Source organism: Alexandromys fortis, unplaced genomic scaffold (genome assembly GCF_014885135.2).
Source record: "Alexandromys fortis isolate MF-2015 unplaced genomic scaffold, M_Fortis_MF-2015_v1.1 scaffold_61, whole genome shotgun sequence".
NCBI classification, from domain to species: domain Eukaryota; kingdom Metazoa; phylum Chordata; class Mammalia; order Rodentia; family Cricetidae; genus Alexandromys; species Alexandromys fortis.
The window spans coordinates 10,167,381-10,237,916 of NW_026067962.1; the positions used below are offsets into that span (position 1 = coordinate 10,167,381).

A 70,536-nucleotide genomic window follows, 5' to 3' on the forward strand; every position below is an offset into this window, starting at 1 on the left:
AGAAGAAGAAGAAGAAGAAGAAGAAGAAGAAGAAGAAGAAGAAGAAGAAGAAGAAGAAGAAGAAGAAGAAGAATTCTCTGCCAGTGGGCCAGTCTGGTGAGGCATTTTCTCAAAGGACTCCAGCCTATGCCCAGTTGACATCGTTGATATCACAAACTGACCAGTACGACTGTCACTCCCATGCCTTGACTTGGGTTCATTCTTTCCACAGAACACTTTCAATTCCCCACCTCAGCGTCCTGTAACTGTGTAACTAGCCCACTAGGCTTCATGACATCCTTTACAATAGACAGCAAGTGAACATGGCCGCTGCTCAAAGTTCTTGGGTCAAGTGAATGAGTTAAAAGAACCACGGAGGGGCTGGGAGAAAGAACTCAAACTTACCTCTCGCTGGTCAAGTAGAAGCAGAGGGAAAGTCACCTGTGGCTGCGCCTGGCGTCTGAACCTGAGGCTGTCTTGGAGCTAAGTTCTGATCCCACCTCCAGGTAGAGCCTGTGAGATACCAGCGGGACCAGAGACACCCAGCTCCAGTTCATTGCTGCAGGATGGTGGCTCCCTGGTTGGACTGTGTAGGAAACTCCCATACAGCAGGTGCCAGCAGTCACGTGGTGTTTGCCTTGCAAGAGCAGAGGGAAAACAGCCTCACTCTGGTCTCCTCCCGGCTTCCTCTAAGTCTCCTGAGAAAAAGAGACCTGGTTCATGGCAGGGTGCTTTCTTCTTTGTGTTCGTTATAGAAACAGCATTTTCTAGAGAAAGATAGAAAAGGGAAAATTTAAGTTTATGACTAATTATTTTAAGTGTGCTTTTAACAAATTGAAAGGTTTCCTATTTTAAATTCTCACTTTGGAACATTCTAGATATATTCAAAAGTAGCCAGAACAGAATCCAGAACCTCTCTGGAGCCTTGCAGAGCAAGGTCTCAGCTCCAGGTCATTTCCTAAGTCATTTCCTCAGACTGATTTGAAGCAGTATGTTTTAAATAGTACACTCAGAAAGCATAGCTTTAAAAGATAGGAAGGAAAAAAAAAACTCCCTCCTTCACGGTAATGACTAAATAAATCCTGGCTAGTTCCTTCAGCAGAGCACACATGAAAGTTACTCCTGAAAAATCATCTGGCTAGAGACAGACCTCTGCCAGGTATTCCCCAGGAATGGCGCTTTTGGTGGGAGCCATCGCCTGAATGACGCACCTAGCACAGGTAAGTCAGTTGGTAGGTGGTGGTGGGCTGGTCCAGAAACCACCTAACTCTGGGTGTCACTCCAGACCAGTTTTTAAAGCACCCTGTTTTCAGGGCTCTTATCGTGACCGCGAACAGACTGGGTCCTTATCCCAGAGCAAGGGCACGCCCGTGGCACAGACCAGTTCAAAGCCTTGCTCTCAAGCCCTCAGTCCTCTGACCACTGTCTCCGCCGCACCCCAGCCCCATTCCACACTGGAGCATGCGTGCTGTGTCGGGTGCAGTGTCATCACCATAATTGAGGCCACATGTTGCCCTTAGAGAAGGAATCCTTGTGCCGTTTGATGGGACAGCCAACAGTATGTTTTCCATGCCAGGCTGGCCAGAGAAAATGCTTTCCACGGTTTAAGGCATTTTCAAATCGAAGCCACCATCCAACAAGATGTCGCTGAAGTCCAGCCATCGAGTCTGCACCTCGTGTCCTCAGTGCACATTTGAGGAGCTTAGCAGAGCGCAGAGCGTGTGGCTCCTTTACAGCCCGCCACCTTCCAACACCCCTCCTCCTTCAAGGGAAACGTTTGTAGCCTTTGGTTTGCATAATAAGACTCAGGCACCACCAGAGCAGCCCAAATCCCTGGAGCCATTAAAGAGCAACACTGGGACTTTAGTAATGGCCTCACCAGGAGCCCAGAGGCAACGCTTCACAGCCCAGCTGAACAGGTACAACAACCTTGGGTGAGGTCCCTGTGGAGAGTGGAGCTGGCACAATGGCCACTTTCCCTTGTCCTTTCCCTTTTTGTACTGACGAGGAAACCAGGGCTTTGTGCATTTTTGGCCAATGCCACGCTTCTGGGTTACATCTCAGCTTAGAGAGATGACTGCCTTGGAAAGACCATAGCGCAGCCTGCGTGGAAATTGGTACCAATCTTGATATAGTCGTTTAGAGAGGGACAAGAGGTAGCTCCTATCTCCGGAGCATGAGGCAGACCTCAAGAAAGCGAGCCATGGAGGAGAATGGATGAGGCGGCAACAGACGATTTTATGGGTTCTGGTAAGAGCTTGCATTTGATCCTCTGCGAAGGAAAAGAGATGTGTGTATACATATATGTGTGTGTGCATATACATATACATGTGTATGGTAGTTTGAAAGAAAATGTGAGTGGCACTATTAGGATGGATGGCTTATTGGAGTAGGTGTGGTCTTGTTGGAGGTAGTGTGTCAGTATGGAGGTGGTGGGCTGTGAGGTCTGGAATAGGCTCAAGCTATGCCCATTGAGACAGACCACTGGAGCTAACTGGCCAGTCAGCCTCTCTTCAAGACTCGGGCAATGACAAGGTGGGGCCCGACAGCTGGCTCAGCAGGTAAGGTGTTTACCACTGAGCCTGCAACCTCAGCTTCATCTGTGTGTCCCACGAGAAAACTGGGAACCAGCTTTTGGAAGTTGTTCTCTGACCTATATCCATACACAATGAATCCATCAACCAGTGTAAAAAATTGTTGAAAAAGCAAGGTGGACTGCTCCTGAGGAAAGACAGCTGAGATGTAGCCCAGAAGCGTGGCATTGGCCAAAACCGCACAAAGCCCTGGTTTCCTCAGCAGTACAAAAAGAGAAAGGACAGACCACTCCCTGCTGCCTTCAGATCAAGATCTCAGATACTTTTCAAACACCATGTCTGCCTGCACGCTGCCATGCCCCCAGCTGTCATGCTCCTTGTCGTGATAATAACAAACTAAAACTATAAGCCACCACCTCAATTAAACGTTTTCCTTTATTAGAGTTGCTTCATTTGCTTTACAGCAATAGAAACGCTAAGGCAATGTGTATCTGTCTGTCTGTCTATCTATCTATCTATCTATCTACCTATCTATCATCTATATATCACCTATCTTGCTGTCCTGCTGTCCTAGTTTGATTTCTCTCTCTCTCTCTCTCTCTCTCTCTCTCTCTCTCTCTCTCTCTCTCTCTCTCTCTCTCTCTGGTTTTCTGAAACAGGATCTCTCTATGTAGTTCTGACTGTCCTGGAACTCACTTTGTATATCAGACTAGTCTCAAATTTAGAGATCCTCCTGCCTCTCTGCCTCTAGATCGCATCACCATCGCCCAGCTTCTAGCTTGATTTGATTTGATGTGCTAAAAACACTCCGACCAACAGTAGGTAGGATAGGAAAGTGTAAGGTCATAACTCATCTTTGAAGGAACTCAAGGCAAAAACCAAGGCAGGAACCATGGAGGATCCCTCCTTTCTGGCTCACTCAGGCTTTCTTGAACAGCCCAGGACCACCTGCCCAGGGATGGTGCTGTCTACAAAAGCTTTCCTGCATCGACTAGTAATCCACACACACACACACACACACACATACACACACACACACACACACACACACCCTACCCCCATGCAGAAATGCTCACAGGCCAGTCTGACCCAGGCAATTCCTTAATGAAGAGTTTCTTCCCAGATGAACCCAGACTGTGTCAGGTTGACAGGAAATGCTAAATAGAACAAATACCCAGGCTGGCCTCAAACTGCTGGACTCAGAAGATCTTCCTGGGATTGGGGAGTTAGCTCAGTATGTAAAGAGTTTACTTGAGGACCCAAGTTCAGATTCCTGACACCATCAGAACCAGGCAAGTCTGTATACACCTGTAACTCAAGATCTGCCGAGTGGAGACACGGGCATGAGTTTATCGGGTAGTCAAGTCAAGTGGTTCAGTGAATGACTGTTTCAGAAAAGAGGGTAGAAAAGTCAAGGAGAAAGACATCAATGTCTACCCCGACCTACACAAATGCACAGGTAAGCATACTAAAACACACACACACACACACACACACACACATACACACACATAAATATGCACACATACACACACAGAGTGAATCAATGTAAAATGCCTCAGAACGGAATTGGAGTATGCTTCCTGTTTGACACGTGTGTGGATGCATGTTCACATACGTGCTAGCGTGTGTATGGAGGCCAGAGGTCAACCTCGGCCATGTTTCCTCAGGAGCAGGCCACCTTGCTTTTTCAACAATTTTTTTACACTGGTTGATGGATTCATTGTGTATGGATATAGGTCAGAGAACAACTTCCAAAAGCTGGTTCCTAGTTTTCGCGTGGGACACACAGATGAAGCTGAGGTTGCAGGCTCAGTGGTAAACACCTTACCTGCTGAGCCAGCTGTGGGGCCCCACCTTGTCATTGCCCGAGTCTTGAAGAGAGGCTGCCTGGCCAGTTAGCTCCAGGGATTTGACTGCCTCCACTCCCTCTCCTATCCCTGGAATGGTGACAAGGCCCACCACACGCCCTTTTTGACGTGAGTGCTGGGGATCAAACTTGGGTCTCCACGCTTGCGTCAGACCAGTATTTACGGACTCAGCTTTTGTGACAATACGCTTCTGTTATGGGAATGTTACTGTGGCCTCCTAATAGAAGCCACTAAGGGCTTGTGTCTGTTCAGGTTTTTGGAAGGTAGCCTGGCCTGGGAAGAACACTCCCACGCCTCCGACTCTTCGGGTCTGTTGCAAGTGATGGGTACATTTCAGTACGATGGCATCCAACTGGACTTTACTGTGTGGACAGGTGTTCACAGGCTTGGGTATCAGGCAGGATCTGATAACACTGAGGCGATCTCGGGAGAATGCTCACAATATGCTATCACGTTAAGGTCACAATATTCCATCTCCATCCGACTCATAACTATATTGTTAGATTTGCACAGACATAAAATCTCTAAGAGAGTATTTTCTCTCTTTGGGTTTGGACTGTAAACAGTAACTGAAATGTCTCAAGAAACCAATAGGATCATGGTAAGGAAGTTCCCATGCATGCCGGCACAGGTGTGCACACAGGGGACTGAGGAGACTTCTGGAATCAAGGCGGGTCTGCATGCCTCAGTGAAAGAGCAAGGTGAGATGGCCCTGCCCTGTATAGGACTGGGCCGCGTCCACAGTTTCTCACACGTGTTAGCTTTTCTTCACAGGTGTGACTTGCAGAGCTTATCAGCTCCACCCTCCCTCAGCCCTGTGTAATTAGGATGGTTTAGCCAAGTTCCTAGTCAGACTACTCACTGAGAGAATATCCCTGCCCTTCCCTTGTTTGCACCAGCCTCTGGGGCTTGCTTCCCAGCGTCTCTCCTCCATGGCCCTGTGCCTTCCATAGTCCTCTGTGCCAGGAGTCAGTGGGCGTACTTCATAAAGAAGAGGGGCTAGGGAGACTTCTCTGTTGGGAAAGTGCTTGCTTTGTAAGCATGAGGACTTGAGTTCCATCCCTAGAGTCTGTATTTAAAAAAGAAAAAAAAAAGCCAAGCACGGTGGCACACGCAATTCAACCCTGGGGAAGCAGAGATGGTCTCTGAGACTTACTGGCCAGTCGGCCTCCAGGCCAGTAAGAAACCTTTTTCTCAAAAAACAAGCTAGATGACTTCTGAAGAATGACACTCTAGGAGTCTTTTGGTCACCACACATACACACACACACACACACACACACACACACGTGCGCGCACACACAAAGAGAGGAAACCAAAGAAGGATGTAGGTGTCATCACCATGAGGTGTCTTAGGTCACTGTTGCTGCGACAAAACACCATGACCAAAGAGCAAGTTGGGGAGGAAAGGGTTTATTTGGCTCACACTTCAACATTGCTGCTCATCACTGAAGAAGTCAGGACAGGAACTCAAACACAGCAGGACCCGAAAGCAGGAGCTGATGCTGAGGCCATGGAGGGAAGATGCTTACTGGCTTGATTCCCATGTCTTGCTCACCTGCTTTGTTACAGAACCCAGGACCACCAGCCCGGGGATGGAACCACCCACTGTGGGCTGGGCTCTCATCCATCAATCACTAATTAAGAAAATGCTCTGCAGGTCTGGCTACAGCCCAATCTTAGGGAAGTGTTTTTTCAATTGATGTCCCCATGTCTCAGATGACTCTCGCTTGAGTCAAGTTGACATAAAACTAGTCAGCACAGGAATGGAGCCAATCCACGCAGGGCATGCCCTAACTGACTTGTGCATGATGGGAGAGGTATCCCCTGGTGGCAGTTGCTGTGGATGGGCTCTGAGATCCAGGAGCAGCAACAGTGACCTCGGACACCTCATGGTGACGACACCTACATCGTTCTTTGGTTTCCTCTCTTTGTGCGTGCGTGTGCATGTGTGTGCACGTGCGTGTGCATGTGTGTGGTGTGTCTATGTGTGTGTGTGTGGTGACCAGAAGGCACCTAGGGTGTCATTCTTCAGGTCATGGGCTGGTGCAATGCTTGCATGCTCTGCAGGTGCTATTTATGCCACCCTTGCAGAAGCCCCATCCCCACTCCACTGCAGGCCTGGCTGCTTCCTGCTGCAGCAGGGAGATCTGCATTTGAAAACGACTGAAATTGTGGGGTTTTTTTCCAGTCCATCTTTGTAGCTCACTAGCATCAGAAGACTCAGTATTGAATAAGAAACAATTTCCTCCCCTTCTCCCATGTTCGTGGATGTTCTTCTGAAACCAAAGTCAGCAAGAGCAGAAGAGCGGCTGAACGGGGTGTGGCTATTTAGGGACCTGCATGCTGGGGAAGGGCCCTCACTGCAGTGGTCCCCTTTGCACAGCCCGGAAGGGCAGCTGCTCTGCTGTCTGAATGACACTGGAGTCACTGAATAGCTGGCCCTTCTTGGCCATCAGTCGGTGTTTCCAGTCAGCGGGAGACCGTGTTCTTTAAGGAGTCCCATCAGTTTGGTTTGGTTGCTGTTTTTGTTGTTTGGAGCCTTAGAGCGTGAACATGCCTGGCCTCCTGCCATGGCTTCAGGAATGGAGCCAGGAAGTGTACTGCAGCCTGGTGGAGCTTCATGCTCTTGTGCGCAAAGATCCCTGGGAGGAAATCTGGAAAGTCTGTTCCAAACGGCCCACAAGTGAATTACAAACTCTTGCAAGAAGGTTTGCTCTAATAAATGAACAGTTGCTCTAACATGAGCATACTCCAGTGCTTCCTCTCCAAGCTGGGAGCGCTGGCCCTGACAAATGACTAAGTTCTTTGTATAACCACAATGGCAAGGACATTCTAAGCCATGACTGACATGGAGGCCCCATTATCAGCACAGGAGGATGGGGACGCAGGAAGCTTGAGGAGGGCTGGGCTTTCACACATCACAAGCAACACTAGCAGATGCAAAACCAGGCCAGTGTTTTATGTAATTCAAAACACATTCTTCTTGAAAATCATTCTTTTTATAAAATGTTATTACTAATGTGCAAGTATGTATGTGTGCACACACGTGTACGAATGCCTGCCATGGCCAGAAGAATTTCCTGGAGTAGGAATAACAAGCAGTTGTGAGCTGCCTTGATATGGTTGCTGGGAACCAAACTCAGGTCCCCTACAAAAACAGCAAGTTGAGCAGGGCGGTGGTGACACACGCCTTTAATCCCAGCACTCAGGAGGCGAAGGCAGGCAGATCTCTGTGAGTTTGAGGCCAGCCTGGTCTACAAGAGCTAGTTCCAGGACAGGCTCCAAAGCCACAGAGAAACCCTGTCTCGAAAAACCAAAAGAACAAACAAACAAACAAAACCCAGCATGTTCTCTTAACCAGTGAGCAGTCTCTCCAGCCCTTGAAGATAACTCTTAGGAAAGGATGGCTTGGGATTTTTTCCCTTGTGTCTTTTATTGGTTGGGAAAAGCTTTAAGGATGCTTGGATGCAGTTGTAAAAGAAATATTATGAACTGAATTTACACTCTTGAATTCCCCCATAAGGGAGAAGAAGGAAAAATCCCATGGTGGGAAAAGTCACATACTGCAGGATTGTCTGTCCTAAAGCCATCGTTCAGATGGAAGATCCTATTTGGAAACTATTTTTGTTATTGTTTTGTGAGTCAGAATCTTTCTATGTAGCCCCCACTGTCCTGTAACTTGGTTTGTAGACCAAGCTGACCTTGAACTCACAGAGATCTGAGTGCTTCTGCCTCCTGAGTGCTGGGACTGAAGACATGCACCACCACCACCTGGCTTGGAAACTATTTTTGAGAAATGAATCTATGTTATCTATTTGAAATATGTGTACAGGCGGAGGAGGTGGCTGAGCGGAAGAGTGCTTACCTAGCACCGGGGTGAGGCCCCAGTGTAGCAAACACAAGGCAAAACAACAACCCAAGTACCAGGTTTGTTTTGTTACGGTGGTTGCTGAGGGAGCACAGGTCCTAGCCCTTGGCAAGTGAGGCAAGCACAGCATCAGTGGAACACACCGTCGGCCCCAAAGTAAGAAACACAACACCATCAGCACCAAAGGAAGTAGGATTTTTATTAGACTGTGGCTGTCTGGTCACTCGTATGTGTGTGTGTGTGTGTGTGTGTGTGTGTGTGTGTGTGTGTGTCTGTCTGTCTGTCTGTCTGTGTGCATGTGTGGGGGTTCCCAGAACCCACATGGTGGTTCACAAACATCTGTAACTCCAGTTCCAGGAGATCCAAGGCCCTCTTCTGGCTTCCCCAGGCCCCTGAAGGTGGTGAGCATAAACTCACGCAGGCACATTAAAAAAACAAAAAACAAATAAGCCTTGTAGGAGTTACTTTGGGCAAGGTGATGCACTATCATGGTTCAAAACCCAAAGAGCAGAGGCCTAAAATGAAGTCCCCCTTCTTACTCCTGCCCCCTCAGCAACTCATTCCCTCCCTGGAGGCTGCTGCATGGCCTTCTGGGATAGTACAGTTAGCTCTGGACATCCACAGGGCTACTGGGTCCTCCTCAGACACCAACCCCCTGGTGTGCAAGGCCACTTTCACCCTACCTCAGACACCAACCCCTGGTGTGCAAGGACACCTATACCCTACCTCAGACACCAACCCCTGGTGTGCAAGGCCACCTATACCCTACCTCAGACACCAACCCCCTGGTGTGCAAGGACACCTGCATCCTACCTCAGACACCAACCCCTGGTGTGCACGGCCGCTTTCATCTTATTTGTCAATTTCACACAGCTTGTTCCATTTCCGGACTCACCTATGCTACAAGGTGTCTTGACCCCGGGATCACTCAGCCAGGGCAAGCCTGCACAGTCAGTACCACACTGACAGCTTACGACGAGAAGGAAGTAACTCTTGAATGTCTAATCCATGTCAGGATTAATGACATTACCCTATTTTCAGTCCTTGACATTGCTAATATATGCGTGTACACAGCGAAATGTTAACGGTCGGGTATCTGTCCTTTGAGTTTTAGTAGGCTAGATCGCCTGGAAAATATCCATATTAAAAAAAAATTAATGCTGACAAAACATAATCAAACCTTCAAATATATATTTGAATATATATTTATATATAGCTACATATAACACAATATATATACACATATATACATATGTATAGATATACATAATAATGTCAATTTAAAGACCATTTAACTTTAAATGGCTAGTGTATACATTATGGCCTATGGTCAGTCCTTCATGCTGGAGTTCATGGTTAGGCTGATGGTGGGAACCAGACTCACTATGGCTATGCTACCTGCATGAGACTGGGCTGTGTGTCACCATTTCATGATGGATGGGAGAAAGGCCTGTGAGGGTCCAGGCATCTCTATGAAAACCTGCCCCAGTAGAGGGAATAACGTATGCAGAACCCGAGGGACAGCAGAAGCAGAGCTGAAGTAGGAGGGTGTGAGACAGGGAGCTAGGGACATGTATTCTCCGGTAAACCTAGGGTTACAACACATCCTATCTCATTGTTTTCATTAAAACAAAATGTGACTGTGAGCCCATGCTTGCCAATCAATGTCAGCTAAGAGCCTCCATCACTCATCGTGAGATCCACTAGGCTGGGCTGCTATTTCCAGATGGAGACTTCCCCGAGAAAGGGCAATGCCTTAAGGGAATGCTTCCCTACGAGCCCTGGGTCAGTGTCTGATGTGGGAGTGATTTCTTTCTAATCTGTTGCTTTCATTGGTTAATTAATAAAGAAACTGCCTAGGCCCATTTGATAGGCCAATCCTTAGGTGGGTGGAGTAAACAGAACAGAATGCTGGGAGAAAGAAGCCGAGTCAGGAGTCGCCATGATTCTCCCACTCCAGACAGACGCAGGTTAAGATCTTCCCTGGTAAGCCACCTCGTGGGCTACACAGATTATTAGAAATAGGTTAGATCAATATTAAGAGCTAGCCAATAAGAGGCTGGAACTAATGGGCCAGGCAGTGTTTAAAAGAATACAGTTTCAGTGTAATTATTTCGGGTATACAGCTAGTCGGGTGGCGGGACACGGCCCCGCTGCTCTGCTCTGTTCAACAAGTGTCATGAACAGTGGGCATGCTGAAATTACCAGGCACGAGTGAGAACGGATTGCACTTTAAGAGCTTATTAAGAGACAGAAAGACACCTGTGCAGGCCTGAGGAAGTTGGTGCAGGGAGAGAGAGAGGGAGGAAGGGGAGGGAGAAAGGGAGAGGAGGGAGAGAGAGAGAGGGAGAAAAGGAGAGAGAGGTGGAGAGAGGAGGAGGCAATAAGTTACCTCTTCAGAAGAGGGAAAGAGAGAGCATGGATCAGGCATGCCCCGCTTTTAAAGGCTGCCTAGCGAATGCACACAGGGGCTTACATAGCTGTAGCTGCATCATGCGTAGATCACGTGACCATGCTGCATGTACATCACATAGGTCTTGAGGGCCCCAGTGGCTAAGTAAACTGTCTGATCACTTGATGGTACATGCGTGGCCCTGGAACGCAGACATGCCAACCTTTGAGGTGGTTGGACATTTTGCCAAAGTGCTGGGTGATGGAAACCTAACACTCCACCCTTTTGTTTACTATAAAAATGGGGGTTAGGGGTCACCAATGGGAGGGAATGGGGTGTCGGGTCTCTCGAGGCTACATCCTCCTGGCTTGTGGGTGTCGGAGAGTTGGGGTGTTTGGTTACTTCAGTGTTTTCTGGGCTCTGTGGAACTGGCTGGCTGGCAGGTTGGACCTGACAAGATGCTGGCAAGGCAGAAGATTATGTTTAGAAAAATTTTAGGTCACACAACCATTCTGCCATAGAGGTAGTTCCGTGTTGACTGTGACTAACCCCAACGACTCCCTGAAATCTAGTAAGGGAATTTGTTTCCTTGGCCAGTAGATAGGGGCCTTGCTTTCCTGGGATCTAGTCTGAGAACTCCGGGAGTTGGCAGTGCAGGCAGGGAAGGAGGAGGCTTTCTGTGTGCTTCTACACTGACACGTCTCCTCTTCAGAACAGAAGCCTGGGGCTGTGGATCAGTTTTACTGCTGGTTAGGACAGGGGCGGCCCCTGCCTGTGGGCCAGTGACTCAGGGTCACAGGAGCTCAGGAATTGAAGACCAGCTTAGACAATAAAGTCTGACTTCCTCCAAAATGAATGAGTCAAAAGATGATACTGTGAGATCCTGAGTCATGGATCTACCCATGTCCTCTACAAAACAGAGTTCCCATCAGGACAGTGGGGTTTGTAGGCTAAAAACAAGGAAATGGCATTGAGAAAAAAGAAAAAGTTGACTGATCATGATCTGTTTGTTATTTTTCAGTAAAGATAAAAACAGATGGGCTTTCTTATGCTCAGGTAGACTGGAGTCTGCTTTTCCAAGAGAAACTGGTCTGTCAGGGACCTACCATCTTCCCTGAAGTTTGATTCTGAGGGTTGGGGTATAAGAAACTATTTCACTTTGCTTTGTTGGTGCAGACTTAGGCCAAAACAATGGCCTCCTGTAATTTTTCACTAACACTGGGTAAAATAAATTTACTTTTTACTTTATTTTTGTTTTTTTCAAAGTAGAGTTTCTCTGTGTAACTATCCTGGCTGTCTTGGAGCTTGCTCTGTAGACCAGGCTAGCCTCAAACTCACAGAAATCTACCTGCCTCTGCCTCCCGAGTGCTGAGATTGAAGACACGTGCCACCACCACCTGGCTTGAGTTCACTTTTTAATTGCTTAGAAAAAACTTGAAATGTTGAAGACCCACAATTCCTAAAGACATCTCCCTTACCAGGCTGACCGGCCCCCAAACAGCTCGATGGGTGAACGGATACAGGAGGAGTATACATACTGTGTTACTTAACCACATAAGGAGTTGAATTCTGCAGTTCTGTTGGAGCAAGGGAACACTGTGTCATGTGAGCTGGGCTCAGAAGACAAGAGCTGCCTGCCACAGGAAGCAGGAGAGTAGAGAGTGGCCACATGAGGGTCAGAAGCCTGAGAGGTGTGGCAATGTGTGCAGGGTGCAGGTGGGTGGGGCTAACTTTTGGTCTTCACAGCACTGCAGGGTAACTAAGGCCGTCAACAATTAACACAATTTATAGGGGCTCGAGAGATGGCTCAGTGTTTGAGAGCATTGACTGTTCTTCCAGAGGACTTGGGTTCAATTCCCAGCATCTACATGGCAGCTCACAACTGTCTGTAACTCCAAGATCTGACACCCTCACATAGGCATATATGCAGGCAAAACACCAATGCACATAAAATAAAAAAATTAATACAATTTATAAAAATAGTAGGGTTTTTAAAAGATTTACTTATTTATGTATACAGTATTCTGCCTACATGTGCACCTACACACCAGAAAAAGGCACCAGATCTCATTGTAGATGATTGCAGCTACCATGGTTGCTTAGAATTGAACTCAGGACCCCCGGAAGAGCAGCCAGTGCTCTTAACCTCTGAGTCATCTCTTCAGCCTGCTTTTTGTTTGTTTTTTTTAAAGTTCCTAACACAAAGAAACACTAAGATGACAGACGTGTGTGATCATTACACACTGTATACAAGTCCTGAAAGGTCATGCTGTGTCCCACAAATACAAATACGCACAGTTGGTACAACTATGTACCAATTTAAAAATGCACATATTTTTTGAAGAAGGGTCTCTCCCCATTGTCCTGTCTATCATGGACCATGCTGGCATTGAACTCACAGAGAGCAGAGATCCTCTTGTCTTGACAGTGCTGGGATTGAAGGTGTGCATCACCACACATGGTTTTAAAAGGTAACCTTTAAAGGTGCACCTGGCTCTGTCACCTGGATGCCTGAGCTTTGGGCTTAGGGGGTGGCCTCCAGCTCTGCATCTCAGTTCTATCCTCTGCAGGACTGTCGGCCACTGGAGAGACTTTCCCAACGAATCTGTCTTCCCTCGGACTCTACCACCCAAGGTCCTTGGCCCCATCTTCTCTCATCCGTACAACATCTTACCCTAGTCCACTATTTTCCTATGTCTGGTGGTTTGAATGAGAATGGCCCCATAGGCTCCTGTGTTTGAATATTTGGTTCCCAGTTGGGAGACTGTTTAGGAAGGATTAGGAGGTGCGGTCTTGATGGAGGAGGTGTGTCACTGGGGGTGGGCTTTAAGGTTTCTGCAAGGCCGTGCAGGTGTCTCCATCACGCTGCCTACACTGGTGCAGGGTAAGCCCGGCAGAGGCTACCACTTGGATGCTCTTAAGCCAGATAATAGATAGTGTTGTTGGCCTGCAGCCACATAGGAAATTTGCCCAAAATATATAACCCTGAGCCTTACAGTTCTTAGGTTCTTGTGCACAAAAATCCATATTCTGGTTGGCACATTTCAGTTAGGAAGAAGTGGAACCATAGAAGCAAATCTGCAGGGTTAGTAGACAAAGGAACTTCTCAAACCACATCCTGGAACCGCTGACTCCGCCTTTGCTTCTGTTGTTGCAGGCGGTGCTGCCCACGTGCTGGGCGTCAAGGCCTGAGTGGTGTTTCTATCATGGCGTCAGCTGTGCTAGGCTCTGGGGGCCTGTTACACTCGCCTGCGGATCAACCCTCAGCTACTGCTCCAGAGCATCTGCCTACTGAAGCCATATCCCCGCCATGATGGGCCTGGACTAACCTCGCAACTGTGAGCAGGACCTCGGTTAAGGGCTTTCTTAGCTGCCTTGGTCATGGTGTGGTTCAGCAACAGAACAGGGAGTCACTGTGACAGCAGAGCTCATCGCCTCTCTTCCCAGGTCACACAGTCACACTGACCTGTGTCATTGCTGTGGGACTGCCAGGAAGTGACTTCCTACACCTCTTTCCTCTGTCCCCTCTGGTCAGTCCAGTCTTGGACACTGCTGTATGGCATCAGCGTCTACCACATTCATGGCTGAACTGGGGCACCTGGGGCACACGGCCTGACGTCAGATCTGCGTGCTACATTACTCTTGTAAAGCAGCTGGTGCCATGACCCCACAGAGGCTAAGTGCAGGAGCATTTGTCCCAGCAATTCTGGGGACCTTCAGCAAAGAAGGTTAGCATCACTAGAGAGAACAGCATATTCAGCAAAGAAGGTTAGCATCACTAGATAGAACGGCACATTCGGCAAAGAAGGTTAGCATCACTAGACAGAATGGCACGTTCGGCAAAGGTTAGCATCACTAGACAGAACGGCACGTTCAGCTTTCTCTGCTGAAGTTCATAAAACACGATGCAGGTTCATTTCTATTTTTTATTAAAATACTTTTTTGATTACAGAGACAAGCAATGAGAATACACAATTATATATGTTTTAGGTCATGCTAAATGCAATAAACAGATGCTTGGGAATAACCAAAGTAAGTTAAAGTCTTAAAAGATGCTGTCTAAGTACAAACCCTTCAAGCGTGTCCAGTTCTAAACCTTGTTTTCCAGAGAAGCTTTAGTTTCTTTTCTCTATTTTGAAGGTTTTTTCGATTTACAAATACTTGTTCAAATATCCTAATGACAATCTTATTTTCTGAAACTTTAGAACATATACTTTGGCCAGGCAGTGGTGACACACTTTAATTCCAGTATTTGGGAGGGAGAGATGGTGGATCTTTGTGAGTTTGAGGCCAGGCTACCCTACAGAATGAGTTCTGGGACAGTCAAGGCTATACAGAGAAAGCCTGTCTTGAAAACCCAAAAAGTTTTCTTTTGATGTGAAGACCCATTTCACACCATCCTGCGTAAACAAACACTACATTTTACTTGAATCACCATTTGCTTTTGTACCATAATTACAAATAGTTACAGTCATAATTAAATGTTATGGGAGAAACACAAGACAAAAAACTGCCCATAAGCCCATGTCTTGCTACAGGAAAGTGTGTGTATATATGGATTTAATAATACCCTCTGATTCACAACCTAGTGTTTTGTTTCTTGTTGGTACCCAGGAGGAAACCCAGGGCTACACCTATGATAAGCAAGAGCTCCATCACTGGGCTTTAACCCAGCCCTTAAAATCTAGTGTTTTCTGATCTGGCTATAATAAAGATAAACTATAAAAACGATAAAAAGGAACAAACTATTACAAACTCTTCAATAGGGAAGTGAACATGCTAGAATGGTGTAGAAGGTACTACCGAGGCCATTAGCTTCTTAAATGTTAATTTCAATTTAGAAAAAACAATACTCAGAATGTTGAGTATAGAACTAGAAAGGATTTCTTTGCTGTTTTGAGACAGTGTCTTGCTGTGTGTCCTGTGATCCTGAGGTCCCCTTGTTCAGCCTCTCAAGTGTTGGACCACAAGTGTACGCACAACCCCCAGCTCTAAAACTAAAACCTGTCGGCTGAATGCTGCTTTTTCCTCAAGGCCTTGGCAAACCAGGAGAAATACACAAAATAGGAACATAAAACTTATCTGTAGGATCAATTCTAATGGGGAAAACAGGGCAATAAAAAACAGTAAAGCAATTGGTTTAAGAAACTGTCCACAGAGAAATGTATGGGGTAAAAAAGACATACGACATTTTAAAATTTGATAATGAAAAGATTTTTAAAAAGGTAATGATATACGTTAACAATGCTTGTGGCCACCATAAGAAAGCATGAGGACAGTCAGCCTGGTCTGTAGCAAGTTCGAGGCCAGCCAGGGCTTCATAGAGACCCTGTTTCAAAACAAAACAAAAACAACAAACAAACCAAAAAAGGAAACTTGAAGGCAAACTGCCTGCAGCCATCAGAGCATTCCCATTCATAGGCATGACTTTCTCGACAATTAGGAAGACAAGATGGAGCACAAGCTGCAGTCCTTCAAAGCCCCTCCTTCTGTCAAGAAAACCCCGGCAGTGTGGGAGCTATGAAAGGAGCTAAGCCGTTCCCAAGGCTGAAACAGAGGCACTGCCATGAGAGTGAGAGGACGCGTGTCGTTAGAAGGCTGCGGACCTGCAGTGCTCTTCAGCCATGGGAAAGAACAGGTTTTATAGTGGGGAGCCTTATGTAATATCACAATCTTGTAGTTAACTACTATTCAAATAAGAATGCAAAATGTGTTTAAGAGCATTTTCTATTTTATGTACTAAAATATATAGACATATAAAGATTATTCCTAAAAAGTTACTTTTAATTCAGATCTGCACTAGCAAAAAATAGCAATTTCATTAAAACGAGCCTGTGTATTTTAAATATTTGTTTTAGAATCATGCTTGAAAGTGAGGATTTTATTTCTATGAAGAGTATGTAGTATTTCAACTTGTCTCTAGAAACACTACATAAGAAGCTAATTAGATAATTCTGTAATAAGTAGGAGTAAACATATTAAACAGATTTGCCTCTCCACTTTTAGAAATACAGCTTCCAAAATATGATGCTTATTTAATAAGAATGTTAGATTCAGATATCCAGAAACAAATATAGACATTACAAAGTAACAAAAACAGCGACTATAAATGGTCTTAAGGTAGATCCTAAGAGTTCCCAACAATCTCGCCCTTCTCTGTTCACGTCTGTAAATTCCTCTTCAACCCTCTGCAACCCCACGTGCTGGAGAAGCTGGCTGGTTTGCTGGTGCCGAGCCCGCAGTCTGTGTGCTGGAGAAGCTGGCTGGTTTGCTGGTGCCGAGCCTATGCTTATGTGCTGGAGAAGCTGGCTGGTTTGCTGGTGCCGAGCCTGCGGTCTGTGTGCTGGAGAAGCTGGCTGGTTTGCTGGTGCCGAGCCTGCGGTCTGTGTGCTGGAGAAGCTGGCTGGTTTGCTGGTGCCGAGCCTGCGGTCTGTGTGCTGGAGAAGCTGGCTGGTTTGCTGGTGCCGAGCCTGACCCTTCTCCTGGTGCACCTCACTCTCACCTCTGCTGTGCAGCTGGTAAAGGACAGCTGCTTCCTGGTGCCTGATGTGGCATCACATGACCTACATACAGCCTGGCTGCTCTTTCTCTGGCTTCTTCTGCACCCAGATCCTCACAGTGCGTTTAGTGGAGTTTCAAGGGTGTGCCGCAATTCTTGGTAGAGATGATTCAACTGCCTATACATCAGCACTGTGGGTGGGGGAGTGCAAGACCACGGCTAAGTCACCGTCGGCATGAGTGCTGTAGGACAGATCTCACCACGTGAGAGGTTTAAAGTTCTCTTAAACATTTACTTAGTGTGTGTGTGCCTGTGTGCATATGCATGCATGTTATTGTGCATGTATGGAGGTCTGTTGGTTCTCTCCTCCACTGTATGGGCTCTGGTGCTAGGGATCAAGCTCAGGTCATCAGGCATGGCAGCAAACACTTTTACCCACCGAGTCAGCTCACTGGCCCTAGGGAAAAGTTTTCTGCTGTAAAATATAGTAAATATTTACTTTCTAAAACCATGTAAGATAACCATTAAGCTTTTACAGTGGCTTGAATGTGAGCTGCAATATTTACTCTCTTTATATAAAACAGATAAGCAATCCAAGGCACGGTTAGGAAAGGTGTAAGGACAGAGACCTGATGGACTTGAGGCTGGTAGTTGAAAGCCACAGCTCCTGGTAACCAAAGGCACCAGACCTTCTGTCAGAACTACAGCTCTTCCACAACTCCTCTGTACCCCATTCTCATAGGACTAGAGTTCTACTGTTCCCATGGAAAAGACATACACTAATAGGCAACAAACAGAAAAGGTACAGTTATAACAACATAATTTAGTATGTTCTTAGCATACCTGACTCAAGACTTTGCACACTTCATGACTTACTGAGTAATTTTCATGTCCTCCTAGAAACTAAGCTGCTTTGGATTGCGTTCCTTTCCCTTCTTTAGAACATGCAGTTCATACACTTGACTGTCTTACTGCCGTAGTCGATACACTCTGGACCGATGCACTCACAGCAGGCGTTATGAAACCAGCGGTATTTGGACGCTCCCATGGACTCGCAGGATATTTTACACTGATGTATGGACATGCAGTCATCAAAGTAAACCACAGTGCACATGTGCTCTGAAAGGAAGAAAATGCAGACCTCAGCACAAGCAAGAAGATCCTGCCACTCAGTTAAATAACACTACAGCTGTTCGCTTGGTTCTTATTGCTGATCAGCACATGACAAAATGAGGGGAAAAAGACCTTCATTTGCTAACTGCGTTGACAGATCTTCAGACACAGAAGGCAAAGACTCGAAGGTTAGAATATCTGGCCAACAACCATCTTCGAAGCAACAACGCAGCTTCCTAAACTGATGTTTCTCCAAAGACATACTTCTCTAGTCCAGACAAGATTGAAAAATATTGTCCTAAGGTCATACTGGGAATTTGTACTGAAGCAAGCAATCCAAACAGCGCAAAGTGATCAATACACACTCGCAAGCAGATGTCACTAACAAGATTGCCTACTCTGCGCTCCCACAGAATGGACAGTTTTTAACTCTACAAGTGGTTAATCCCATGTGGCTTCTTGGCTAAGATCTAACACAACACAAAACAAAGCAAAGACAATAAAAACCATTCACAGAGCATTAAGGGAGAGTGTACGATCAGAGGTTAAGGGTTTTGGTTTCCCCTGAGGTGGGAAGAGCAGGCTGTTGCTGTTTTAGAGACAGGGTCTCTTGCTTATGCAGCCATGGCTGCTCAAGAAACTTGCTCCTGCGTTAGCCATCTGCTCCTGGGATCACATGCATGTGCCACCTTGTCTGGCTGGCACTAAGTTATCTTTTTAAGACCTCTAACGATTAGAGAGAAGGCCTAGTAGAAAACACTGGGCTTGTGTTAAGGGGAATAAAAAGCAAAGCTTCCAGGCCTTGAAGGACAAAAGCCTTGGAGTATCCATGGGAACAGAGCGAAGGCCCAGGAGCAGTGGCACATACATGCTATCCCAATACTTGGGAGCTGGGGTGAAAGGATCATGAGTTCAAGGCTAACCTGGGCTACACAGTGAATTTAAATATACATATAAACTGTGTCAAAGAAAAAAATAGTGGGTAAAGTACTTGCCATGCAAGCTTTGTTTGATCCCTAGAGCCACCCCACAGAGCCTCACACAGTGTGTGCCCCTTATCATATATGCACAATTATAATAAACAATTCTTGTTTACTAGCAATGAAGAAAGCTGGGAAGTGGTGAGGCACCGAAACAGTCGAGCAGAAGGACTGACAGTGAGCAAGTCATTTGTGACACTCAAATCACCTACTGACTAGGCTCTATTAAATTCATCTCATCTAACTTTATCCAATGTATATTTACTAAGCTCCTACCATGGGCTAGCCATTGCAGACTCAAGAGTCCAAAGAGCTAGGTAAAAAGTAAACCTATCAGTTCAAACCAAACTGCAAGGGTCTGTAAAATTGAGGGTCTGTAACTACCAGGAGGAAGAAGAGGCACCAAGTTTCCAGAAGCTGGCTTCTGTGTAACACTGTCATGAATCTAAGACATGACTGAGCAGAACTAATGAATAATACATATCTATGACAGTCATTCTATTTCAATATGAGAAAATAGCAAAGCATCAAGTTCTACGCATTTCCAACCTTTCCCAAAGCCTAACATTTGATTTACAAAGCAATCTAACCTGAAAGGAGGTAAGAATTCATACTGTCATTTAACAAAACTGTTTAGCTTTTATTGTTAACATGCAAAGTCCCATTTTATATTGGTCAGATTACAGTGGAAGGCATAATAAAGAGACTAGTTAGAAACAGAGTTCACATGACAGTGTCTGCACTTCATTTAATGCTTTAAGATTCAGCTGCAAGCCAGGTGTGGTACTCACAGCTGTAGTCCCAGAGAGGACTGCCACAGGGTCAAGGCCAGCCTGGTCTACATCTCAGACCCTGGCACAAAAAACTAAAACAAAAGCCACATCAATTGTATTTCACAAATGCCTTATTCTTCTGCTATAAACTGTACTGAAAACATTAAGACTTTATTATAGCTATAAGCTCTTTATACTCCATAATTATAATATGATCTATTCTCACTAGTAAATGTTCTTTGCTAAGATTCTCAGATGATGAACCATAATCACATCCCCGCAGAGAACAGGGTGGGACAGTTTATACCTGTAAATGAGATGTCCGCGATACCAATCTGTCCATAGAATTTTAACTGACAGGCAGAAAGAAGGAAAAACCCGTTCTGTATAAGCCCAGTCTGATTTCATCCCAGAACCCACAAGTGCGATGGTGTGTGTGCCCACACTCAGAAACACATACACACATAATAACAAAACAAAAATAAAGTAGCTGATGACCTCGGCATCATTTGTAGCGCCAATGCATCATTTGCAAACACCTAACTTGCAAGGAAGCTCGAGTCACCTGACACCAAGCACAGACGCCATGGACTAAAGAACACTTAATATCTCATTCAAATAAACGCAGAACTAGGAAGTTACTCATTTTCCGACACAGCCTCCATGCTGATGTGTCTCCGCATTTGCCATTTATTTAAGACTACACAAATTCAAACTTAAAAGATGCTCCAAAAGATAACCTGAAGTATTTGTCACGGACTGCAGGGCAGACCACAGGGTGGAATAGATACCTTTGTCGTTGGGATAAGGAGCGTGAACATTGTTGCTGGGAACAGACACATTTTGGTGGTGCGGCTGGTTCACAGTTTCTAAAAAGGACACTAAATTTTCATGGTGTGAGAGCTCCTCTGCCACAGGGAAGGAGACGATGTTCCAGTTCAGTTGGGTGTCCCCCTCCGTGAGCGCCCTGAACAGGGAGGGGATGGGCTCATGCAGCTCCTCCACTGTGCTCTTTGAGGTGGGAGGTGTGTCGCTGTAATTCCGAGGGTTACACATGCCTGGGGAGACAAAGGGAACGGAAGTTTACTTTCCTCACTGGTTGTAACGTTTTGGGGTTCTGCTAATTCCCTGGAATCAAGGATCTGTGTGCTAACACCGTGATTTCTAGCATTACGAATACATGTTCCCCAGACTTTTCCCCTGAAATGACAAAAAGTAATGAGAGCCACCCATTGAGAAAACCAAGGTTACTACCCTCCACTCACAGGACTCTGGAGTGTGATTCCAGGACTTTGGTAGTATAAATACAGTGAGCCAGGAATGTACATGCACATTGTGTGTGTGTGTGTTTGTGTGTGTGTTCTGAGACAGGGTTTCTATAAAGTGCAGGCTTGCCTTGAACTCGCCATATAGCCCAAGTTGGCCTCATGTTTTTGGCCATCCTCCTGTCTCAGTCTCCCACGTGCTGGGATTACAGCACATGCCAGTCAGTTGGAATGATGCATTTCAAGTCATGAGAGTCAAGCCTGTGAAGTCAAGCAAACTCACCTTTAAAGTGAAGAAAAATGAAATCACCTAGGACAAGGATAAACTAGAGCAGTTTATGGCTGCTAAAGGGATTTCACGCCCACTGTATACAGGTACTGCAACTTCTTTGTCCCCTGATCTGCGCAGACATCTAAGCTGGTCTCACATCTGTAGAGTGCTTTAGTAGCCTGATACACAAGTACCTCTATGGTACTAAGCTTAGGATTGTTGGACACAGAACAAAGCATCAACTTTTTTTTTTTTTTGAGAAAATATTATGTTTCTCAAACACATATCTGAAAGTCTGAAGGCCCAGTTTCTCCTTCCTCTTGGCCTCAGCCTGCTGTCTCCAAGGTTACCGGCATGGGGGTTTGTCAATGGCACTGAACTGAACTCTCAGTTGGCGCTACTTTTCTTCAATCCACGTTCTTCTCTCGTATGCCCTGTCTTGTTTCATTGGCCTCTATTACACCTTTTAAAGAATGGTGTGTGATGTATCTTTTTCATCTCTTTCAAATGAAAATGTAAATTTTCTTTTTTAAAACCATAAAGGTTGGGAGTGGTGGTGTACACCTTTGATCCCGGCAGAGGCAGAGGCAGATGGATCTCTGAATTCCAAGATGACCTGGTACACAGTGAGCCCAGATCATGCTGGTCTCCACAGTGAGCCCCAGATCATGCTGGTCTCCACAGTGAGCCCCAGATCATGCTGGTCTACACTGTGAGCCCCAGATCATGCTGGTCTACACTGTGAGCCCAGATCATGCTGGTCTACACTGTGAGCCCCAGATCATGCTGGTCTACACTGTGAGCCCCAGATCATGCTGGTCTACACTGTGAGCCCAGATCATGCTGGTCTCCACAGTGAGATCTTGTCTAAAAAGGACAAAGGCACAAAAGGGACTATGCCAGGAGAGGAGCAGTAGGAGTGGAGAACAAGAGATGACGTCAGAGGTGCTACGTATGATAAAAATGTATTACATACATGTATGAAAACATCACAAGGAAACTTTGTTCTATCTTACATGTTCACAAAACCGGGGTCACCGATCCAGCAATACTGATGAGTTGGACTTATGAGTTGGCAGTGTGGACTTATTCCTTGGACATGCACTTGCCTGCTTTCCTCCACCCCTCCCTGTCTTCCTTTTTTTTTTTTGTTTGTTTTTGTTTTATGAGACAGGGTTTCTCTGTAGTCTGTAGTTTTGGAGAATGTCCTGGAACTCACTATAGACCAGGCTGGCCTTGAATTAACAGAGATCTGCTTCTTGTCTCTGCCTCCTGAGTGCTGGGATTAAAGGTGTGCGTCACCACCACCTGGCCTTTTTCACCATCCCTTCCTTCTTTGTCCTCCCCTCCCTCTCTCCCTACACTGGTTTCAAACTTGTGAAGCCACAGATTCCAACCTCAGCCTTCCAAGCTGTAGGTATCATCACACTCGTGAATTATTAATCTCTCTCTCCACTCTCTCCTTTGGTAGCAGGTGGTGTAACCTCTCTCTGTCTCTGTCTCTCTCCTTTGGCAGTGGGTGGTGTGATCTCAGCAGGGTCTCATACATGTTACACATGTGCTCTGTCACAGAGAGTCCCTTCTTTCCCTTTTCTCTTCTTATTTTGATCATTCACAGCCAAATATATAGGCAAAATACCATATAATAAAAATAAATAAAAAGATTAAAAACTAAAAGTATTCTTCATTGATTCCTCACTCCTACACTTCTTAATCTTTTATTTAAACTATTTTTACATAATTATATGCAAGTAATATACAATAATTCTCTATATATTTACCTTATGCAGTGTTTATTTACATGTATGGTACACTTTGTGCTGGCTAGTTTTATGTGAATTTGATACAAGCTCGATTCATCAGCGAGGAGGGAGTCTCAATGGAGAAGACGCCTCAATAAGATGAGGATGCACAGTCTGAGAAAACCAAACCAAACCAACCAACCAACCAAACAAAAAAACCACCAAAAACAAAAGATGAGGCTGTAGGCAAGACTGGTGACAGACAGGGAGGAGGACCCAGATCATTGCCGGTGTTATCACCCTGGGCTGGTGGTCCTGGGTTCTGTAAGAAAGTAGGCTGAGCAAGTCATGGGGGGCAAGTCAGTAAGCAGCTCCCCTCCATGGCCTCTGCACCAGCTCCTGCCTCCAGAATCCTAAGCTGCTCTGGCCATGGTGTCCCAGCATAGCTGGATGACCCTGACTGGGACAGACTTATATTGAAGTCGGGAGCGCAGCGCACAGAGGCTCACCCACACAGTCGCAGCACTCATCCCACAGCGCCCCAAGGCACAGCATGCACTCCTTACAGCACGGGCAGCTTCCTTCTCCCGGCCGGCACTGGCAGAGCTCCTAGAAATAAGACAGATTCCAAATGATTAGAGAGAAATAACTCTCCGAGCAAAAGAATAACCCACAGTATTTTCATTTATAAAAATTTATTCCTGATGTACTTTTTATTCAACAACAAAAAGTTATTGTCATCTTGGTGTCTGTCTCCTTACAGTAATAGAAACGCTAAGACATATAATATAATATATAAACAGGTAAAACACCCATACACATAAATTTCTTTTTCAAAGAAAAAAACCCACCAATATCCTTTTAAATTTGTTACTTTGGAATCTGGCTTCCACAAGTACCAGACACAGAGACACACAGGTATATCCATGTGCAATCATGGTATACAGACATGCCCCCCCCCACACACATTAAAAAAAACAAAACACCAAAATGCTTTACAATCGTTAGTGTAGAGTCTGGTGCGGTGGTACAAACCTATATGGTTCCAGTCCTCCAGAGGCTGAGCTAATTGGATTGCAATTTCAAGACCAGCCTGGGCTACATAGCAAGACCTGGTCTTGAACAAATAAGAACGCATCAAATAGCAAGAGCCAGTGATGTTGCTTAGTAATGAAAGCACTTGCCTAATATGATCAAGGCCCTGGTCCAATCCCCAACACTGCAAACCCCCAATACTATGTGAGTAAAGGTACAGCCCAGTAGCGGAAGGCCTGCCGAGCCAATAAAGCTGTGAGTGAAGGTACAGCCCAGTAGCGGAAGGCCTGCTGAGCCAATAAAGCTGTGAGTGAAGGTACAGCCCAGTAGCAGAAGGCCTGCCAAGCCAATAAAGCTGCGGCATCCATCTTCCATCCACATCACTTCTAGTTTTATTTTTATTGATACACTGAAACAGTGTGCTAATTGTGGAAGATTATTTATAAAGATTGTAACAAATATCTTCCCTCTTTGGACTGTAACTTCATGATCTCTCCAATTATGGGAAAGAAGCTTTAAACTGAATCCATCTGGGCTGGGCGTGGACTAGCAGCAGCTAGCATGAGCAGTGAATGAGGACAATCAGGATAAGGAGAATGGAGTCCATCACACAAATGCTGAGAGAGCATCAGAATGAAGGGAACGAGAGGACAGCTGAAGCGCATGAGAGACAGAAGAGCCCCAGCCATGGCCTCCTAATAAAGGGACATAGAAGCCAAGAGGCAAGCCTGTCATCCTGATAAAAAAGACTATGGACTCAACCCAGGGACAAGCCTTGAATCCACTTAGGGGATTTCATGGACCAAGACTCCTCTGCAATCAAGAGGGTTTCTGACTAACTCACTTAGCTGACCTATGCTTGATGAGCTAACACATACAAACTTGTATCGTGTGGACTCTGTCGAATTCTGTATCCTGAGGCTGTAGTTCTGCTATGCAGACATTAGGAGGCATGGCAAGGCCTGAAAGCGTGACGTATAGCTCTGTGGTAGAGTGCATGCTTAGCCTGTGAAGCTTAGCAAGCTGTCCTCATGCCTCAGAAAGATAACAGTGGAACCAACACAGAAACCTAATGCAACATGGAAACAGAATGCTGTGAAAGCAAGCTCCCTGGAAGCCCAGGAAAACGGGAGTTATAAAGCTTTGTAACTCGTTCCCCCATAAAACTCGTGTCCTGTCTTTGGAGCAAGAGTGCACTTTCTGAACATACATACATACATTCACACATATGTAAGTACTTAAAGACCATCCAACTAATGCTGATTCCTTGGTTTTTACTTTTACAAAAGCTGTCCTTGGCCAAAGACATAAAGTTTCTTTCAAATTCATATATATATTCATATTCATTGTTCTTGCAGAGAACGTGGGTTCAATCCCTAGCAACAGCATGGTGGTTCATAACCACCTGTAACTCTAGTCCCAGGGACATGATGCCTCTTCTGACCTGTGCGGGCTCCTGCCCTCACATGGTGCACAGATACACACTTGGGCAAACACACATATACACATAAAATAAACATTAAAAACTATATCATGTCTTTCACACAGCTTATAAATGGTAGCTTACATTACACAAATTTGCATATACTATGCTAAATCAATGACTTCCACTAGAGAAATTTTGGCATGGACGTGTGTGCACGCATGTGGAGGCCTAACGGTGACTTCAAGTGTTTTCCCTAATTGCTCTCCATCCTATATACTGAGGCAGAATCTATTGCTGGGCCACAGCTCTTGGTCTTGGCTCATCTGACCAGTCAGCTTGCTTCTGCCTCCATTTCCCACACCCTGGGACTTCGGGCAAGACACCACACCCACCAAGAGATCCGAACACCAGCTCTCATGCTTACAGGGTAAGGGCTTAACTCTCTGATCTACCTCCCCAATCTTCCAATGCATGTCTAATAAAACAGTGGCAATATAATATTCTGATATAAACAATAAGCAATGCTCTATTATCAACACCTGTGAATATCTTGCACGGCAGTTCGGCTCTGTGGTCAAACTCAGAAAACAGCCTTCACTCTCCTCTTACTCTCTCTGCACCCTGTCAGCATCCTTAGTTTACTGTCCTTGGTTGCTATCTGGGCGAGGGGTTACTGTGTGAGGCTGCCCTGAGCGACAGGATTGCAGATGTGAACCACATGGTCTTGTTCTTTATTACCGTTTTCGAAACTTCATTAGTCCACTTTTAAAAACATAAGTGTATTTGAAAATTCTCCACTTTTTAAACAGAAAAAATGTAGAGTTAAAATGTGGGATTTTCTTCCAACTGGGCTATTTATATATTTTACCAACCTCACTATGAATAAACTTGAGTCAAATGGAACATGTGACTAAACCAAACACAACATTCACAGAAGTCCAAAAAAGAAAGTGACTCAAAGCTTCCAACTGTTTTCTGTGGCCACATTCCCCAGAGTTCTTACGTCGGTTCTGTCTAAACACAGGCGCCACTCCAGGAGCTGTGTGTGCACTACCTCCTGCCGCATGAAGCTGCAATGGGGCAGATTATTCTCATTCTTCAAATGAAGGTATAAAATGCACATAACATTCAATTAGCAAGTGGCTAGGATTTGACTCTGGTTTGAGTTAGACATTACTGCTTCATACAGGTTGGAATGAGAAAAATAACACTGTTTCTGTCCAGCATTTTAATAACTAGTTATTAGTCTTTCTTGGAGAAAAATCAACCAATCCTCAGATGAAAGACTTCAAGCCGTTTAAGCAGAGGCACCTTTTACTCTGACAACTAAACTCAATCACAGGCGCTTGCCCAAGCTTAACCATTGTTTGTACAGGGGGTATTATCAGCTGAGAGTCAGACCAGACACTGAAATCCAGCACTTAATTCTTTCATGGCTTCAGCCACTTAATGGCATCATCTGTTGTCCATGCTGAAAGTCTTGGAGAAAGTACAGTGCTTCCTCATGGGGCATGACCCTGAGTACACAGTCACACCATGATTCTGACTAGCTCTGTAGACCAGGCTGGCCTCGAACTCACAGAGATCTGCCTGCCTCTGCCTCCCAGTGCTGGAATTAAAGAGGTGTGCCACCACTGCCCGGCAACTAAATTAATTTCACACTAAGAAGTAGTCTGCTAATTTAGCGCAGAGAAGTGCTACATAACAGAGAGCCAGTAAACTTCTAAAATAGTCATTACAGATCTCTCAATAGAAGTCTGAGTGTTCATGAAATATGCTGACATCATCCTAAAAATGGCTGTGTAGCTAAAACTACTTACAACTCAGTGAGCTTTTCCCATTCTTCAGACACACACACACACATGCGTGCAGACATACAGACACACATGTGCCTCCCCCTTCTCTCCAAAGGCCCATATATTGAAAGTTTCATTCCCAGCCCACGGAGCCAGTTGGAAGTGGTGGAACCTTTCGGGGGTGGGGCCAATGTGAGAAAGTAAGGTAACTGGGGTCATGTCCTTGAAGGACTATTGGGACTTCAACTCTCCGATTTCTCTTTGCTTCCCTGCGACAATGAGGTGACTAGGCCTCCTCCAATCTCATGCTTGCGCTACCACAGGCCCAAACATCATGGCCAAGCAACACAGACTGAAGCTAGGACAGGAGAGCATATATATATACCTGTAACCCAGGCGGATTGGTTATTTTCCTCACTGTGACGTGTGGTGGTTTGAATAACAGTGGCCCCCACAGGCCCAGAATGTTTGGTCCCTGTTAGTGGAACCATTTGGGAAGGACTAGGAAGAGGTGTGTCACTGCAAGTGGACTGTCAAAAGCCCACACCAGGCCCAGTGTCTCTCTCTGCTCCGGCACCACGTCTGCCGCCTGCAACCATGCTCCTGCTGTGATGAGCTCATGCTGACTATGAGGCCCCAGCTAATGCTTTCTTTCAAAGTTGCCTTGGTCATGGTATCTCTTCACAGCAACACAATAACTAAGAAGATTAAAAAGCAGGGCTTATTTTGGTTCATAGGCCACCATGGTACGGCTGGCATGATGGCAGCTCTGGGGCAGCAGTGACATGCAACTAGAACACCTCTGAGCAGAGGAAAGGGCATGGATGCCGGCTTTCTCCTTTTCCTCCCACTCTGTCTTCTGGATGAATGTGCTGCTAATACCCAGGGTGTGGGGTATTTCCCCTCTTCTGTTTTCCTCTCTGGAAATGTGCGCAAAGTCTCCTAATAGGTGATTCTAAACCCAGCAAGCTGACGATGAAGAGTAACCATCACACTATGGAAACTGATTATGGAGGTATTCTGTCACAGTGATGGGGAGCTAACAGACCATGGTAGACATACGAGTGATCCAAATTTTAATTTATTTACTTTTATTGATCTGAATTTTAAATGTTATTTACAGTTTATTCTTAATCGCGTTATTTATTATCTAGAAAGTGTGTGTGTGTCCCAGGTATTAAACTCAGGTCATCAGGCTTGGTGACAGGTGTTTTTACCCCTCAAATATCTTACCAGACCTAAAACTTCTTTTTATAAAAGTATCAAAACAGCCGGGTGGTGGTGGTGCATGCCTTTAATTCCAGCACTCAGGAGGCAGAGGCAGGTGAATCTCTGAGTTTGAGGTCAGCCTGGTCTACAGGGAGAGTTCCAGGACAGCCAGGGCTACACAGAGAAATCCTTTCTTGAATAACCAAAAAAAAAAAAAAAAGAAAAGAAAAGAAAAGCAACAAAACAGTAAAGATCTAGTCAAAACAACATCCTCTATTCAGAGAGGGTGACTGCAGCCCACCCGAGCAAGGGTGTGCACCAAGACAACCATTTGCTCGATGTTTAAAGCAAGACTTCTTCACAGTCAGAGCACAAGATAAACATTTATATAGGGACCACCCTTATGCCTAGCGACTTGCAGGAGTGGCTGGGATGACCGCACACTGCCTTGACTGTTTGCAACCATCCTGGTAAAAATATTTACACGACCACGACCTTCCAGGGAAACGATTTTGTATTTGTTACTCAGGAGGCACAGAGGACTAAACAGAGGCAAATGTCCTAACATCCTCACGACCCATCATCTCAGCAGTACAGATGCTGTTCAAACCAAGCCAACAGAAGAAACGTTTCTTAAGGAATAGCTTGTTTTAAACCCCTGTATCATTATTTCCTGGGTTGTTTTTGTTTTTTCCCCTGACTGCTGAGGACTGAACCCAGGCGTTTCACAATAGGTGGCTCTTGGTGGCTAGGTGACACATCTAGAGATGTCTCATTTGTGTCACTTAACCTCATCCTTACACCATATCTTTGTCTTTCTTTTTTTAAAAAAAAATCACAAATTTTTATTATTTTATGAATATGGGTGTTTTGCCTGCATGTTTGTCCATGTGCCACATGTGTGCCTGGTGCTCACTGAGGCAAAAAAGAAAGTATCAGATCCCTTCTAACGTATCTCATGTTAATCATTTCTGTGCATGCTACTTAGTGAGTTGAAGAGGACAGCTATGATCACCCACGCAGCAACGAGTCTTGTGCTCTGCAGACCACAGAACAGTGCTTCTGTAATGGCAGCTCAGCGTGCTCACAGAAAAGAGTGGCACATCTTAACCATGCAGGACACTCAGCTACTTAAAGAATATCTCAGGGGCTGGAGGGATGGCTCGGTGATTACTGGCTGCTCTTCTAGAACACCTGGATTCAGTTCCCAGCACCTATGTGGTGGCTCACAGCCATCTGTACCACCAGTCCTAGGGGATCTGACTCCTCCTTGGACCTCTGTGACCACCAGAAATGCATGTGGTCACGGCATACATGCAGGTAAAACACCTAAACACACAAAAGGATTTTTAAAGAAATGCACGATAAGTATACTAAAAATACAAATATAGTTCAAAGAAATGCAAGAAAATCTAAATAAAAGATAATTTGTTCAATTTCATGAGTTAAAAATCAATATTGTAGCTAGGTGGTGGTGGTGGTGCACTCCTTTAATCCCAGTTCTTGGGAGGCTGAGGCAGGCGGATCTCTGTGAGTTCGAGGCTAGCAGAGCTAGTTCCAAGACAGGCTCCAAAGCTACACTGAGAAACCCTATCTTGAAAAAAAAAATCATAAACTGAACTTCAGTGAAATGTGAAACAATTTCACTACAGAAGAGAGATGTCTGGAAAGATGGATCAAGGGTTAAGAGCACCGGCTTCCCTTCCAGATGTCCTGAGTTCAATTCCCAGCAATCACATGGTGGCTCACAACCATCTGTAATAGGATCTGATGCCCTCTTCTGGTGTACAGGTATATATGCAGAGTACTCACACATAAAATATAAATAAATAAAATGAGAAGAATAAATGCACAGTATTTGTGCATCTGTTAAAAGCCACAGAAAAAGTATGGACAAAATGTAAACAATGGGTTTTAGTTAATAACACAGTGTATCAATATTAGTTCATTCTCAGTAAAAAGTGTAACACAGCAATGAAAGATAATAATAGCCAGAAACTGCTGAGTGTGGTGGTGCAAGTCTATAATCCCAGAAATTTAATAGGCAGAAGGATTCCAAGTTCAAGACCAGCCTAGGTAAAATAGCATGTCTGTTTCAACAAGAAAAAGAATAAAGAGATATTGAAAAATAACAAAATAAAGATGGACAGAGTATAAGGGAACTCTGTACCCATTTTTTTCCCTAAAGATCAAAACTATTTTTAAAACACAAAGCCCTACTATGTTAAATCATATCCTAGCAAGTTTTATCACAGAAATTAACAAGGTGATCTTAAAATTTACATGGAAATGCAAGCAATCCAGAATCGACAACAAAATCTTACAAAGAACCAGGTTAGACTACACTACAGAGCTACAGCAATCAAGGTAATGTACATGCTCAAAATTGATTCCCCTTCAAAAGATTCACAAGGTATCCAAGTACCCAGACTCAACTATTTACATTTTAAATAGTTAAATACAGGGCACTGACACTGGTGGGTTAAAGAAAAATGGTCCCCATAGGTTCATACATTCAAATATTTGGTTCCCAGTTGGTGAACTATTTAGGAAAGGTTAGGAGGTGTGGACTTGTTGGAGGAGGTGTGTCATTGGGGGTGAGCTCTGAAGTTTCAAAAGCTCTCTACTTCCTGCTTGTGGGTCAGAGACAGCTCTCAGCTACTGCTCCAGTCTGCCTGTTGCCACGCTCCCAGCCATGACAGACAGGGACTCGCCCTCTGAACTGTAAGCAAGGCCCCAATTAAATGCTTTCTCTTATAAGTGGCCTTGGTCATGGAGTCTCTTCATAGCAACATAACACTAAGACAGATACTATACTAAAAGTTTCAAAAATAGCCAACAGTTACTTCTAGGGAATAAGGAATACGCTGGCACCAGACTTCTTCCCAGCAATGCGGGATCCTAGTAGATATCAAGGAAATGACTTCAAAACATAAAATTCTATATCCAGAAAAACCATCATGCAGGCATGCAATCAGAAAAGGTCTATTTTCAGGAATATAGGACCCAGAACGTTACTTTGGCACAGCCTATCTGAGGACCTGAAGACACATTACAACAAGATGAAGGAATGCTTTTTCTAAAGGACAAAACATGGGATCCGTGAATCAGTGAACAGCTAAGGAATGCATTAATGTTAAGTCTGTGCCGGGCTGCTCCTCAGCTACAGAGCAGCAGCTGAGCCTGGAAACACCAAAACCAAACATTCCACCGGGGAGGCAACACAGATCAATAATCTACCGCACAAGGCGTTAATGACTGCTGAGAAAGGATACTGAAAAACAGTCACCCGAGAAGGGAAACGTGCCCCTCGAGTACGCAATCAGCGCCAACATGATCATGAAAGGAGAACCTCATTTACTGACTGTCAGCTCTAGAATATACTTGGAAACTAAGTATGGAGGATTCGGATACAACTAGCAAGCAGAAACATAGTTAGTGGTAACTGACAGAACTCATAAGTACAGGTACTGCTCAAAACACTTCACCCGAACACCAGTCACACAGGTAGGTACTGGAATCCCTATTTAATATACAGGAAACTAGAGCACTGAAAGATTTACTCATTTGCCCAACATTACAAATCCAGTAAATGGATGAAGGGGACTAAATGTGGACAGTCCGGAGCCAGAGTTCATGTTTTTATTTATTGTGTACATGTGCACACGTGCACTAGCGGGGTATGTGTGTATCCAGCACACACATGAAGTCAGAGGATGGCTTTTGGGAATTGGTTTTCACCTTCTACCTTGCTGAGCAGGTAGGTCTCTCTTGTTTCTGCCATTATGTAGATTCCAGGCTAGCTGGTCTGCCAGCTTCCAAGTGATTCTTTTATCTGTGCCTCCTGTCCCGCATTAGGAGTTTGGGTATGGCCAGGCATGGCAATGCACACCTTTAATCCCAGCACTCGGGAGGCAGAGGCAGGCGGGTCTCTGTGAGTTTAAAAGGAGGGAGGGAGGAAGGGAAAGAGGGAGGGAGGGAGGGAGGGAGGGAGGGAGGGAGGGAGGGAGGAAGGAAGGAAGGAAGGAAGGAAGGAAGGAAGGAAGGAAGGAAGGAAGGAAGAAAAAGGAAAGTTTGGGTGTTACAAATGTGGGTTGCCACACCGACCTCTATGTGGGGGTTCCTGGAATTGAACTTGGGTCATCAGGCTTGCTCACCTAGCACTTTTATCTACTAGTTCACCTCCCCAGATACAGAGCTCATGTTCCTATTCATTTCTTTGTTTTCTGAGACAGGATCTCACTCTGTAGCCCAGAATAGTCTCCAGTTCACAATCTTTTTGCCTCAGCCCCCCTAGAGTTGGGGCAATAGGTATGAGTCACAAGCAAATTTTTTTCTTAATTATTATACTAGGCTACCTCCCAGGATACAGGTATCAACGTGACAATATTCAAGTCAGTCTAGGAAACACTTCATTCCACACAGATTTGAGGCAGCCCACTACTAAGCTATACAAAACACAAAATACTGAAGACAGCTGGCCAGGTGGTATATGCCTTTCATCCCAGCACTCAGGAGGCAGAGAGTAGTTCATGTGAGCCAGAAGCATATAGTGAGATCCTGTCTCAAGTATAATACAATAAAGTATAATACTGACTGCACAGTTCATAAGGCAAGGAAAACTAATTTCTCTGCTTTCTGTGACATTAAATATAGCCATTAATGGTAGTGTAACATGATCCCATAGATAGTTAGAGGGCAGCCTTGGTTATAAAAGACTCTAGTTTAAAAATTAAAATGGGCCGGGTGGTGGTGGTGCATGCCTTTAATCCCAGCACTCAAGAGGCAGAGGCAGACAGATCTCAGTGAGTTTGAGACCTATCTACAGAGGAACCCTATCTGGGGGGGGTGGGGAATTAAATGGAAAAAGAAATAGTAACAAAAGCTTGTTACTTAGTCATACAGCTAAAGTCACCAAAGGAAGTAAACAGAAACAGTTACACAAATCAAAGGTGGCTCTACAGGGACCGAAAGGAGCAAAACTGAGTCAAGGAATTTTCCACTTCATATTTAACATTTGAAGATTCTTTTTTAAAAAATATTTTCTTGCATTTATCTGTGTGCATACATGTATCTACATACATGTGTGTGTGGTTATGTGGAGGTAGGGGCTAACGTTTGGAAGCTGGCCCTCTCTTTCCGTCATTTGGGACCCAGGGACTGAACTCAGGCCACCAATCTTGGCTGGCAGCCTAAACCCCTATGTGATCTCTTTGGTCTTCATTCTGATTTTAAAAAGAAGAATTTTTTTTTTGACACAAACACATAATAATTCTTTTCTTTCTTTAGAACTGCACAGAACTAGCCAGAATTTGGAAACAACCTAAATGTCCTTCAATAGATGAATGGATAAAGAAAATGTGGTGCATTTATACAATGGAGTTATTCCTCAGCTGGTAAAAAAAATGAAATTCACAGGTAAGTGGATGTAACTAGAAAAAAATCATCCTGAGAGAGGTAACCTAAGACACAGAAAGACAAATATGACCAGTGCCTTGTTCAGCCATCAACAGAGAAGCTTCCCCTCCGCAGCAGATGGGAACAAACAGAGCCCCACAGCTAGACACTATGCAGAGAGTGAGAGACCATAGAGCATTCAGTCCGAACTGGGAGGTCTGCATCAAATCCTCTCCTCAGGGCTCAGGGAAACCTGAGGAAGAGGAGGTGGACGAGTACAAGAGTCAGAGGGGATGCAGGACACTAAGAAAATAAGGCCCCCTAAATCAACAAGATCTCTCTACATATGAACTCAGAGAGACTAAGGTAGCATACACAGGGTCCTAGAGCTGGAAGGAGGGAAGTCACATGCCCACCCCCTGCCATCCCTAACCCAGAAACAATCTCCAATTGATAAACACTTGTAAAAGAAAATTTGGTTTCCCCTAGTGTAACCGAAATGCCCTAGAATCTACGAAGATGACCCTAAGGAAGACTTCTAGTAATGGGGCATACGGAGTCTCAAATGGTCATCTCAGGCTGTTGCTAAGAAAAAGGGTTGCTATCTACAAACTGACATCAGGCCCCCCCCCTTTGCCAAGGACAATGCCCACACAATTCATTGAACATGGACAAGTTGAACATGGAGCCCTCATCCTTATATTCTAGTCTCTTTGGTACAGAAAGGCTACTTTGTAGGACACCAACCCAGCCACAAAATCTTTGGCCTACAATCTATCCTGCCTACAAAATAGGCTAGGGCACCTGTGGAAAAGAAGTTGTGGGAGTGGCCAACAACGTCTGATCTGATCTAAGGCCTCCTCCATGAGCTCATACCTGACACTGCTTGGGTAACCAAGAACCAGAGACCTAGGGAAAGACCACTGATCTAATAATAGTAATAATAAACCAACAAAATGATTCCTAATGATATTCTGCTCTACTCATAGATCAAAGTCTTGTCTAGTAATCATCAGAGATATTTCCTCTCTGCAGATGGGAACAGATGCAGAGACCCACAGCCAGACATTATATGGAAAGGGACTAAATTGGAGGTTTCCATCAAATCCCTTAGAGATCAGGGAATCCTGGGGAAGAGGAGGAAGATGGTAAGAGCCAGAGGGGATAGAGAACAACAAGAGAACGAGGCCCACTGAATCGACTAAGCATGGCTCACGTGAGCTCTCGGAGACTGAAGCAGCAAGCACAGGCGTCTGTAATGGTCTGAGTATATGATACCCATTAGCTTAGTAATTTTATGAGACTCCCAACTTTGAGACCAGCCCTTCTGCCTGCTCTTGGGACCCTTTTCCTCTATTGGGTTGCTGTGTCCAACTTCAATGATAGTTTTCTCTTTACTTTCTTTTGTCATGTTTGGTTGTCATCTCATAGAAGCCTGTTCTTTTCTTTTCTTTTTTTTTTTTTTTTTTTTTTTGAGACAGGATTTTTCTGTAGTTTTGGAGCCTATCCTGAAACTCGCTCTGTAGATCAGGCTGACCTTGAACTCACAGAGATCCTCTGGGATTAAAGGGGCAAGGCATCACCACCCAATGCCTGTTCTTTTCTAATAAAGGACAGAAAGGGATGGAAAATGGGGAGGAAATGGGAAGAGTAGAGGCAGGGGAAACTATAATTGGATACACTGTATCAGAACTTACCTTCAGTAAAAGAAAAAAATTTTAAAAAAAAGAAAGAAAAGAAAATTGGTTTCCTCTGGGGGAGTCTGAGTGGGGAACAGATTGCTATTAGGCACGGGCTTCCCATCCGGCACAGATGCCAGCAGAGGAGGTTCTCAGCAGCAGCTGTGGCAGTTCCTTGACTCCCAAGGTCATGTCGAGTGTCTTAGTCAGGGTCACTATTGATGTGATCAAACACCAGAACCAAAAGAAGTTGAGGAGGAAAAGGTTTATTTAGTTTACACTCCCATATATCACTGTTCATCCTTGAAGGAAGTCAGGACAGGAACTCCAACAGGGTAGGAACCTGGAGGAAGAAGCTGAAGCAGAGACCACGAAGGGGTGCTTGCTCAGCCTGCTTTCTTATAGAAACCAGAACCAGCAGCCCAGGGGTGGGCACCCCATCAATCACTAATTAAGGAAGTGTCCTACATCCAGGTCTTAAGGAGGGAATTTCACAATGAGGCTCCCTCCTCTCAGATGACTCTAGCTTGCATCAAGCTGACATAAAACTATACAGGGCACAGGGCTTTTTACCTTTCTCCTCTCATTTTTATAATATTTTTATTTTATTTACATATTTTTATTCTTTCTTTTTTACTTACAGGCCTTTGAATATATGTTATTGCTTCCAGTTTAGTGTTTTTTTTCCTTCTATTATTATTATTTTATTATTTAAAAAATACCAATCCAAATTCCCATTCCTTCCCCTGCTCCCTCTCCTCTCCCTCTTCACTCCCTCCAGTCCTAAGAGAGGACAGGGCACCCTGCCCTGTGGAAGCCCAAGGCCCTCCCTACTACATCTAGGCTGAGCATGATATACATCCAAAGAGAATAGGATCCCAAAAAGCCAGTCCATGCAGTAGAGACAAATCCCAATGCTACTGTCAGTGGCCCCTCAGGCTACCCCAACTGTCAACCACATTCAGAATGACTAGTTTGATCCCATGCTTGTTCACTCCCAGTCCAGTTGGAGTTGATGAGCTTCCATTAGCTCAGACACACTGTCTCAGTGGGTGAACCCCTCATGGTCTTGACTTCTTTGCTCATATTCTCACTCCTTCCACTCTTCAACTGCACCTTGGGAGCTCAATCCAGTACTCCGATGTGGGTCTCTGTCTCTGTTTCCATCAGCTGTTGGATGAAGCCAGTTTAGTGTTTTATGGAATTCTTGAGTGTGTGAACAAGTAGGTCTCTGTTTCTTGGGATCTTTTTCTTTTGTTTGTTTGGTTCTATTCCAACATATTAGTTTTTGTTTATATTATATCATATCTTGTTGTTGTCCCTTAGAAGCCTGTTTGTTTTCTAATGTGAGACAGAAAAGGAGTGGGTCTGGAAGGGAGGGGAGGTGGGGGCAACTGGGAGGAGCAGAGGGAGGAGAGACTGTAATCAGGATATATTATGTAAGTAAAAAAACTATCTTTAATAAAGAAAAAAATTTAAATAAAGTATTTTAAATAAAGAACTGTGTGTGTGTGTGTGTGTGTGTGTGTATTCACACACAGGTACACACTGCACAGAAGTTAGGGTTAACCTTGGTGACTGTTCCTCAGAAGTCCTCTACCTTTGTTTCTGAAGCACAGTCTCTCTCCCTGGGCCTGGAATTCACAGTAGGACGGAGTGGCTGCCAGTGAATCCCAGGACCTTCCTGTCCCCACCTCTTGCACTGAGATTACAAACACTCATCGCCACCCGTGGCCACTGCACAGATGTGCAGATGACTGAAGCCGAGACCTTATGACTGAAGATTCTTGTTAACTCTTTTAATCCACATGAGATTTACTTTTGGTAAGGTTTGAGGTAGAGACATGCTGTTTATCTAGGCTAACCCTTCCACAATGACTTGTAAGGCTAGCCCACCACAGACTAAGATCCCTTCTTAGTCTTCAGTTTCCACGAGTGGCTCCTCAGGGTCTGCCAGGTAATCTTTTTACATTGATACTGATGGAATAGCTATGTAAAAAAGTTCTTGAGGGCTGAGGGATGGCTCAGCAGGCATGAGGCTCTGGGTTCCACTTGTAGCATACATGTTTAAAGCAGGGCATGGTGGCTTGCAATTCCAGCACCAGGGAACAGAGACATTACTGGCTGGACAGCACTTGGGAATCACAGGCCTTTAATCCCAGCACTAGGGATGTAGAAACAGGAGTGACATGACTGGGTGGAGAGAGGAATATAAGGCAGAAGGAGACAGGAGCTCAGTGCAGTCTGAGGACAGGATCACCCCTTCCGCCTGAGCGTCGGTAGAGGTTAAGGGTCTCTTTAGTGGCTGACGGCACTGCTTCCCTGATCCTTCAGCTTTCACCCCAATATCTGACTCTGGATTTTATTTATTAAGACCAATTAGAATTTATGCTACACCTCCACACAAACAAGGACAAATGCATACATGTGCACCTACAACACACATACACATACCACATACATGTGCACCTCCAATACACATACACACACCACACACGTGCACCTACAACACATATATAGTCACGTGTACTTATAACACACATACACATACATACACCACACACATGTTCACCTACAACACACATACACACACACATATATACACACATACATACATGAAGGAAGACATAAAAAAGTTAAAGTCACCTAATAACAATTTTCTCTAGTTAAATGTTTTGATTTAAAAGGTAAAGTAAAGATTCTATCAGAGTATGAGATTAATATACCTAAAGTTCCAATTACTAACTAAAAGGAGGAAAATATCAGGAATAGGCACAAACGACCTTTGCTCTATAAAAACTTAAGATGGTGTTTTCAAGTGAGAATTACAGCCAAAGTCAGCTGACTCACGATCTACAGGGAAAGCTAATACAGACTGTGTGGCTCTCATCCTTAATGTGCAACCTGAAAGGCTCAAGACTCTAAAATGTACTGACCACTAACATGACATCATAAGTGGAAAATTCCACATCTGACAGAAACGCTAAAAATACTGCTCAAGATCACCCTCAATACATGAAATATAAACATATTTTGTCTTTAGATTGTGTCCCATTACCAAGGTACCTGAATACACCACACACACACACACACACACACACACATACAAACTTCAAAATCTAAAAAAAATTCAAATATGAAACATTTTTGAGTGTAAACATTTCACATAAGGAATATTCAACCTGTGTGCATTGCTATTACATTTCCGAGGCCATAGCCAGCACCTCCAGTGGAAGCTACAAAAGACAGGCACCCCAAAGGAAAGACTGGTGATGGGATGGGAGGAGAAGCCATGTAATCCATCACTATCACAGCAGCATGGAGAATGGTAGCCAGTATGCTGAGTGAAAAAGTCATGGGCGCTGGAGACAAAAACAGACCAAATCCCACAGCTGTTTCCTAGCTACACGAACCTTACCAAAAGTGGCTTACTGTCACTTTGTGCCTCAGGACAACGGGAGGTAACTACATTGATCACCTGGCTTCAATTGGAAAGGATAATTTCCAAATACCCGGAAGGAGATCCGATAATCCCAGCCCACACCCTTGTGAGCAAGCCTGACCCAGAACCTCCCCGCCGCACTGCTTCCCAGACCCGCGACCTCAGAAGCTTCAGGTGATGCACTTTTGCCTGAGGTTGCTAGGTTTTGATATCATCTGTTACACAGCAACCAAAAAATAATACGGTACATGTAATAATTTGTCTATTAATTGATAGGCTAAAAGTTTTCTAAATATAGTTATTAAGACACCACCATGCACGCTAGATTATAGAGACTAGCGTGCTCGACACGTACAGCAGCTTACACAGCAGAAGAGCACATTCTAGATCGAACTTATTAAACCTAACCTCCGTCGGATGGAAGAGAGCCATAGAGATAAAAATCTAAAGTTCAGCACTTCTGGCCCTGGCCCAAAGTTCAGACTATATACTCTGGCTTTGATTTATTCCACAGTGTCTACGTGTCCACGGTATGTTTCAATATCAACAAAAGCACCTTTTATCCTACCTGAATGAGGCACTTGCTCACATCGCTAGCACAGAGGGCTTTGTTACAGCTCTGTGACACAGGGAGGCTCGCCAGGAACACCAGGGAGGCTAGGGTTAGCACAACATAGTGTGACTTCATGGTTCTTCAAAGAAGCCCCTCAGTAACTGTCAGGAAGCTAAAAACAAAACCAAACACACAAAAACCTTAACTCAAAGGCAAGTGGTAGGTCACAAAATCAAACAAGAAGAAAAAAAAATCCCAACATAAGCCAAGAATTAGTTGCTTGTGTCAAAAACGTTGAGGAATCTTTTGAAGATCATTCTCAAAGATTAAATATTCAAAACTTCAGGCTTGGGTGGCCATCCTTAATGAAACCTGGAATACCACGACGACACTGGCATGATAAAAAATTACAGTGAACATGGCTAGCGCCCAGCAATCTGCAAGCGTTGCCAACTGCAACTCAAATCTCAACTTCAGACTTTAGTCAAATTCAATCCCAATATTTAAATTCATATAAGAACTATTAAAACATTATGTGCATGTCTGTGTGTGCATGCACACTTCGGTTCTGGTGCTGCTGGAGGCCAGAAGACGGCGTTGTATCCCGGAGCTGGACTTAACAGGCTGTGTGGCCTGCCAGATGTGGGTGCTGGGAACTGAACTCAGGGCTAGAGGGACGGCTCAGCAGTCAAGAGTACATAGTTCCCAGGGCCCGTGTGGGGCAGCTCACAATCACCTGAACTTCATCTCCAGGGGGAGAGGAGCTGAAGCCTCTGACCTCCTGGGACACCTGCACACACATACACAAAATTGAAAATAACAAAAATACATCTTCAAGAATATCAATACTGTATTATTTTAATGCATTTTAAAGTCTCTGTGTATGTGTATATAGGTGCTGCTGGAGGTAGAACTTAGGGCCTCACCGTGTGTGAGGCAAGGTTTCTACCACAAACTATAACTTCTGCTCCAGTTTTTAAAATGATAGTATCAAAACAAAACTGCAAATGAAAATTACCCTAATGATCATCTCATTTTGTCAGAAAATACTTCAGAGAGAGAGGGAGAGAAAGAGAGGAGTGGAAGCCACAACCATTCAAATAAATGTACCAATAACAAATACCAATAAATTATTAATTGCATTAAGAATTGTGGGTAAACGTGAAAATACTCTTTCTGTTGGTACCATAGAGTCCTCCATTACTAAGGGATTATAGTACAAACAGAAAATAAAGGGGGAGGGAACCAACACAATTTTTCACAAGGGTTATAATTTGGGGTTGGCAAGTCGGTTAGGTGGGTAAAAGCATTTGCTAGTCAATTCTATTCCTCAAACTCCAAATGGAGTTTGTTGCCGCCCTCCAAAGCTGTCCTTTGACATACCATGGCACAGGTGCACAGGTGTGCAACACCTGTGCACACTAGTAGTCATAAAATAAAAACTTACAAGATATAATTTAAGGCTAAAATACAAATCCCCAATAAAATCAATGAAAATAAATATTAGCTGGATCTGGTCAGACATGCCTGTAGCCCCAGCATTTGGCAAACATGGCAGGAGGATAATGAATTGCAGGCCAGTTTTACTTCCAAATTAAATAAATTAAAAGTAAAGATAAAAATAAGAGAGAATGGTGTTTTAAGACTACTCGCTGCTCTTGTAGAGGGTCTGAGTTCGGTTCCCAGCACTCATATCTGGCATCACTCACATCTGCCTCTAAGTCCAGCTCCGGGAGATCCAACGCCCTCTTCTGGCCCCGAGCAGCACCAGGACGGAAATGTGCATACACACACAGATAGGCACATACATTTTTAAAAAAATAATAAAAACAAATCCCCTCTAAACAATAAACTACAATTCTAGCATAGGGAAGGAGGGTTAAGAGGTGGACCCTGCTGCTCAGAAAATGATGAGACGGCGCTCCACTCGGGGCTTTGTAAAACTCAAGTTTTGAAACAGAAAGTCCTGGCGCTCCTGACCGCGGGCACAAAACATTCCGCAGGAGACCGTTAGTAATCCAATTTTCTCGTTCGCTCCCCGCGCCGACCAGTCGTGTCTGTGGGCAACTTGCCCGCAGCTGCTGCGCCCCCGCAGCCACCGACCGCGGGGACCCACAGGCATCTCCGGCTTCCCCAAGCGTCCGCTCGCCGTCCCCCCGGGAGCCAGGTGACCCCGGCGTTCCTCGGAGGGAGGGGCGTCGAGCACCGGCGCCCGGACCCAGGGATCCCGGAGGCGGCGATCACCGCGGCCCTTTGTCCCCGCCGCTCGGGCCTCCCGGCACCCGCTCCCTCGCCAAGTGCCGCGGCCTGGCCTCCGAGCCGCCCTCCCGCTCGCTCGCGCACCCGCCCGTGCTCACCGTGGCCGCGGCCTCCTCCCGGCGGCCCAGCTTCCAAGCCGCTCCCGCGAGCTCCGGCGCCGCCAACACACAGGCCCGCCCGCCCCCCGGCCTCTCCCCGCCTGCCCGTCCGCCCGCGCCGGCTCGCCTGGCCACGCCCCCCGGAGCTCGGCCGGCCACGCCCTCTAGACCACGCCCCCAGGTGTGTGCACTTGGCCTGGCGCGGAGCCTGGACCCCGTCTGGTCGGCTGCCACCTGTTGGATCGCTGGCCTCTGGCTCCAGCAGATGTGCGTTTTAGCAACCACTTCTAAGAGAACGCTGTCTTCTCCCGCTTAATGGATGTAAGGAATGAGGCACAGACAGATGAGTGGAACAGAGCTGACGTTTGACATAAGAGGCGAGGTTCATTTTAAACACGTGTTTGTCTTGGGATTATTGGATAAGGTTCTGTCCCGTACTTCAGTCAGTAACTCATGAAAAATTTCTGAATCCTTTAAGTGCCTGGCTCTGCCCTTAAGTCAAAATGGAGAGAAGGCAACCATGAATTCTGGTCGGGAAGATCTCTAGGTCTAGGAAGGAGACCAACCTGAAGCCTCAGATGGAAAGGGAGTTCCAGAAATGCTGGCTCTATCGGTCATTTCAGCTTGTACTTTAGGAAGATGGGGTTTATTCCACCAATAGAACATAAATAAAGACAATCTACTATTCCATTTAGTTCTTTACCGCAACCTAGGGAATTGCTTTTCCAGCAGTATTCCAGAAACGTTGACTTGAAGCCCACAAGGCCCTCTCACTTCGGGAACAATGGCCTGGTGTCAAGCCCTCAACATAGGAAGAATGGTTTCCACTCTCCTTGACTTACCAGTCGGCGGCAGAATGGAAACAGGAGATTTACTGAGAAGAATAGAAATAGCTTACTAGCTAAGAAGTGGCTCGTGTTGTTATTTCATTTTTGTATAGTAAGTATAGGCTTTAAAAAAATGGGGGTTGAGGAGATGGCCCAGTAGGTAGAGTGCCTGCCACACAAACATGAGGACCTGGGTTCAGATCTGTAGTGTTCATGTAAAATCCAGGCACAGCAGTTGATGATTGAAATCCAGGCTGGGGAAGAGGTGGAGACAGGAGGATTCCTGGAGCTCACTAAAGCTGCAGGTGCAGGAGAGTTGTTAACGGTATGCCTTTGGAGGTTTTCTTTGATTACTGTTTTTTCAAGTCAGAATTCCATTAAGTAATTCTGGCTGTCCTAGAACTTGCTAGGTAGAAAAGGCCTACCACTGCCTCCCAAATTCTGGGATTAAAGATGTGCACCAGTATGCCTGGTGCCTCACGTCAGGACAGAGATGGAGCTGGGTCATAGGCTTCATTGTGTGTCTCTTCTTAGCGCATGGTCATATTGGACACATCTCTTTTCTCCGCCTTTCATGCTTTTCTGATTCTTTAACTAGTGTTTGGAGAACAGATGGCCAAGGCTAGCTTGTTAGGGCTGCCAGCGTTCAGGACTTGATACCAACAATTCTGGTAACTTGGGGGGTGGGGAGATATATCAAATGACTTAACAGAAATATGACAAGTGGAGGGAAGATCTTTATGTACCAATCACTGAGTTAGTCATTGGTTATTGCTAAACCTGTAAATCTGGATAAATAATCTAATGCCCAAGTGTCTTCATCTGTGAAATGGAGATTTAAAAACATGTATGCAGATGTAAGTTTCTGTCCTGTTCAGTCCCAACAAAACACACAGAATCTTATATTTATTATAAACTGGTTGGTCTATTAGCTCAGTGATGGAGGAAGGTCATTGGTTAATTAATAAAGAAACTGCTTGGCCTGATAGGTTAGAACATAGGTGGGTGGAGTAAACAGAACAGAATGCTGGGAGGAAGAGGAAGTGAGCTCAGATGCCATGCAGCTCTTCTCCAAGGCAGACACGATGAAGCAAGCTGCCAGGTCAGACATGCTGAATCTTTCCCAGTAAGACTGGTGCTACACAGATTACTAAATATGGTCTAGGCAAGATGTGAGAATTAGCCATTAAGAGGCTAGAATTAATGGGCCAAACAGTGTTTAAAAGAATACAATTTGTGTGTTGTTATTTCGGGGCACAAGCTAGCCAGGTGGCCAGGAGCTGGGTGGCAGAAACGCAGCCCACTGCTCCTCACAACATCTCAGGCTTATTATTAGCTAGCTCTTACAACTTAAATTAACCCATAATACTTGTCTATGTTTAGCCACATGGCTTGGTATCTTACTCAGTAAGGCATTCTCATCTTGCTTCCTCTGTATCTGGCTGGTGACTGCAGACTGAGCCTTTCCTCTTCCAAGAATTTTCCTAGTCTGGTCACTCTGCCTATATTTCCTGCCCGGATACTGGTCAATTGGTGTTTAATTAAACCAATACAAGTAACAAATCTTTACAGGATACAAGAGCATTCTCCCACAGCACATGTATTTGGTAAGAGAATGTTTAGAGCTAAAAGAGACCATGTCAACTGCCCAGCACACAAGCACCTGTCTTCTGGCCGCTTGTGTGAACTGAGGAGGAAGAGGGATGAATGGGCTTAGCAGAGTATGGGGGTGAGGTACCTTTCCAGTCTATAACCGCTACGAGGTATCCACATGGAAACCACACTGAGTAGTCAGATATGAAGTCTTACTCTTAGACAAAGGTTTGGATTAGTGATTAAAACGTAGGGGTGTCAGTGACACTAAATACCACATAAGGGGTGAGTTCCAGAGGAAGTTCCAGAATGAAGGTAGAAGACAGAGTGATGGGGAAGTCTCTAGGGTAAAGACTGCTGAGAAAGAGGAGAAAGAGATGCTGTCCTTGGCCCCATGCCCAACCATCTCCAATAGAGAGAGGCATAACACAGAAGCCCTGAGGCATTCTATGACAGGCCAAAATAATGAGGCTCAGATTGTCCACTTCTCCAGCCTTGAGGTATCAACTTACTGAATGTCCCATTTCTTAGCTCATTGCAAGTTTTTTTCTTTTCTTTTTCATCTTTTCATGTATAGGCATGTGTCCATGTATGGTTACATGTGGGTGAGGGCACGTGTTTCTGTGTGCATGTGGAGGCCCAAAGGCGATGTCTGAAATCTTTCTCGATCACTCTTCCATCTTCATCTCTTATTATTTTGTCCCCATCCCCCACCCCGCCTGAGCTGAGGACCAACCCAGAGCCTTGTGCTTGCTAGGCAAGCGCTCTACCACTGAGCTCCATCCCAACCCTTCACTTTAGCCTCTTAAGGCTCTCTCAGTGAATCTCAGAAATCCCTCATTATTACGGCTCATTTTCCTAGGCAGCTTGCTGGAAGGCTCCCTTTTCTGCGCCTTCTGGGACTGGAATTACAGGCAGGCAACTGTGCCAAGCGGTAAAGGATGGATTCTGGTGACCTGAATGTGGGTCCTCTTGCTTGCACAGAAAGTGGCTTTAAAAACTGGATCCTCTCAGCCCCACAAATTGTTCTTTTAAAACCAGGCCTGCATGAGGAGGGAAAAAAAAAAAAAAAGGCAAGGCAGAGGGATGAATTCCACTGGAGACAAAGCCCTGAGGGCAGCTGCACTGATTCATCTTCTTTTGCCTTTGTGATGGGCGTTACATGACCCTGGGGTTGTGCAACGGCGGTGGATGAACCTTCTGATATTTCGCCTGGGAGCTGGTTACGGAAATGCAATCTCTGACATTTAACGCCAGGAGCGTGAGCGTAATTGTTTGGCTTTGAAGCAGATGCAGCAGGGTAACAGCAGACAATGGATCCAGCTGAATTTGAACCAGGAAGAAGAGGAGTGGCTTTGATGAGACTCCAATAATAACAGCACTAATACAGCCAGCCTGCATCAGTGGAAGGGTCAGGAAGGGTCTCCCAAAACACTATCCAGTCACTCCCCAGAGAGCTTCCAACCCTGGAAGCATCCAAGAGAGCATCCAGGGGCCATGCAGCCCAACTCCCGCAAAGGGTGGTTGAGAAAGGGGAGTGAGGAATGCCCGAGAGCTTGTGGCCAAGACAGCAGTGGTAGTCAGGTCCCAGTGTGGATATGTTCGCCGAGCACTCGCTTACTGAGGGCTCGCTGTGGAGGAGGCTAGACCTGATGGTACAGAGACAAGGATATCTTGGAGACAGCTACAAACAAGCAAATAGCCGTGGAGAAACCAGAAGAAGGAGGATGTGGTCAGGCCTCCAACAAAAACATCAACACTCTGTGGTAAAACAAGAGGCCGGCTGGCTCTAACTTGATTCTTAAGCATTCACCGTAGTGTCTCTCAGCCTTCTCCACTACGATCTGGGGTCTGGCATTATAGTCTGTTCTCTGGACTGAACCCGAGTAAGGCTCTGTCCTCAAGTCTACAGAGAGTGGTCTCTGTTTTTATCTGTATCTAAAATCCTAAATCACAACAGAGAGTGGAGTTAGAGCACAGGGGTGCATCCTATGCTGGGAACCTGAACATTCATGGTCTCCATAGCCCCATGTCTGGTGCAAGATAGGTGTTCAAGTGTTTAATTAAACTAGTATCTCCACAAAGAGATGTATGGATCTTGCCCAAATTTGGAAAACAACGTAAGCTAATTAAAAATGAAGCGGGAACAGGAAAACAACAACCTGGTTATAGGACCGATGCCAAAGAAAAGTACAGAATTTTAATAAGTTAAGTATCCCTGAGTCTCTGGTTAAGTGATACCCAGCTTACCTTTCAAATCATAAAGCAAAGAAAGCCAGCCTACAAATCACAATCCCAGAGAACACAGACAACAATGTGGACAATAAGAGAGACTTACATAGATCTAATCTTCACGGGAAGTAGAAAAAGACAAGATCTCCTGAGTAAATTGGGAGCATGGGAACCTTTGGGGAGGGTGAAGAGGAGGGAAGAGGCAGGGAGGGGAGCAGAGAAAAATGTAGAGCTCAATAAAAATCAATAAAAAAGAGCCGGGCGGTGGTGGCGCACACCTTTAATCCCAGCACTCAGGAGGCAGAGGCAGGCGGATCTCTGTGAGTTCCAGGCCAGCCTGGTCTACAAGAGCTAGTTCCAGGACAGGAATCAAAAAGCTACGGAGAAACCCTGTCTCGAAAAGTCCCCACCCCCCCAAAAATAATCAATAAAAAAAACTCACCCCAGACAATTTCATTAGTCATAAATCCTATATATTTCTTGGCTATTAGTTCTTGTGGAATATCCATGTAAAGATGTGTTACATTTGTTTATGTTGCAGGATATTACTTCAACTGTGTAAAGGTGTGTTGCCTTTGCTTATGATGTATTAATTTAACGATGTAAGGATATGTATGCTTAATTATGTAAATATGCGTTGCATCTGTTTCACCTTGCCTGTCTAAGGCACCTGATTGGTCTAATAAAGAGCTGAACGGCAATAGCTAAGCATTATATAAGGATAGGTGGAGCTGGCAGACAGAATAAATAGGAGGAGAAATCTAGGGTCAGAAAAGGAATGAGAAGAAGGAGGAGGAGAGAACGAGGGGAAACAGAGGGACACCTGGGGTAAGAAACCAGGCAGCTGCCAGGCAGCCATCAGTCAGACATGAGAAGCAGTGAAAATAAGATATAGAGAAGGAAAGAAAGGTAAAAAGTCTTGAAGCAAAAGGTAGATAAAGAGAAACAGGTTAATTTAAGTTAAAAGAGCTAGCCAGAAATGAGCCTAAACTAGGCCAAGCATTCGTAACTAAAAATAAGTCTGGTGTGGAATATTAATTGGTGTGGAATACATGTGGCTGTGATTAGTTTAATAAAGAAGCTGACTGGCCAATAGACAAACAGGATAAGGTTAGGCAGGAGAGCCAAACAGAGGTTACTGGGAGGAAGAAGGGCAGAGTCATTGGCAGATGTGGGAGTCTAGAGCAGATGCAGGGAGAAGTAGCATGCTGTACTAGAAAAGGTACCAAGCCACCGGGCAAAACCTAGAGAAGAAACATGGGTTAATTCAAATAAGCTAGCTAGTAACAAGCCTGAGCTATTGGCCAAGCATTTATAATTAATATTGACTCTCTACGTTGATTATTTGGGAACTGGTGGATGGGAATGAAAAGTTCACCAACATCTCAGTGTCATGATTTGGGAACCGGTTGGTGACCCAAAAGAAAAAGTCTGCTACCTCACTCCTCCCTTGTTACCCACACCAGTTAACAAGTGACGGAGAGAGAGAGAACCATCTTCAATTGTGTAGCCATTGGTAAGAGTCCCACACTCCCATAAATAATCCTAATGAAACTCACAGGGACACACACAATCAGAAAGGTCACAGCCATGAAAGTAGAGATGTTAGTTGGGAAAAGGAAAGGAATACGCAGTGGTGGAATGGGGACAAGAGAGGGTAACGAGTGTGTGTGCGCGCGTATGACAGAACCATATTATATACATGTATGAAAATGTCATAGTAAAATCTATTACATCTAATTAATGTATGCTACTGAAATAATTTAGTAATTTAGAAGTGTAGTGAAGAAAGGAATTGTAGGGAGGGTGGAAACAATGTAAATACAGCATTCACTTAGGAAATGCTTTTTTAAAAAGTACATTAAAAAATCTGGAGCTCAGCAGTTTCCAGATCTAACTGCTCTCCCAGAGGCCTTGGTTCAGTGCCCAGCACTCACATGACAGTCTCAACCATCTGCAGCTCCAGTCCCAGGAGACCCGAAGCCCTCTTCTGGCTTCCGTGGCCACCAGGCCCATGGGCGGGTGCACAGATGTTCATGCAGACAAAATACTCATATTTGCCAGGCATGGCGGTGCATGCCTTGACCCCAGCATAGAGGCAGGAGGATCTCTATGAGTTCCTGCAATGATATTTAGTTTGTGCTCTAACAAATAAAGCTTGCCTAAAGATCAGAGGGTGGAGCTAGCCACTAGTTAACCACAGAGGTCAGGCAATGGAGGCACATACCTTTAATCCCAACACGAGGGAGGTGGAGACAGGAAGTTATATGGCTGGGCAGAGAGAGGGCTATAAGGCGGGAGGAGACAAAAGCTTAACCCTATTTGGTCTGAGGATTTAGTAGAGATGAGAACTTTAGTGGCTGGCTGGTTTACTTCCCTGATCTTTCAGATTTTGCCCCCTAATATCTGACTCCAGGGTTTTATTATTAAAATCAATTAGAGTTGGCACTCCAAGTTCCAGTCCAGCCTGTTCTACTTAGCAAGTTCCAGGACAGTCAGGGCTACATAGAGAGACCCAGCTTCAAAACCAACCAACTAACCAAACAACCAAACAACCAAAAATCTGTAGAGATTTTCCAATTTTAATATTAAAATCTGTAATCTTGCCCATAATTTTTCTTAGTGGGGTTTTATAAACTGAGTTAATTTTTTTCAAAGACTCGTTTGGGTCTTGCTAATTTTCTTTAACCACACACTATTTTAAAATATAATTCATTGACTCTCAGTCACCGGTCCTCTAGTAATTTTTTTACTTGTTTTTTAAATTTAATTTCACTATGTAAAGATTATAGTCTGAAAGCTCTCAAGCTGTGGAAATTCAGACATGTTGTTGCTGTTCACTCTATGATTCTGCAGATCTCTCTAGGATAAGCACGCTGACCGCAGGAGTGGAAAGGAGGAGCTGTCCCTGGTGAACTGAGGCCAGTCCAGTCTGCGCTCTCATTTTAGACGCTAAGAGCACTCAGTAGAGTGGCCAGGCAAGCGAGAGTGTAGAGAAACGCATGTAGCAACCAGCTTTTGTTCTTAAGGTACAAGTTAGAGTTGACAGGTATAAGCTTTTGTCGTCAGGTTGTTAAAGGAAACAACCGATCGTTTCAGCTGTTTTTCTAGGTCATTCTGTTCCAGGTAGCGAGTGACGTCATGCTTGGCGAGGAGTTGGATAAGGAGTGCTTTGAGGAAATCTAGTAATTGGTCTTTTCTACCTTATTCTACGTCAATGTGGTGTGACTAATTGTTTGTTTGGAGACAGGGTCTCCCTTTGTAGACACAATCTACTTTTTTTTTCTTTTTGCAAGAACTTTTTTATCCATTCTCCCTCATCCTCTCCATCCCTGTCCCTCTCTCTTCTTATACCTTTGTTCCCACCCCTTCTGTTGTCTTCAGCTACCATTAGGTTATGGTGAGATTACTGGAGGCTTGGAGGTGCCTGACTTAACCATAAAAGTCTCTCAAATCTGAATTCAGAATTTATTTATCAATGGCAGAAATCAAATGCAATGTGTGAGAAAGATCTGGAGATCATTCGTGGCCTATAGGTGGAAGGCACCTCACAACATTGGTGAGGGTGACCTTCAGAAGTTAGAGTAGCTACTGGCTGACAGCCAGTCAGGTAAGGTGGCCTCAGCCCTGTAACACAAGGAACTGAGTTCTTACACAACAATGACCTTGGGAATGGAGTCTCCCCCGGGGTCTGCAAGCTGAAGCTCAGGCGTTAATGTTTGAGACTCATGATCTCTGAGGCACGGGTGCCAAACTGTGCCAAATCGGGTGTTCTTTTAAGTTGCTAGATTGCAGTCGCTTGTTAGCGCTAACTTGAGATGTGGTAATTTGATGCCACAGCAGCATCGGAAACATCACCCGAAAAGCCTTCTCTCGGAACTGGAACTCCGATGACTGCTCTGGGGACAGGGTCAGTTACGGGCTCTTGTCACAGGCCTTCCAGCCAGGCTGCCTCCACCACTTTTCAGTTGTGAAGCTGGGCTAACACTAGTGTTTCTTGAGAAGTCTGGTGTTAAAAGTGATCCGGCTGCCAACTCCGTGCCAGACACCCTCACGAACTCAGCCTCTCTCTGCGGCAGTCGCCCTTAGACATCCAGAGTATGTCCCCACCCTTCAAAAAACACAGCCTGCTGGCCACTCTCTGGTGCGCACAAGCTCAGAAACCTAGGACTGGAGCTGTATGGGCTCTGTATCGGCTTGAATGTGAGAGGGTTGGTGGCTGGGGACTTGTTCAAGGATGTGAGGGGACACATGAGGGCTCACTGGGTGTATCTTCTTGCTGAGACCTCAGAAGCACAAGGTATAGGAAGGGGGCCCTAAGGTTCTCACTGTGCTGCGTAGTTTGCGCAGGGCAGGCTAGCTGACTGTGGCAGCGTAGTTAATAGAATCACCGTGGATCTCTAATGGCTACTAGAGAGGTGATAGTATCCCTGGGGTGGGGCTTAAGCTTTCTGGAGAAGTTTTCTAACAGTCACAACTGTCTGGAAAGGGCTTTACAAAAGCATGACCACTGTTTACAGTATTAACAATGTAAACTTCCAGCCTCTTGAAGCCATATGCTGTGTGGGTGAGCATGTGTGTGCGTGTGGGGAGGGAGGTGGCGGGCTGGGGAGGTTTGCTGTTGATAATGCAGATGGTTAATTTTCATCTTGCCCAAACCAATACCGGCACCACAAAAGCAGCCTCTTTCCTCCCCTTCTCTAGTCACCTATCCCCACAGCAGCTCTTTGTAGGCTTGAAGCCATTCTGAGCTAGTATTTTGCAGAAGCGCCAATCTAGGCCAGCAGGTCTCAAGATGTGGACCCTGATAGTCTCCAGCTGGGGCCTTGAGGTGGTCGCCAGGGAAAGTGGGGTTTAAACTGCCCCGCCCCCAGTCTCACACAAAGGCAGCCATGCCCAACTGTCTTCTTCAAGTTTCCTCGGCCAAACTCTCCGTTTAAAATAAAAAGCCAGCGTCAGGGGCTAGACAGCTCAGCGGCTAAGAACTGCTTTTCCAGAGGACTCTGGCTCAGTTTCCAGCGCACACGGCAGTTTGTGTCATCTGTAACTTCACTTCCAGGAGACCTGGTGCCCTCTTCTGACATACACATCCATGCAGGCAATATATCTCCACAGCCCAACCCTCAGGTCTCCACTTCTTTAATGTTTTACGCGTCAAAATAGAGGAAAACATTAGACACTTTGGCTGTACACTGAATAAAATGATCCCCTGGATCCTTGGATGAATTTCAAGCTAACTGCAGTCACATCTTGGTTCTTTGGCAGATGATACACTCTAGGACAGTATGCGTACGGGTTGGAATCAACACAAGAATTGTAAAATTACTTTTAAAAATTTAAGGTATCTTTTTGTGAGTAAACAGAACAAAACTCAATAACCTCAACTGTACAGTTCTCAAGTGAGATCTTTGTAGATGGCGTGTTACAATGCCAGGATGGCTGGATATGCCTGTGGGAGCCTGTCCCTTTAAGAAAATGAACCGGCAGGGAAGGCTGCTAGAGGTAGTCCTTGAGACGAAGTCAAAGTGTGGAAAAATCTGTCCTTGGGCAACAATCCCAACAAATGCCACACTTTTGCTGATGATTCTGCAGACTAACTAGAACTTGCGTGGCCGTTTAATGCTGCACGCCAAGAGTTCAAGTTTTCATGGGCAGTCCTGAGTCACCGTACCAGCTGGTTACTGTCTTCTCAGCACCTGACCTAGCACCCCGCTGACGACGGGGTGGTATGTCATCAGATGGCATTGGGAACCTCTGGCAGAGAGGCCCCCACCTAACTTCTGACGGCCTCAGTGTGTTGGGTGAATGTACTGACTTATGACCTTATGTCCTGTGACTGTAAGGAGTCCACGTAAACCACTTCTTCAGCGAAACAAGCCATTTGGGCACCTGAGTCCACACTCACAGGCCAGAGTCAGTCGTGCCTGGAGACTTCTCTCCTTCGGGGGAAAAGCTGTTTTGCACTGACGGTGCCATGTGTGGATTTATGTGTAGGCTTGAGAGTGCCGCGGCACACCCGTGGAAGCCAGACAACAACCAGTGGGAGCCTAGTCTCTCTTTCCACCACGTGCCGTCCAGGGATTGAACGCAGGTGGCCAGGTAGAATGGCAGGCACCTTACTTGCAGGGCCATGTCACCGGCCTCAAATGTGAGCTTTTGATGTTACACAGCGAAACGTGTCGATCTACATCCCTGAACTGGTATCCTTCAAGTGATCAGGAAGTGATAATGAGGCCACAGAAAGAACGTCAATACGGAGGAGGAATAAGAGAACTAGTCACTATAAAAACAGGGATGGCAAACCATATACTAGATAAAAACACTCACAGAGTCCCTATCTGACAAAGGAGTATTATGCCTAACACAGAAAAGGCCACCAGTAAATCAAAAGACAGCTCAGAAAGAAACGAGAAAAATGCTTGAAGATTTAAAAAAACGAAATGAGATCAGGTGTGATGGAGTACACCTTTAATCCCAGCACTTAGGAAACAGAGGCAGGCGGATCTCTATGAGTCCGACGTCAACCTGGTCTACGTGAGACCCTGTCTCAAAACAAAACAAACCAAACTACAACCCCCCCCCCCCAAGCCATGGCATGCACAAATAGCTTCAACAAGTTCAACCTCGTTGACCGCTGCTGGAGGAATACCCATTGAAAGCACAAGGTAATGCTACACAAGGCTCCAGTCTTTCACCGAATTGGCTAAAACTGACTTGACAGCGTCGCTAGTCCCATTCCCTACCCATCCGGTGCTGGAACGAAACCCAGGGCATCATGGATGCTAGACCCACTGAATCAGAGAGGCTTCAGAGCAACTCATCTTTCATACAGGACTGTAGTGGTAGAAACAGTGCGTTCATTTTGGACAACTGTCATTTTCCAATACCAACAAACACGAACCTAAGCTGTGGCAGTAAACACCCGAGAGAAATTTAAAAAAAAGCAGATTCACAGTTAAGGTTTCCATGTCCATAGGTTTTATTCACAACACCCCAACTGTAAACAATCCAAACACTAAGTACAAGAGAACACATTTGTACAATTACACTACTCGTTAAAAATTACTACTAGTTACTGATATACGAAACACATATGAATTCCAAAATCTGCTTATGAAGGAAGGCAGACACAAGGTATATGGTACATGAGTTCACTTCCACGAAGTTTGAGACTAGGTAGGACCAACACGGAGTGAAGGCAGGCAGCCCACGGGTTGGGGAGACAGCATGGACTGAGGACTTTCTGGGGCGATGACCTTTTGTGTTGGTTTGGGTACTTGTGACAAGGAGCTATCATGCTGCTTACTTAGGTCTGGATTGTTTAAAAAGTTCCATCTAAATCATAAGCATTTTTTGACGAACGTAAAGCTGGATTGTGGTGACTATTAACCTGTGAACCTATCCTAGGTATGTAACATCATTCTAAAAAGCGAGGAATTGGCTACATAGAGGCTTTCTCTGGTACTAGTTGAAGATCTGGATAGAGCAACCGCTTTTAGGAAATGTATTTAAATAAATGAGACAAATGTGCTTTCTTAGGTTTGCATGTAATAACACTGATTCCCAATGCGAGCAAAGACTGCCTGTCTTTAGGGGAAAAAAAAGTCACTTTTTCCTGACAAAAGTATGTCTCATGATCAAAAATTGCATTACTGCCCATACTGTATCTGTTTACGTGCAAGAGAAACCTGGCCAATCTTCCAGTTGTACCTGCTATTTTTGTGCCAATACTTAAACTTCTACAGTTAGAGCAGCTTGAGTTAATGGAACTGTTTACTTTGTATGGCTGAGTTTATGAACGCTAGTTTTCATGACTGAACAGATTCTGGTGACTTTAAACTCCCTCTTAAATACAAACAAGACTACCAAGAAGCCACCAAGATAATGAATTAAAAGAAACTTTAAGCTGGCACGGTGGCACACACCTTTAATCCTCACAGTTGGAAGACAGATTTCTGAGTTTGAGGTTAGCATGGTCTACATAGCAAGTACCAGGCCAGCCAAGGGTACTGAGACCCTGTCTCAAAAGCAAAACAAAACAATGAATTTTTAACCATTAAACTTCACACACATCCCCAAAGATTATTTTTGACTTCTTCCCTTGTTTGAAGCATTTACTTATTTTATTTTGTTTTGAGACAGGGTCTCGTGATGGTCCATTCTGGCACTGAACTCTCCGTCTCCTAAATGCTGCCATTACAGGTATGAACCATCTGCCTGGTGAAAAGGAGTTGTTTTTTTTTTTTTTTTTTTTGAATGGTGAAATGTTTCCCTTAACTAGTCAACAGCCTTGGTGTAAAATTGTGGGAGTTTACATGCAAGAGCGGTAGATAGAGGTAGAGTTGCAGACATTGCTGACCTTCTGAAAAAGAAAGGAAACTGTTTCACCCTGTGCTGCATTCTGGACCTCTAGAAAGCCAAGTGCCACTCAGATGAGGTGCACGGGGCTTTGGGAACTGCGCAGTTCATTTGGGAGACCTCTCCTTACTCAGTTGACTTGAATGGGATTGTTTTCACAAGATGAGCGTTTCTGCAATCTTGCTGGAGGCCCAAGTAAACACTGGTGTTCCACTTAATTATACAGGAGTAGAACATAAGTAAAAAACACTTAGCACACATTTCACTCTTATTTTTCTATAAAAATATAACTCTTTATTAAATAACATGCACAAATATTAACTAGTCATTTATTAAACAGATATGATTTAGAACAAGACTTAAATACAAATCCTTAGGTACAATTGAATATCTTGTTCATGATGTTTGAATAGTTTAAAAAGAATCACTGATTAAATTCAGCATCCTTATTTTTCTTTGAGAACCCAAATATTCTTAGGCATATGCTCCATTCTGAGATTTGTTTCCTCTAGTATTTTAGACCTTCAGAAAGTCTCTAACATCAAGTCCTAACTATGTACTAACTCACACATACACTACGAAGTGCAGTAACTTAGCTATCCTGACGGCCTACAGAGGAAGTGAGTAGTAGCGGAATCGTAGCAGAGGCTCCAGCTGTTTGAGCTACCGTGAAAGAGTGAGCACTGTGTGTGTGTGTGTGGGGGGGGGGACTGGAAAGCTGGGCTGACTGAGGACTGCACCTGCCGGACCCTGCTTAAGTGAAGCTCTCCCCTCCTCCCCCAACAGCTTGTTCTGCTTGGTCAGTATCACTTCTGGTACCTTCCCCCCAAGATGAACCACCAGAAAAAACGCTCTACAGATCTACTCTTCTCTTGCTCTCTCTTGAACGTTTAATAATCCTATTTCATTTTTAAATTTGCCACACGAGCTCATCAAATTTCCTTCTTAGGATAAAGAATAAACAAAGTTTGCATTAAGTTGTTTTTGTATTAAAAAGTATTGCTTTTATAAATTATCTTTCAATGTTCCCAGCCTTAAGAAGCATAACTTCAGCAAGAAACAGTGCTTCAAAGTCTACCCTGCCTTTCTGGCCCCACTGACAGAATGAAAAGGCCAAGTCCCTCATCTAAATGTCTAAGGGAAACGACACCCAACCTCATCAGATCCTCACACTGTGTGTTTGTCACATGTGCTGCTGTATTGCGCATGCCAGTACAGTAAGAGTGAAAATATAAATTGTGTAAAAATTCAAAAATCCCTAAGCTTAATATGAACCTTTGCACAGAAAAACCAAATAATTTCTTTTTCTAGCTGGGATTTCCAACTTGTGAGCTGAATTTAAGCCATTTAATTCATATTTTTTTAACCTTTCCTTATCAAAATAGGACATATCCAGTATTACGTTATAATTCAAGACAGTATTGTAGCACGGTTCATAAATGTTTATCCTATTTACTTATGATTTTAGATTAATCTAATTTTCCTTTCCAAATGCTCCACAGGTTAAGCAGCAGGTTTTATCTGAAGTTTTCCTGAATATCTAGTCTACATTGTGTCATAGGATAAATGGTTCTACGGATATTGCTCATTATTTTACTATAAAAGCATACCAAATCATATTTCAATTATGAAAATTTGCAAATTACACATTTTGCATCTTGATACAAGGAAAAATACAACATAGTAATAAAATCTTTACGAACATTTCAGGATCTGGAATATTCCTAAGTCTTTTCCTTATTTTGACTACTAAGTATCTTAGTTTGATTTGAGCATTCAACTTTTATTTTGAAAGTGCAAAGGCTATTAAGCTTAAAAGATTAAATTTAAGCAATATAAGAAAGTTTACAATGATTTAACATGACCAATAAAATTTATTAAACATATTTACATATATTCACAGGTTCTTTCATAGTTGAGTATTAAAATAGACATTTACAATTTCAGAACTTCCATTCCAAGGCATTGGTTGTTGTTCTGGGGGAAACAGGCTTCTCCAGTGAGTTGAAGAACCAGCGCTTCTTTGATGACTAATTCTGACCAGTGTGTCCCACACAGAAAGTCCCCGGTTCTCTTGCAGGAAACTGGGATGAGAAGTCTCACACTGTCTCAGGCGTCAGTTACAGAAAGTTAAATTACAGAAAGCATGCGACACAACTAAGCCACCATCTTGAGAGTATGGGATGGACGCAAGCTAACTCCACACATGCATGCCTATTTAAAGGTTCACTATCTGAGCACACTCCTACTACACTCTAAAAGCTACAGCTTTGGTCCAACAGAACAAACAGTTTTACAGTCAGCTCTTTGTACACGCTTTGAGGGCCAGTCCCTTGTATACACTGACCATTAATTACAAGATGTACAATATGTATAAAATAAGTTATTAAAAAGGAAGACAATATTAAAACTTTCAAAAAAGAAAACTGTACAATTAATTTACAGATAAAATAAACTGAAGAATTTTGTGCCGAGATTTTCTTCCACATTAGAAACTGTTTGGTAGGAACTGGATCTTTGCGTTTACTCATGTACTTATAATGACACCAGCAAGAGCTCTGAGTACTTGTGGTTGGCTATCTTGTTACTTGGAGTGCTAACAACTTCCAGCGCTGTTAACAGATTTTCTCAACCTTTTAAAGATCTACTCAGTTTGCCAACAAGTTCTAATGCAATAGTTACCTTTGATCAATATAAATAATAGTTTTCTATTAGAAACTGTATTTGGACCTAAGATCCAAAATATTTTTCTTTATTTTTATAAAATGACAGTGCTCACTACATAACCAACTTTAGTTAACGTCACTAACAAGTGTAAAGGCGTATTTTCAGGTTTTTCTTAAAAGGCAGTATTCCACAGTATAACACTTGTATCATTAGTTTAAAGCGATACCAACACAAGTACCAAATGCTATATAGGAGTCAATTCAAAATCATCATTAACATCAACAAGGGGAACATAAAATTCCTGGATCTCATAAATACTGATCGACTTATAGGTGGCGGGATCGAGTTCCTGAAGTTTGAGCTGCCATTCTAGTCTCTGGACGGCATTTAAAGCTGCAGCTTCGTGTTGCTGCCTCATTAAAAGACAGGTCTATTTAAAAGAAGAGAGGAATTGATTTATCTGTTACATTTGCCGTTTCAAATATATTTGAATATTAAACATATTTACAAACATTCACAGGTATTTCATAGTTGAGTATTAAAACAGACATTTACAACCTCAGAACTCCTATTAAGAGGCACTGGTTGTTGTTCTGGGGGAAACAGGCTTCTGCAGTGAATGAAGAACCAGCGCTCTTGATGACTGATCCTGACCAGTGTGTCCCTCACAAAAGCCCCCGGTTCTCCTGCAGGAATCTCATCCAGTTTTGTGAGGAGCAAGACAGATACATAACGGGTGAGAAACAGTTCACACCATAAGCCTCCTCTGTCCTGTCACACCAGTGTGCCCCACTTCTTGATCTCTTGCTTCATTGTTATCTTTTTAATTTGGGCTTGCTAATATTCTTTAAAATTATAAGATTTTGAATTACTGAAAGAATTGTAAAATCTATACAGAAATGCTGTAAATTTTCAAGTCAATTTGGCGAGGGGTGGAGAGGAGTGGAACAGGCTGGCTTCACACTTGTAGACACCTTCCTGCCTCAGGATTCCGCAGCTGGGGTTACAAATGTGCACACTATGCACACTGGCTTACCTTCTGTCCTTAGTGAGGGCGACACCAGACAGGTGTACTGGATGACGAGTACAAGGAACACAAAATACTGTCTCTGTGCTGCTCTGGTTCTGTACATCAAGTCGTCAGTCCTTTTTTTATTTATCTATTCATTTAATTTTTATGTGTGTTGGCATCTGGCCTGTATGTATATCTGTGTGAGGGAATCAGATCCACTCGAACTTGAGTCATAGACAGGTGTGAGCTGCCATGTGGGTACTGGAAACTGAACCTGGGTCTTCTCGAAGAGCGGCCAGTGCTCTTTTTATCGCTGAGACAGCTCACCAGCCTAGTAGTCTTTTTCTTAAAGATTTATTTTTAATTATGGATAGGTGTCTCTGGATGGGTATGTGCAGGTGAGTAAAGGTGCCTAGAGGCATCAGATCCCCCTGAAACTGGACTTCAGGTGGTTGTGAGTCAACTGTACAGGAAGTGGGAATTGAATTTAAGTCCTCTCCAAAAACAGTATGCGCTCTGCCACTGAGCCATCTCTCCAGCTCTATTACATTAGTTCTTAAAATAGGCTTGTAGATTTTATTTCCTATTTTCCAGCTGTGGTTCACAGTGAATATTCATAATTAAGCAATGTTTCTTTTCTAATTATTTCTCACTACTGGAGACTTCTAAGGACAGGGAAACATTAACTAATTTACTGTGTATGGGTGTTTTGTCTGCGCATATGTACATGTACCACATATATATATATATATATATACACATATATGTGTGTGTGTGTGTGTGTGTGCCTAGTGCCTGGAGAGGCAAGAAGGTAAAAGAGGGCACTGGACCCCTGGAGCTTCAGATCGTGTGAGCTACTAGAGGGTGCCGGTCCCTGTAAGAGCACTGAGTGCTCTGAACTGCCTAGCGCTGCTGCAGCCCCAAGGTAAGCGCCCATTTCGTCTGTTTAAAGGGCAGCTCAGCTGCTAGAGCACTGGCAGGGCAAACACTTGGGGGCGACCTCCACAGACACACAACTGGTATGGTGCTGCATGCCTATAATCCTGGACTCTGAGCTGAACTCCCACTCAAGTTCAAAGCCAGCCTGGGACACACAAGAACAAAGACAACTGCCATGTAAACACACCTACCTTTAGTTTGTCAAACTTGTCATCCACATCTTGTAACCAGGACATGAACTGTCTTGCATTAAATCGATCTCTCACAGAAGTTTTACTGTCATCAGACTAAAAAAGAATGTTACATGTAGTACAATGCTTTCTTTAAAAAAAAAAACTTATAATATCTCATTTATTATGAATGCTTAAATTTTACTGATAGGAATGTCTTTCTTTCTTTCTTTCTTTTTTTTTTTTTTTTTTTGGTTTTTCGAGACAGGGTTTCTCTGTGGCTTTGGAGTCTGTCCTGGAACTAGCTCTGTAGACCAGGCTGGTCTCGAACTCACAGAGATCCGCCTGCCTCTGCCTCCCGAGTGCTGGGATTAAAGGCGTGCGCCACCATCGCCCGGCAGGAATGTATTTCTAAAGGGAAAACATAATAAAGCTGTTCTTTCCATACCAAATAGAAAGGGCACTCACAGAATCCTGAAGATGCAATGTTTGTTATGAAGTAAAGGCATGGTATAGGGAGTGCTGTGCCTGCTGTATCTTTGTTAAAGTTTATCATACAGAGGAAGAAGTGATCATGGGGGAGACACCTGCCGTCAGAGGTAGTATTTCTTCCAGGATGGATCTTTTTAAGGGTTCTTAAAATCAGGGTAAAGGCACTTGTCATACAAGCCTTCCTGATTCACACAAAAGAGACAATGAGAACCAACTCCACCTTTGTCTTTGACCTCCATACACACATGCTGAGTGCCCAAATATGCATCATGTACACACAAAACTAAAATAAAAAAATTCTCAGTATCAGTTTTGAAATGAAGATATATTTAAATTTCAGCTCTGTAACTTTCTGTGTGACTTTGAACTAATTTTACACTTTCAGTTTCCTATGGCATATATTGAAGAGCACCTCTCAAGTATATTTTAAGAAATAAAAGTGGCTGGGAGGTGGTGGCGCACGCCTTTAATTCCAGCACTCACAAGGCAGAGGCAGGCGAATCTCTGAGAGTAAAATACAACCCGGTCTACAAGAGCTAGTGCAAAGAAAGGTTCCAAAGCTACAGAGAAACCCTGTCTCAAAAACCCAAAAAACAAAAACAAATAACAAAAAAAACAAAACAAAACAACAGAAAAAAAAAGAATAAGAAGTGGCTCAATGTTTGTGCACACACAAAGTACTCATATGACTGGCATTCTACAAATGTGGTCAAGATTAACATTTGTTAACGTTAATGTTAGCCTCATACTCACAACTCATATTCTCATCAACTGCATTTCCTCCGTGGTCTCAAGGACAGTTTGGCCACTTTAAATTTTATTGCTTAATATTACAAGTTTCTTGTGAGAAGGGAAAGCTAAAAGATGAACTAACCCTACCAAAGCAGAGGGGTCTTCAGAGGCATCTGACAAGTAAATCAGTCTGCCACAACAATCTACCTAAAGTCATCAGTAAACAGGCTTTCTGGACTCAGCTCTTACCACTAAAAACTGTTACAGATGAGCATCCTTGTCAAGAGAATAAGCCTCAAATCCTGGTATTTCATCAAGCTTAACATTTTAACTTAAGATTTGGTGTTCTGGTTCACTAGGAAGATTCAGGGCAAAGTATAACAGAATTATTAGCAAAATCCCCTTTCCATTAATCACTTATATTATTTATTTTTAGGAGAGATTAGAGAAAGTTGGGTGGCTATCTAAGAAAAGTGAATAGCATCAAAAGCAGTAATTTTTTCATCTTAATCTGAAAGCAGCCACCTTCCAGAAGATGTCCGGGATTTTTAGTCCTGTGACTATTAGAGAGACTGGCTCAATTTTGTTTCACCTCTGATTCTGAGATCATTTTGAGCTTCCTGAGGAATTCGCTTATTTTTTAAATTCTTGGGTAAACTAAGTCAAGTGACTTAACCCCAGTTAAGGCCACAGGACCCATGGTAGGAAAGGACAACTCCTTCACACACATACTGAGGCATGCAGGTGTGCACACGCACGATAAATAAAACGTACTAATAAAAATATACAATCTTTTCACTTGTATTTTTAAGACTAGCTAGTGTTATGTAGTCTAGCTCAGCCTCAAATGTGACCCTCTTGCCCAAAAATATACCATAACAGGCTGAAACTTTTTTTTTTTTAACCCATCAGAGGCTAGGAATTCCTCAGCATGCCACAGGGTGTGTGTGAAGGTCAGCAGACAACTTGTAGGAATTGGGTCTCTGCCTCCACATGGGTCCTGCTGATCAGACTCAGTTGAGACAAAGTCTCTGTACGCTGATGTGCGTACGCTCATCTTGCTGAAGCATCAGGAGCCTAGACATGTGCTACCGTGTCTGGTTTTATATGGGTTCCAGGGATTCAAACTCAGAGCCTCATACTTGCAAGGTAAGCACTTTACCTATTGAATCATCTTTTTAACCCTTCATTTTGGTTAAGCAAATAGAGTTTGCAGCCTCTTAAGTTCCGGGATGAGGCCAGTGCACCCATGCCCTGATGGATGCCTGGTTTTATAACAACCCACAATATAGAGGACCGGCTGCTCCAGGAATACTTTTGAGAATTGCATTTCTTCTTTGACTTTAATCCAAGTTTCTTCTACAAAGGCAGATCTAAAAACAGGCATGTTATGTTCTTGAAAGCACTATGTATCAGCTAGCGCTTTACCTGTGAGTCCAAGGGCACATTGTACACTTCTGCGTCCAGTAAGACAGTGCAAGCACTAAACGGCAGCGTTTGATTTGCCAGTGTTCTTGCAGCTCTGTAATGAACTCGCAGAACTTCTTGTTCATTGGATACAATAAGTTTTTCCTAATTGAACACAGAGTAATTAAAAATATTTATAAAGTTATTTGTGAAATTAGATAAAATCACTTCAGCTACACTAAACAATCTTAATCGGAGTACCATTTCTCAAACAGGAGGCTTGAGAAATTTAAAAATTCCTAGGGGTTCTAAAAAAAAATCTTTCCTCTCCAAAATTGGCAATTTCTTTCTTAAAATACTTTTTTTAAAGTGTATGGATGAGGCTGGAGAGATTGCTCAGTGGTTAAAAGCTCTGGCTGATCTTATAGAGGACTTGGGTTTAGTTCTCAGCAACCACATCTAGGTTCACAACTGTCTGTAACTCCAGTTTCAGAGAACTGAACACACTCTTCTAACCTAAAGACATCAGGCATGCACGTGATGCACAGACATACATGCCAGCAAAGCCCTCATACATACAATAAAAATAATAAATCCACATTTTACTCATTTCATCAAACCAGAAAGAAATCTCATATTATTAGCAGTATTCTTCTTTTTTATATCTTCTGGCTATCAGTAATCTACCTTTTGTCCCTAGGAGTTTACTTGTTTTGCAAATTCACTTATTTGTAAATAAAATCATACACTATGTGGTCTTTTGTGACCGACTTTCCTTAGTGTCTTATATTTTCAAGGCTCACCACACTGTAGTGTAGATATCTATCTCTTTGCTATTGACAAATCATATCCTACTGGAGACATATATTTTATGTATGCCATTCATTAATTGATCACTTGGATCTGAAGGGTGACAGACTATGTTAATTTGGCATAATGATTATCTTGAGCTGAAGTCATTTTAAAAACAACTAGGACAAGGGCACTCTGAGGAAATAAAGCTCCCAAGTACAAGATGTCCTCTACACACCAGGAGGAAAATAACAGGCGGTGAGGAGGGTCTGTGGAGCCCTGGCTGCCCTGGAACTTTTTCTGTAGACCAGGCTGGCCCTGAACTCAGAGCTCCATCTGCCTCTGCTCCCTGAGTGCTGGGATTAAGGGTGTGCACCACCACCACCCAGCACAAAGGAACATTCTTACCACCAGAAGCAGGGAGGTAAAGTCAAGAGAACCCTTCTGAAATAACCTTTATCTTCCCTTTGCTTTCTTAGGTTTCTCTGTTTAACCTAACATAAAAGCATCAGGATTTTACCACTTCTTTGGATCTTCATTTCCTCATAAGGACTTCCTGTTAAGTAAAGCTTACAATCATAACATATAAGCATTTTGTTGGTCTGCCTTATGACTCTTTAACTCTCAGGTCCAGACAGAGTGCTATAACAGGTCTGAGATAATGCTTTGCTTTCTTTGGGGTTACTATGAAAATCTGTTCTGAGTATTTATACTTAAGTTTTTCTCTGTCCTGGACATGTATTTTTATTTTTTTATGAGGTAATAACTAGGAGTGAAACTGTTGGGTCATAAGTCTTTTAACTGTCGAGGAACAGCCAGACTGTCGCAGTAGCGGCTGATATCATTTTTACATCCTGACCAATAATATATGATTCCAACTTCCTTATGTATTTCTTGGTGTATTCTATTATGCTATTTATTATAGTCATCCTAACAGATGTTTGCATTTCCTTGTGATGTCTGCTCTCTCTTTCTCTTTCAGAATTTTATTTTTCTGTGTATGAGTATTTGCCCTCATACACAGTGTGTTTGTGTACTACACCCACGTGCCTGTGCTTACAGAAGCCAGAAGAGGCACTGGATCTCTTGAAATTGCAGTTACAGGTGACTGTGAGCTTCAATATGTGTGTTGAAAATCAAACCCAGGTCCTCTGGAAGAGCAGGGAGTGCTCTTAACTGCTGAGCCACCTCTCTAGCTGAAGCTTAATTTTTACAATGATATTATTTACAGAAACAAACACACTCCTCTTTAATGAGTTACCTGTCCCAAACTTCCAGTTATGGATGGCCTGAGTCTTATTAATCTTTTGTATTTAGCAGATGGAACCACAGATGTCCATTTGTAGATTGCAACCCATCCTGAGTCTGCTACAGGCTTGTATTACGTGGTCACCATAAACTTTTACCTTCAGTGTCAACAAGAATAGCTCTGAGACCTGTGCTAGCAAGAATGACCAGCAAACAGTGCCTTGTGAGGACAGGCTGGGAGCACAGACACTTGGCTTTCTCTGTGCAGGGAGGAGGATGTACAAGACACTGTCACTGAGTTCAGCCTGTGCCAGTGCTTTGCTCTCCCTTCTTGCTTCTCTTTGCAATCACATGAACTTTACTCACTTAAAAACATAGTCTAAGAACTCGTTACAAGTTCCCTAATTGGCTCAAAGTACAAAAAAGGTTAAGAGCCTCTGCCATAGGGAACCCACTGCATATAAATCAAAGACAAGCATTTGCATATTTCTGTGAAATATAGCTTACATCTTTTAGAGGCCATATAACTTTACCACAAGCTTAAGGGGATATGGATATATTTATGTTTTCTTTTGAGATATGGTCCCTCTGTAGATCTGGCTGTTCTGGATCTTTTTATGTAGACCAGGCTGGCTTCGAACTCACAAAGATCCACCTGCCTGTTTCCCTCTGGAGTGCTGGAATTAAAGGCATGTGTCACCACATCTGGCTTGAGGGGATATACTTTGCAAATCCATGTAAAATGACTTCCATGATTTCTAGCAATAGGGTTAATCTTATGTAAATGTTTTGCCTGCATATTATGTATGTGTACCACATGTGTGCCTGGTGCCTGTAGAAAACTAGAAGGTGGCTTTGGATCCTCTGGAACAGGAGTTAGATGGTTGTGAGCCAATATATGGATATTTGGATTTGAACTTTGTGATCTAAAAGAATAGCAATGATTTTCTTAACTACTAGACCATCCCTCCAGCACCAGTTTGCCATTTTTTTTTAAAAAAAAATTCTTTCATGTCAAAACTAACTACCAGCCAGGTGGTGGCAGTGTACACTTTTAATCCCAGCATTCAGGAGGCAGAGGCAGGCGGATCTCTATGAGTTCTAGGTCAGCCTGGTATACACAGTGAGTTCCAGGAAAACCAGGGAAACACAGAGCAACCCTATCTCAAAAAAACCAAACCAAACAAACTACTGAAAATTAGATACTAAGGCATACCAAAAAGATGAGTAGATATAGCCTCTCCCATTAGCCCTGAAGTGACTGGTATGGCCAAAAGCACTCAAAAACTTAGAATTCTAAATGTTCTACTAGAAACTGACTATTTGAATACTACAAATTTAACAAATGATGTATCACAGAGATTTTAGATATAAAAACATACTTCAGCATGAGTTGTAATAAGGAAGCAACTATCCTAAAACAGGTGTAAAATTCTCCCTTCAATTAGATGAGCATACAAGAAGAAAATCACAGCATTTCCCCAAAGGGTAGTCAATGGGTGATATCCACCAATGAAAAGGTTATAGGTCATTTTTACATACATTTATATATGAGGGCACCTTACCCGTTCGATACTATGTTGCAAACGCAGTTTCATTCTTACTACTTCCTGTTGCCGAAAGAGCTCTTTAAGTGGATCTGACAGCGAAGGGGGTGGTGTAATCTAATTAGAAAGCACATAGAGACTATTAAGTTTTTTATCTACAATTAAACTTTCAGTGTGTAACTTAAAACCTGACATTTCGTGAATTAAACAATACACTCTGTGATGGATAATCTTGTCAACTTGATTAGACTGAGAATCCTAGAGGATTAGTAAGCAATACTTGTAAATGTCAATCAGATATGCATAGAAGCAACTGTTTTAGTTTTCTTCTCTATTGCTGTGACAAAACACTGACCAAAAGCAACCAAAAGCAAACACTGACCAAAAGAGGGAAGGGTTTATTTGGCGTATGGGTTACAGTTCCCTGAGGGAAGCCAAGGCAAGAACTCAAGACAGGAGCTAGAAGCAGAAAGCAATGGATGCATGCTGCTTACTGGCTTGCTCAGCTATTTTTCTTATACAGGCAAGGCCCACGTGACTAAGGAGGGTACCGCTGAGTGGGCTGAACCCTCCTCCATCAATTACCAATCAAGAAATGCCCAATATGCATGCCCACAAGCCAATCTGAGGGAGGAGACTGACTCTTCATTTGGGGTTCCTTCTTCCCAGGTTGATCAACTTGACAACAGAAGCTTTCTAAGACAGTTAGGTTATGAGGGCTCTGCCCTAATCAACACTTCAATCAAACTCTAGTCTGTTTGAAACAAAATCTGAATAAACTACTGAAAGGTGGCAGGACTGTAAAAAGAGCCCTGGGAGTGGTGGCAGAGTATCCTCCAGTTCCCTTTCCTGGATGCCATGAAGTGAGGAGTCTCTGCCACATGCACCCACTAACATGATCTCTGCCTAAAGCAATGGATTCAGAAAATGCTGAATTGAAACGCAGAATCTTTGAGGCAAACTAAACACTGTCAGCTTATTTGGCACAGCAAGTCCTTCTGATGAAAAAGCCATTATACAACTGAGTAAGACTTTTCAGTCAGTTCCAATTGTCTAAAACCTAACAGGACATTCCATTATGTTTAGATTTTTTGATATTTAGGCCACTGCAAAATTTCAAAGAGCAAATCATTAGGACTAAAAAGTTAATTACTGCAGAGCTATTTTAGAGCATCAGTTAGAGCTCCCAGACAGGAAGAGATGAAAGTCACAGAAACAGAAAAGCTGGTGCAAAAACTTTGAGACAACAGCAGTGCTTCAGTTTAATAGGCAAAGCCTCTTTGTAGACTTGATAAGAATAAAACAGAAAAAAACCTCGGTGTTAATGAACTCTCTCATGAAAAAGTAGACAAAACTATGTAATAAACTTTCTATTTATTATTTATTTATACATTACATACATACATACAGTATCCTACCTGTAGGCCAGTCGAGGGCATCAGATCTCATTATAGGTGGTTGTGAGCCACCACATGGTTGCTGGGAATTGAACTCAGGACCTCTGGAAGAGCAGCCAGTGCTCTTAACTGCTGAGCCATCTCTCCAGCCCGAACTTCCTTAATTGTATACAACATCCCACATAACTTTGTGTGTAATCATTCAAAAGTTGTCAGTTCATTTCTAACTTGAAATTACAATGGATTATGCTTTCTGATTAATTCCAGCGGAAGTTGGCAATTTACTATTAATGTAGATAGGCCAGTTTGGCAACAATCTTTGACCCTGAATATTCTCTCTACTTAAGGTATCTGTGTTTTCCTTTTCATATCCTTGTTATGACTACTACTGGCCTACTAGGGAAAGGTAAGTTAGTTATCTCCTAACATGTTATAGTCTGTTAACTCCATTAGAAGGCAGGACATCAAATTCCTATGGTGGTGCTACAACGATCACAAGAGAACATTGAAAAAAGTTCTTTCCAAAAAAAAAAAAAAAATCAAAGCTAGATTTGTAAAGACTTTGTATTTCTAACTAGCACGCAGGAATTCTGAGGAGCCAAACACGCATAAGACATCATCACAAGGTCTCAACAGAACAGTGTGGACATCTATAAGGCAACAGCTTATTTGGGATAACTGTTCAGGCCTCTAATTGTAAAAACACATTTTTTGTGTCTGTGAGTTGTTTTAAGTTTAAAGAAATGAGGTTTGTGCTATTGTTTTATTTATTTATTCATTTATTTATTTATTTATTTATTTATTTATTTATTTATTTATTTATTTATTTATTTATTTATTTATTTATTTATTTATTTGGTTTTTCGAGACAGGGTTTCTCTGTGGTTTTGGAGCCTGTCCTGGAACTAGCTCTTGTAGACCAGGCTGGTCTCGAACTCACAGAGATCCACCTGCCTCTGCCTCCCGAGTGCTGGGATTAAAGGCGTGCGCCACCACTGCCCCGGCTGTGCTATTGTTCTAATACTATCATCTCTTGTAGGTATACAGTTGTCTCAAGGAACACAGAGAAAGACCACTCAGTTAAAACCAGGGCTGCCGGTTCTTTGAGAGGACAGTACGTGAGCATTCTGAAGGAAGAGCTAAGTACATAGATGAATGGTGGAGAAAGAGTGGAGGGAGAAAGATAATCAGAAGAGAAGTGGAGTTAACCACTTAAAACTACACAAAACTAATGGTGTGAAGTCAAATTTAGGTATCTAATTTGTGACTGCTAAGTGGGCATTCGTTTCACTACACAGTTTTGTACTCCATTGCTTTAATAATTCTCATTAAAGGCAAAAATCCATACTATATCCAATTTCTATCTACCATCCAATTTCTATCATCTGTCTCTCTTAAAGAAGTATTTGAAACAATTCTAATTTAACGAAGTCTCTCTGCATTCCGTCACGGGAATCAGACTTGTACTATACCATTTCTCAGGAGTGAGGTGTCAAAGAGTTTAAGAACTAACTTACAAATTCTAACAGAACATGCTCTTTTTTTAAAAAAATATTTATTTATTTATTATGTATATAATATTCTGTCTGTGTGTATGCCTGCAGGCCAGAAGAGGGCACCAGACCTCATTACCATGTGGTTGCTGGGAATTGAACTCAGGACCTTGGGAAGAGCAGGCAATGTTCTTAACTGCTGAGCCATCTCTCCAGCCCCCCAGAACGTAATTTTTATGTTATAATCCAAGCTTACATAATTTCAGTTAAAATGTTTTACTTTTTAAGAGGAAATAAAAATTGGGCAACAAACAAAAATTATTAGCTGAATTTTTTAATTATTAATAATGGATTTTGCTGAGACTGTATCAATAACAAATTTACCGTTCATTACTTATCTATTGATCTGTAAAGATTTTAAATGCACCAGCATCATTTCTCAGCTAATGTTTAGTATCTGTCCTCATCCATTTCAAAGACACCAGATTAAAAGATAGAACATGTAAAGGCACGCTGCCAAAGAGTCCCTATGTTAGAGGGTTCCAGTGTACCCTCTTGTACACTAGGGGCAGTTACTAAGACCAAGCCTAGCAAAGTATTGGAAGAAAGGACTTTGTATGCAACAATAAGATTTTGAGATTTACCCTACAGAAAATTGAGAATCACTCAAAATGTTTAGCCTCATAGCCACAACAACAGATTTTTTTTTCTTTTAAAGACAGGGTTCCACTATCTAGTCTGGTTGGCTGTACTCTCCAAGTAGACCAGACTGGCCTTGAACTCAGGGAGATCTGCCTCCTTTGCCTCCCCCATTTTGGGATGTGTAGTGTGCACCACCATACCCCAACGACAGATATGTTTTTTTAAATTAATTATTTATTAAAGATTTCTGTCTCTTCCCCACCGCCGCCTCCCCTTTCCCTCCCCCTCCCCCAATCAAGTCCTCCTCCCTCGTCAGCCCAAAGAGCAATCAGGGTTCCCTGCCCTGTGGGAAGTCCAAGGACCACCCACCTCCATCCAGGTCTAGTAGGGTGAGCATCCAAACTGCCTAGGCTCCCACGAAACCAATAGGTACAGTAGGATCAAAAACCCATTGCCATTGTTCTTGAGGTCTCAGTAATCCTCATTGTCCACTATGTTCAGCAAGACCGGTTTTAACCCGGGCTTTTTCAGACCCAGGCCAGCTGGCCTTGGTGAGTTCCCGATAGAACATCCTCCTTGTCTCAGTGTATGGGTGCACCCCTCGCGGTCCTGAGTTCCTTGCTCGTGCTCTCTCTCCTTCTGCTTCTGATTTGGACCTTGAGATTTCAGTCCTGTGCTCCATTGTGGGTCTCTGTCTCCTTTCATCGCCTGATGAAGGTTAATATTCAGGAGGATGCCTATATGATTTTCTTTGGGTTCTCCTTCTTATTTAGCTTCTCAAAGAACCTGAATTATAGGCTCAATG

At 43.8% G+C, this 70,536-nt stretch overlaps 2 protein-coding genes across 6 annotated transcripts in view; both read right to left on the reverse strand.

Moving 5' to 3' along the window:
- Window positions 1-15,781: 15,781 nt before the first annotated feature.
- On the reverse strand, window positions 15,782-42,296 carry Twsg1 (twisted gastrulation BMP signaling modulator 1). The gene is made up of 5 exons (XM_050153494.1): window positions 42,184-42,296; window positions 39,842-39,998; window positions 23,799-23,898; window positions 20,803-21,069; window positions 15,782-18,264 (listed from the first exon to the last, which is right to left on the reverse strand). The coding sequence occupies exons 2-5, from the start codon at window positions 39,959-39,961 to the stop codon at window positions 18,083-18,085; spliced, it is 669 nt and encodes a 222-aa protein (XP_050009451.1). The 5' UTR covers window positions 39,962-39,998; window positions 42,184-42,296; the 3' UTR covers window positions 15,782-18,082.
- A 13,165-nt stretch (window positions 42,297-55,461) lies between these two features.
- Window positions 55,462-70,536, reverse strand: part of Ankrd12 (ankyrin repeat domain 12) — a 116,640-nt gene continuing 101,565 nt past the window's right edge. For all 5 annotated transcript variants that reach the window (XM_050153432.1, XM_050153429.1, XM_050153430.1 and 2 more), the window contains 4 exons: window positions 66,218-66,316; window positions 62,634-62,777; window positions 60,003-60,098; window positions 55,462-58,290 (listed from right to left, as the gene is read on the reverse strand). In XM_050153432.1, coding sequence (XP_050009389.1) covers window positions 58,105-58,290; window positions 60,003-60,098; window positions 62,634-62,777; window positions 66,218-66,316 — 525 coding nt within the window. In that variant the 3' untranslated portion in view covers window positions 55,462-58,104. The remainder of the gene's footprint in view (window positions 58,291-60,002; window positions 60,099-62,633; window positions 62,778-66,217; window positions 66,317-70,536) is intronic.

Excerpts from the sequence above, each read along its gene's own strand:
- Twsg1 (XM_050153494.1), bottom strand. The coding sequence starts at position 39,961 with ATGAAGTCACACTATGTTGTGCTAACCCTAGCCTCCCTGGTGTTCCTG. Across the intron at positions 23,899-39,841 it reads TGAGCAAGTGCCTCATTCAG|GAGCTCTGCCAGTGCCGGCC; the intron begins GTAGGATAAAAG and ends TCTTATTTCTAG. Across the intron at positions 21,070-23,798 it reads TGAGTGCTGCGACTGTGTGG|GCATGTGTAACCCTCGGAAT; the intron begins GTGAGCCTCTGT and ends TTGTCTCCCCAG.